The 72089-nt window shown below is 40.8% G+C and overlaps 1 long non-coding RNA gene across 2 annotated transcripts; it reads right to left on the reverse strand.

The window, feature by feature from the left end:
* Window positions 1-30592: 30592 nt before the first annotated feature.
* Window positions 30593-59545, reverse strand: LOC138760078 (uncharacterized). Of its 2 annotated transcripts, none has more exons than XR_011355381.1 (4): window positions 59085-59545; window positions 50418-50528; window positions 37079-37152; window positions 30593-30658 (listed from the first exon to the last, which is right to left on the reverse strand). It is a non-coding gene; the product is annotated as an uncharacterized lncRNA (long non-coding RNA). The 2 variants fall into 2 exon arrangements; XR_011355380.1 differs by lacking the exon at window positions 30593-30658 and adding an exon at window positions 35831-36040.
* Window positions 59546-72089: the final 12544 nt, after the last annotated feature.

Raw genomic sequence — 72089 nt, forward strand, 5'->3', positions numbered from 1 at the left:
AGGTTCTCTACGTTTAGTTATCTACTGTCTACTGAGAATTAAAAACAATTTAGCCAGCATCTGGTGCAAGGAACTGTTTGGATTACTACCTTTCCATTAACAATAACTTTCTGTTTGGATCACGGTGTTAGTCAATAATTGGCATTTGTTTAAAAAAAAGACATCATTCTGAAACATATCTGTTTTCAAGAACATGCTCGAGTTACAGGATTCTTCCTCAGGAGAAATTTTAATTGTGCTTTACCTATTTATTTGTCTGAATTTCAGTCTTCTCTGTTGTAAGTTTTGAATTGTTATTATAAATTTTTATTCACCATCATGGTCTGGAATTAAAAGGCCCCTTGATCACGGTGATCATTTACTTTTATCCACAATTTATGTTTACTTAGGTCAACATGAAGTAAACTCCTTCTTACCCCTGCTCCATAAGCCAAGACCCTCTGGCTGAAATCTAACAAAAGCATAATAAAAGGATGGAAATTATGGCCATAAAAAAATGTTCAGCTTTATGCTAAAGATAAAGAAAAGAGTAAAGAGAGTGAATATATATTTCAACTTTCTTTGACCGAAGAAGCCTCTGGTATTTTTGGGTGCCCATTGACAAAATAAGGAAAATAATGCATGCAGCCCATCACGATCTCAGGGTGTAACAAAAATGCTTTGTAATCAATTAAAAAGATTCAAACCACTTCATTTACAGGATTTATGTTTTGTTATATTTGGTGAAATCGATATAACTGCAGGTTCAAGCGGCACTCAGTGAAAGATACAGTTTTCTCTTTTACAAAACTTGAGTGTTTGGCAAGGAAGAGTGACACTAATCGCATTGTCAGCAAGTGGAGAGATTTGAAATAGTCAAAACGCTTCATGTGTGAGTGAGGGATAGGCACAGTCCAGGCTGCAGGAGCACAAGCTTAGGGACACACTGAAGTTTGACACAGCCAACACAAGGGCTTTGTGGAGAAGGTACACAGTCCAGGATCCTTCCACTACCAGATATTGAGGGGCTGAAACTGGAGGGGAATCCCCTTAACTAACAAAGGGGGGGGGAGTAAACAACAAGGGGCCACATTGCTAGCAACAGTGTTATGTAGCAAATTAGAGGATTAATATTACAATGTACAGTAATGCAATAAATATGAATATGACACAGGATGCAAAAAGGCTTTGCACTGTTTTTCTTTCTACAGTATGCAATTTTATTGTGGATAAAGTTTATTTTTGGAAGCAATGCTTCATGTGTGCATTATTTAAGGAGGAAATTTGAGACTGTATTGAGTTGATGGTGCAATGAGTTGTAGAGAAAGATAAGTACTGATTATATTTATTATATACATTGTATGAATAAAATTTTTTTTTGAAATTAATAGGTTAAATTATAGTTTATATAATACATAGTTCAAAAATAAATCCAATCCTGCATAAAACTGGAGTATATTTAGTTCAATTATTTGGTTCTCCTGTGGTCAGCAACCCCTGTTTACCAGAAGTTTGATGATGTGGCATTTGTTCATGCAGTGATGGATGACTGATATTCAAGTATACCATTTAATCATGATGTACCATTTAATGTCATGATACACAATCACATAACATTGTTTGTAAATGTTAGATGTTAGTACATTTACCTTAGCTGAATATCTAAGAGCCCCATAAAGATATTACAGTAAGCAAGAGTAGCTTAACAAATTCAAAAAGAGTCAACCAAAGGTAAATTAATAAATAATAATACATTGCACTTGGGAAAGTTTATTTTCGGTGCCAAAGAAGTTGTTGGACTTCGCATGCAACCAATTAGAGCATTTGGCCCAAAATTAAATAGTTCATTTAAACACTGGAACAGATCAGCCCTATTATACTTCGGTTGAGTTTAGTATTTACACATTATGATGGCAAAGAAACATCACATTTAACTGGACACACATAACACCCCAGTCTTTAATTTCCACACTTGCTTTGGATTATTTTTACCCCAACATCTAGCTCCATTTTAGAAAATTCTGGAAAAAAAATCTCACTTGAATTGGAAATTAGTAGAAAATATAATTAATTTTATGGTCATTTTACACTAAACCAAAAGGGAAGAATCATGAACAGATGCTTAATTGATTTCAATAATGTTGATAACATTTTTATTTGAATGTGTTCACCACAATGAGATTGACTAGAAAAATATTTTGAGAGCTTCCTGACAGAATTTGTATTTAAAAGAAAATCACAATTATGTCAACCTTATCCTACTTAATGAAAATGCATTTATATTCACAATTCATTCCTAATACTCTCCAAAACCCAGGGAGAAGCATGTGAGCAGGAAACAGCAAAAAAAACCTTTGATTTCAAAGTTACCACAGGTCATAAATAAATGATACTCATAGGTTTCCAACTACAGTCAAATCATTCTTCTCTCTGAACTCAGAACAAGAAAGTGTTGACTCCATTTAAGATAACCCAAATTCCCCAATCTCACTAAATGAATCTACCAGAGAAATTAATGACCATTGTGAATATAAAAAGGTAAATTAATAATTACAGCTTTCCAAAATGAAAATACTAATAGAAAAAGTGCATCTAAAGCAAACAATTTAGATTTTTTTAGTCACTGTTTAAAAGTTTGAAACGAGTTCGGAATTACGTTGATTCAGCAGTTCGTTCACTCAGAATTTCAGCATTGCATCAGATCACTTTCTTCCTGCCCCTTCAATTTACTTTGACAGACATATTAATGTAAGTGTACATGTATTTTCACAACACTTAGAGGAATGTATCATTTGATACTCGTGGCTCCAAAAATATCATTTGAACTTGGCCAATTAAAGCTCAGGGTTCCTGCTTCAGCGCAGATTTGACAAATCAATTTTGCCTCTGCCAAGTCCTGACGATACAATTTTGAAAGCACAACCTCTTTTACAATATTTCTGGCTGGTATCCCAACCTACGTTGGGAATCCTGCCTTTCAGGAGGCAGGGAGCATTATTTCTGGGGGCTCTAAATACATGCAGCAGCGGCGATGGCTGCATTTAATGAGATAGCTGGAAGAAGAATTTTACTTTTTGGATTATTTTATTCACAATTTGCCAAGTTGCCCACATTTTAACCTGCAGCACCACAGTGCACCAAGAGATCACCAAAATCCTGGCCACCTGTGAACAATTCTGATTGCAGAAAATTCATTGCATCGCATTTACATCATATGCCATCCAACAGGACAGTGCATGTGGGCGTTGTGGGATAATAGTTGAGTTTATTTAATTTGAATACCAGGACACTCAACTCTCAAAATTATGTTCATTGGTACACTTTCAATTGTGAGACAATAGAAGAATGGCTGAATCAGAAACAACGGTCTTAAATTAGGTGAAGGCCAATTTTCTCAACATAAGACAGGACCCAGCAAAGGTGAACTGGGAGCATCAACTTGTAGGCAAGTCTACATCTGCTCAGTGAAAGCAAAGACAAGACAGTGACATTTCAGACCATCATGCTCCTAGCAGGTCAAAAACCAGCGTAACAAGAGAATCCTGGATATCGAAAGTCAAATAAAGAGAAATTTGAAGCTTATTGCAGGTGTAGGGAACCAAAGGGAGGGAAGGTCTGTTAAATGTATAGGGAGACTCTTAAAAAGGTGGTTAGAAAGGCAAAGGTGGGGGTGGGGGGTCACAAATATCACAGGATTAAGGGAAACTAAGTAGCATTCTACAAGTATTTTCAGGGAAGAGTATAACCAGGGAAAATGTCAAACCTGTAAGGGATAATAGAGAGAATATTTGCATGGAGCCAGAAGGTATAGATGAAGTCCTAATTGGACCCTTACCTGTTGCATTCACAAAGGAAATAAATGTTTTTGTTGGAGAATTCAGATCAACGAAAATAAAGAAGAGGTTCTCATTGATCTAGCAGGATTAAAGGTGGATACATCCTCAGGACCAGATTTCCCAGGCTATTGTGGAAGATAAGGGAAGAGATCATTGGATCACCAGTTGAGATTCTTAAATCTTTACTGGCCACAAGAGGGACTGGAGGACCCCACCCGTTTCAAGAAAAGCAGCTTAGCAATTGCAAACCTGTGAGCCTAATATCACTTGCCAGGAATACTCTGGAAAAGTTTTGTAGGGAGATGATTAATGATCAGGTTGGAAGGCATAGCTAATTAGAAACAGTGAACATGATTTTGTCAAGGATAGATTGGGCCTGAACAATCAGATTGAATATTTTGAGGACTCAATACATGCATCTTGATAGGGTGGTGTTCCAGATGTGGTTTACATGAATTTAATGAGGCTTATGACATCACACTTGGGAGATTGGTTAGAATCCATGGAATCCAGGGCAAGTGGCAAATTGGATCCAAGATTGATTTAGCAAAAGGAAAAAGAGGGTGATAGAACATCAAACAGTACAGCTCAGTACAGGCCCTTTGGCCCTCAATGTTGTGCCAACCCATATATCCCTTCCTTTAAAAAAAAGTACTAAATCCTCCCTACCCTATAATCCTCTGTTTTTCTTTCAACCGTGTGTTAGTCTAAGAGTCTCTTAAATGCCCCCAATATTTCAGCTTCTGCAACCATCCCCAGCAAGGCAATCCAGGCACCCACAATTCTCTGTGTAAAAAAGAATTTATCCCTGATGTCTCCCCTCCCTTAACTTTGTACACATGTCCTCTGATGTTTGCCGATCCTGCCCTGGAAAACAGGTGCTGGCTGTCCACCCTATCGATGCCTCTCATAATCTTGTAGACCTCTATTAAGTCTCCTCTCATCCTTCTATGCTCCAAAGAGAAAAGCTCTGCTAACTTTGCCTCATAAGATTTGTTTCCTCATAAGATAACATCCTGGTAAATCTCCTCGACACCCTCTCCATAGCTTCCACATTCTTCCTATAATGAGGTGAACAGAACTGAACACAATACTCCAAGTGTGGTCTTACCAAAGATTTGTAAAGTGGTAACATGACCTCTCTACTCCAGAATTCAATACCCCATTAATGAATCCCAGCATCCCATAGGCCTTCTTAACTATCCTATCAACTTGTGCAGTGTCCTTGAGGGATGTATTTATTTGCACCCCAAGGTCCCTCTGTTCATCCACACTCCTAAGTAATCAACCATTACCCCTGTACTCAGCCTTCTGGTTTGTCCTTCCAAAATGCATCACCTCACACTTATCCAGATTGAACTCCATCTGTCACTTTTCTGCCCAACTCTGCATCCTATCTATATCCTCTTGTAACCTTCGACAACCTTCAGCTCCATCCGCAACTCTTCCAACCTTCATGGCATCTGCAAACTTAATGACCCATCCTTCTGCGTCTTCATCCAGATCGTTTATAAAAATCATTAAGAGCATGGGTCCCAAAATATATCCCTGCGGCACACCACTAGTCACCAACCTCCAGGCAGAATACTCTGCTTTCTTCCTACAAGTCAACTTTTTATCCATACAGATAATTTTCCACTAATCCCATGACTCATCACTTTCTGGATGAGTCCCTCATTTGGACCATGTCAAATGCCTTGCTAAAATCCATGCAGACCACACCGACCACCCAACCCTCATCAACTTTTGTTCCTCCTCAAAAAACTCAATGAGACTCATGAGGCATGACTTCCCTTCACAAAGCCATTCTGACCAAACTTGAGTTGATTGTACTTCTCCCAATACTCATAGATCACATCCTTATGAATCCTTTCCATTAGTTTACTCACCACTGACGCAAGACTCACTGGTCTATAATTCCCAAGATTCTCCCTATTACATTTTTTAAACAAAGGGACTACATTTGCCATTCTCCAATCCACCGGCACCTCCCCTGCAGCCAAAGAGGATTCAAAGATCATACCTACTGCTCCAGCTATATCTTCTCTCACTTCCAACAGCAACCTGGGGTATATTACATCCAGCCCCAGGGACTTATCAATCTTGATATTTCTAAGAAGATCCAACACTTCTGCTTCCTTAATCTTCACAATGTCCAGCACACAGAACTGTTCAATTTCAACCTCACCAGGATCAAGGTCCTTTTCTCTTATGAATAATGAGATGCTGAATACTGATTTATGACCTCCCCAACCTCCTGCACCTCCAGACACATGTTGCCTCCCTTATGCTTTAGTGGCCCCACCTTCATTCTCATCATCCTCTGTCCTTCACCTTGAGGTTCTTCTTAATCCTACATGCCAAGGCCTTCTCATGCCCCCTTCGAGCTGTCTCAAGTATTTTCTTAATCTCCTTCCTGGCTACCATATACTTCTCATGAGGCCTTCCTGATTCCTACATCCAATGTATACTTCCTTCTTCTTCTTGACTTGTTGCCTGACCTGATTCGTCAGTCATGGTTCCCTTTTCCTATCATCTTTCCCTTGTTCCAGTGGGCACTGCATCCTACAGAGGATGTTATCAGAGCATTCTGAGCAATTGCATCACTGCTTGGTTTGGAAGATGTACCACCTCAGACCATAAGACCCTGCAGAGAATATCGAAGTCAGCAGAAAAGATCATTAGGGGCTCTCTTCCTACCATGACAGACATCTACAACACACAAAGCACATGGAAACCAAAAGAAATTGTAAAGGATTTCACACACCCCTCATTGTAAACTTTTCTCCCTTCTGCCATCTGGTAGGAGGTTTTGTAGCGCTCAGGCCCTTACGTCCAGATTGGACAACAATTTTTTCCCACCAGGCCATCAGGCTCCTGAATTCCAGAAGCATATGTGGATCGTGTACTGTGGACTTTTATTGTATATGTCTTAATATTTTTACTAATATTTATGTAAATCTGCTGTGGTCCTGGAGAAACGCCATCTCATCTTTACTGTACAATGCATGATATGAATGACAAATAAAGGTGACTTGACTAACCTATCTTGAACTCTGCTCAAGTGGTCCCTTAACTTCCTCCACATTATTTCTGTGCTTTCACCCTTAAACATCTGTTTCCAATTTATTCCTGCCTTATCCCTTCATAATTAGCCCTTTCCCAGTTTGACTGTTTATATCTTTTTCCATAGCTATTTTGAAGCTCAGGGAATTGTGGTCACTCTCACCAAAATGCTCCCCCGCTGAGAGGCCCGCCACTTGACCAGGTTCATTACCAAGAACCAGATTCAGTATGGCCTCTCCTCTAGTCAGCTAGTCCACATACTGTCAGGAATCCTTCCTGTCCACACCTGAAAAATTCAGACCCTCTTGCAGTCAGTAGGTGCCAGTCAATATTAGGGAAGTTGAAGTCACCCATAACTACAACCCTGTATTTCCTGCACCATTCCAAAATATGGCTGCTTATCTGCTCCTTGGTGTCCCAACGGATATTTGGAGGATTATGGACTACTCCCAACACAGTGATAGTTCCATTCCTGTTTCTGACTTCCACCCACACCATCTCAGTGGATGCTCCCTCTGCAGCGTCCTCCCTTTCTATAGCCATGAGACTATCCATGACCAGTAATGCTACTTCCCCCTCCCATCCTGCTTCTTTTTAAAACACCCAAACCCTAGTACCTGCATCAGCTAATCCTGCCCTTCCTCCAGCCAAGTTTCTGTAACAGCCACAACATCGTAATTCCACGTACTGATCCATGCTCCAAGTTCATCCCCTTTATTTCTAATACTCCTAGCATTGAAATAGAAACATTTCAACCCCTCTACCTTTATGTTTTGTCCCCTTCCTGTCCTTCCTCACCAACTCATAGCACCTATCAACATGCTTTTGTCCTTCTACCCTAATCTCTGCACATAAATTCTGATTCCCACCGCCCCCTCCACTACCAAACAAGTTTAAACCTTCCCCAACAGCTTGAGCAATTCTGCCTGCCAAGATATTGGTCACTTAAAAGTTCAGGTACAACCCATCGTTTCCCTCATCTGTCTGGGCATTCCCTCCCCAGAAAAGATACCAGTGTTCCACAAATCTGACCCCTGCCCCTGGCACCAACTCTTCAGCCATGCATTCATCTGCACAACTTCCTGTTCCAACCATCTCTGGTGCATGGCACAGGAGATTACCACCCTTGAGGTCCTGCTTTTTAATTTCTTTCCTAACTCCCTAACTCATTTTGTCCACCTCTATCAGATCACTACTTATTGCCTGAATCTCCAAGGGGAAAAGGAGAAAAGTTCACCCAACCTATCATATGCTGTTCTCTCCAATCCAGACAGAATTCTTGTAAATCTCCTCTGCACCTTCTCTCCAGCAAGCACCCACATCTTTCTTGTAATGAGGTGAGAGAACTGAACACAGTATATTTATCCTGTACATTTTTATTTACATGGAGCACAGACTTTCAAACTGAAATCTATGCAAGCAGTAGTTCTTACTTTAACCCCCTCTTCTTACCACAACTTTCACCTTATGCCTTTGTTCTTCCTGATTCCACAAAAGAGCAAACTAGTCCACCTAGGTTAGGGAAGCCAAATGAGAGCAATGGTCTCATCCTCTCACCCAGTTTGACCTTCACCTGCTAGTTACTGACATTCTGCAGAACTTGGCACAAGGTCTGAAGGCAAGTCAGGAAGCTTTTCAATGAGGGCGAGGCAAATGGTATCTGAAGCTCCTGGAGGACGAGATCACAATGCTTCTGCTACAGGGGACTTGGAGGATCTTTTTCATGGGGTAGTCGGGAGGAAAATCCAGGTGATATCATTGGTGGGACAAAAAGGACTGCGTGCAATGTCAGAGTGTGGAGGAATGTCCATCTTGCCTATGGTTTGAAGCCAGTCATTGTTGCATACAATTAATGGGCAATTCCATTCCTATTAATGTGGACTCAATTATTCTAGCTCCATGAGCTCACTTTGCCTTTCAATAAGATGGCAGCTGATCCAATCTTAGCTAAACCAACATTTTCCTGTTCTCTGCCCATGCCCTTTTACCCATTAAACACCATGAGTCACAGCTTGCCAATTTGAATGGGGTCCATTTAATCCCTCTCCCTTCTTTCTATCTGAGAACTAACTCTGAACCCTCATCGGTATATTACTTCTATATATGCTTGCAAATCTCCTGAACAACACCCTTTTTAAGGTTTTTTTTAAAATCCAAATAGATTTCATCCATTAGCTTCCCCCCAAATGTACTAGTTACATTTTCAATTAACTCAAACAAATTAGACCAACTGGATTTTTCTTTTAAAATTCTGTCTTAAAGCGTACCGTGTCAGTAATCTCAAAGAGCAGAAGTCCACATGAATCTCGGATACCTCCCGAGTCTTCCTTCACTTCATTTGTTTTCTGAACCAGATTCTCTTATTGTGCTCTGAGATTCACAGTGAACACCTTTACTACTACTGTATACAACGCACAGTAACGTTAGAAAGGAGGAGCCAAGCACCCACAGAGCCCAAACACCAGCTGATGACTTCTTGAGGAATAGTATCTTTAGTAAATTGAAAGAAAGGCAAAATTACCACAAAGGCATTCTTCATTTATGACATCCATCCATCTAACCCACAACCCTACGAGGTGCAGGTAATAGCAAGTTATTTTCAATTTACTCAGAATTAAAGTAATTCATCACAGCAGAGGATAGAGTTGTCTATTTATTTGAAGTAGGAATAAATTACTGGAACATTCCTTGTGTGATTACTTGGCATGGAAATAAAATTAATAGAATGGGCAGTGCTGTTTCTCATTAATTATCTAGTTTGGAATCTAAACGAATATTAACTTTCTTATGTAAGAGTTCAGAATTATAATGTTAATGTACACTGTCAGGGATTTGAGCCAGATGTAAACCATTACAGTGGTTCTTTCCTTTAAATGCAGGCACCTATTATGGAAGGATCAGGAATACTTAATCAATTAACTTAAATGATTTCAGCTCTCAAAAAAAAATGCGAATGATAATCCAGTGCAGGCAAACTCAATTTTATTTGGTGTATGCCTTCACTGAAGAAGATAGAGAGACCCTTTCAAAGTTGGCTTATCATGAATGGAGAACTACAAATCTGGAGTTGAAAGAAACCAGCATTTCATAAAATAAAAATTATGGGAGAAACAAAAAGGATTGAAAAGTTGATGAATTCTCAGGGCCTGAGTGAAATGCGAGTCTTTGGCTCAAGAGTCTTTGGCGAGGAGGCTGAGGGGGGTGTGGTGAATGTTTGCCAAGCTGCCTGTCTTCCCTCTGGCGAGCCTTGCTGTACTAACATTGGCTGTGCATTATCTCTACTGTTAAGGACACTCCCCTTGGGTATAACTGTGTATGCCCCTATTGTTTTTCATTATTGTACCATGAGTTTCTGCTAATAAAAGCCATGATTTTTGTTTGACCACATCGTCTTTGTCTACTTCATCAACTGGCACTTCAATTTTATTGTGACTACGCCACAGTTGGGGAGGGTGATAAGAAGTGAAGAAATAACAGGCAAACTGATTCAGTGTGATGCTTGATAAGGGACACTGGGATGGAGCCTCTGGCTGCTACAACTGTGGAAAGTGTATCCAGGTTCAGCTCCTGAAGGATCGTAAAGTAGAAGTAAATGGATAATGTCAGGTTCATCTAAGAAAATGAGTTTTCTGGGCAGAACCTGCAGCTAGATTGTTACACTAAAGATACACAAAGAAAGAAAGGGGGGGATGATGATGAGGAAGGGATGGACACTTTGAGTAAGGGAGACTCCGGGGGATGTATCTCTTGAAAATAGGTTCACCTTCTTGGAAGGTGTTGGGACAGCTTCTCTATGTCATTGACAGAGAGGCAGATAGGTCTGCGAGTCAAAATTCGACGCTGAAGCTAAGCAGAGGATACAGAAGTCAGGCAGAGCCCTGGTAATATGGGACTCCATAGTGAGAGGTACAGAAATGGGTTTCTGCAGTAACAGGCAGGATTTAAGGATGGTGTGTGGCTTATCTGGTACCAGGATCCAGGATGTCACGGACCGATTTCAGGGAATCCTCAAGGGTGAAGGTGAACAGCCAGAAGTGATGGTGCATGTTGGCACAAATTACATAGGGAAGAAGAGGAAAGAAATTATGCAGCATGACTTCAGTGAACTTGGAGGAAGGTTGAAAAGCAGGACCTCCAGGGTGGTCATCTCTGGCTTGCTCATGCTAATGATGGCAGGAACAGGGAGATAGAGGATCTGAATGTGTGGCTGAGGATTTGATGTGGGAGGCAGTGATTTAGATTCTTAGACCACAGGGATCTGTTTTGGGTTAAGGACGAATTGTACAGAGGGATGGGTTGCACCTTACCAGGCAGGGAACCAGCATACTGCAGGCAGGTTTGCTTCACAAGGGTGGGGGGGTGGGGGGTGGGGGGAGAAAGAGGGAAGGAATGAACTGGAAATATAAGGATGGAGTTAAAGGGAAAGAGAGAATAAGACAAGTTAAGAAAGACAACAGAATTAACAGGGTGGAAAGTTCAGTAAGGGATCAGACAGTATGGCCAAGTGCAATAGGAATTGATGTGAAAGTGGAGAAGAGTAATGAATTTAAGAAATAAAGTATAAGAAATAAAGTGGATGAGCTTGAGGCTCAGTTGGAAATTAGCAAGTATAATGTTGTTGGAATAATAGAAACATGGCTGCAAGAGGACTAGGGGTGGGAAATTAATATTCAAGGCTATACGTCCTATTGAAAGGAGAGCAGAGGGGGCAAGGTGGCTTTGTTGGTGTGGAATAAAATTCAGCCCCTTGAGAGGGTGACATAGAATTGGAAGGTGTAGAGTCAGTATGGATAGACCCTAATGGGAATTATCTACAGACCCCCAAACAGTAGCCTGGTTGTAAGGTGCAAGTTGAATCAAGAGTTAAAATTGGTATGTTGCAAAGGTAATGCTACAGTTGTTATAGGAGATTTCAACATGTAGGTAGACTGGAAAAATCAGGTTGGTACTGGACACCAAGAAAGGGAGTTTGTGGAGTGACTCCAAGATGGATACTTAGAGCAGCTTGTACTGGAGCCTAGGGAGAAGGCAATTCTGGATTTAGTGTTGTGCAATGAACCGGATTTGATAAGGGAACTTGAGGAAAAGGAGCCATTGGGAGGGAATGACCATAATATGATAAGTTTTAATCTACAATTTGCGAGGCAAAATGAAAACCGGAAGTGTCAATATTACAGGAACAAAGGAACCATGAGGAAGGAACTGGCCAATGTTGAGTGGGAAGACCCTAGCAAGAATGATAGTGGAACAACAATGGCAGGTATTTCTGGGAATACAAAAGGTGCAGGATCAGGTCATTCGATAGAGGAAGAAAATTCTAAGGGGAGTAAGGAGCAACCATGGTTGACAAGGAAAGTCAAGGACAGTATAAAAATAAAAAAGTATAACAACGCAAAGATAAGCAGAAAGCCAGAGGATTGGGGAACTTAAAGAGCAGCAGAAAGGAACTAAAAGGGCAATACAGGGGGGAAAAGATGAGGTACAAAGGTAAGATAGCCAAGATTATAAAGGAGGATTTACTGTCCTTCTTTAGGTATGTGAAGAGGAAAAAGTTAGTTAAGATCAAAGTTGGTCCATGAAGACTGAAACAGGTGAAATTGTCATGGGGAACAAGGAAATGACAGATGAGTTGAACAGGACCTTGGATCCGTCTTCACTAGGGAAGACACAAACAACCTCCCAGATGTAATAGTGGACAGAGGACCTTGGGTAATTGAGGAACTGAAGGAAATTCACATTAGCCAGAAAATGGTGTTTGGCCCCAGACACTGGACTGAAGGCTGATAAATCCCCAGAGCCTGATGTTCTGCATCCCAGGGTACTTAAGCAGGTGGCTCTAGAAATAGTGGATGCATTAGTAATCATTTTCCAATCTTCTATAGATTCAGGATCAGTTCCTGCAGATTGGAGGGTAGCTCATGTTAACCCATTTTTTAAGAAAGGAGGGGAAGAGAAAAAATGGGGAACTATAGACCAGTTAGCCTGACATTAGTGGTGGGGAAGATGCTGGAGTCAATGATAAAAGATGAAATAGCAGTAATAGGATCAGTCCAAGTCAGCATGGATCATGCTTGACTAATCTTCTGGAATTTTTGAGGATGTAACTATGAAAATGGACAAGGGATAGCCAGTGGATGTAGTGTACCTGGGGAGTCCAGAACAAGAGGCCACAGTTTAAGAATAAGGGGTAGGCCATTTAGAACAGAGTTGAGGAAAAACTTTTTTCACCCAGAGAGTTGTGTATCTGTGGAATGCTCTGCCTCAGAAGGCAAGTGGAGACCAATTTTCTGGAAGCTTTCAAGAAAGAATTCGAAGGATTCTTAAAGATAGCAGAGTCAAGGGATATGGGGAGAAGGCAAAAAAACGGGCTACTGATTGTAGATGATCAGCCATGATTACAGTAAATGGCAGTGCTAGCTCAAAAGGCCAAATGGCCCACTCCTGCATCTATTGCCTATCATAACCCTCTATTTTTCTTTCATTTCAGTGAACCTTCAAGTGTACCACAAAAGAACATCAGAGTATGTGGAATTCAAGTTAATACCCTGATGTTCATTAAGGATTAATTTAGATAGAAAATAGGAACAAATTTGGTTATTTTTGATTAGGAGACCCTGAATATTTGTTTCCATAAAAATTGGTGCTTGCGTCACCATCTATGGTATATCAATGACGTAGAGAAGGGGACTGTGAAATATATCAAAGTTTGAAGACAATACCAAACAAACTTGGATTGTAAGAACACAGAAAAGATTCAAAGGAATATAAACATGCTAATCAGATAGTTTTCAGAGCCACTAATCTGTCCTTTCCCTGAATCTCTTTCAAATATCAAACAGTTATTAAAGATCACTGGCTTTCTGCATACATATGCTTTACTGAAAGATGCAACAATAGTTCCTAGTCTGAACATAATCAACAGTTTTCTTAACACTAAACTGCTTTCCATCTAGGTTTTCCAAATCATCCAATCCTCAAAAGGAATATCTCTCAATTGCTTCAGTCTAAGTTATGAAATTCACTACATATGATCCTGCCTTGAATTGCAGTGACTGCAAAGTTGGTCCTTGTCCACTCTAACCTGAGCATATCCAAGCTTCAGTGCAAAGAGGGGGTGGAAGAGAGTCCTGTGCAGCTTGCAATTTTGTTCAATTCCCCAATTCACACAAGTCATAAAAGAATAATCACAAAAAGAGAGCAACTTATTGTTCACTCTTTGTCAACCTATTTGTAGACAAAATACTCCAACAGGTCTGAGGAATGTTCACGATAACAGTTTATGTGATTAAAAAGCAATACAAATTGATATCAAAACACAATTAATTATTCTTAAAAGACAAAATAATGAGGCCATACACACTTGGCGTAACATATGGGCTGCAACAGTATTATAGTCAAAGCAAAGGCAACTTCAATTAATCCAAATATTATGAAGACTCAAACAACAGGGGAATTTTCCACTTTTTTCTTCACAATTTGCCCACTGTAGCAACTTCACTATAAAATTTAAAACATTCATTTGCATTGATTGCAGCTTTTAATGCTTCAATATCAACTCAACAGCTCTTTGGGGTAATTGTGCTGGAAGCTATACTTGGAAGGCAATGATGTCAACATTATTCATACTGTTAAACACCCAGACCCACAAAGCTGAATTATTGATCAAATCCAATCAAGTTTTATATAAACATTAATTCTCAATAAACAGAGACATTTACTCCAAAGGTTCCCTTAATAAGTATGCACTGTACAGATGGTTTTGCTACACATGGTGTGCTACAAATTATATTACTGAAGAATGATCAGCTGTGATATGGCTCTGCTAAATTAATAAGATGATAATGACGGAACTGATGTTTTTAAGATAGGTTTTTATAAACATTTTTTGCATAAACCCTGATACATTTCAGTGTTCAATTATTTGTTTGTGAGCAATTAAAGTTAAACTGGCTGTTTTTATTTAGGCAACAGTTATCACTCAAATACACAACAGAATATGCTGTTGCATGCAGTTAAGATCCTTGACAACACCGTATTAAATTTTAGAGCGTATAAATTACCTATGGCCAACCATATGTAAATATTCCATATGCTCCAACATAAATTAATTTTATTTTTGTCCATTCTATTATTGCTGAAGAAATGGGGTAGCATTTTTCAACTAACTAGCATAGCCATATCAATACAAGAATTGCCTTCTCACTCTCACAAACACAGAACTACTTTTAACCAAGAATTTCAAAGTTTGCATTAGATTTGTAACTGGGCGTCAACCAATACATGGTTAGCGAAGCGGTTAGTGCAATGCAGTTACAGCGTCAGAAGCAGGGGTTCAAATCCAGTGCTGTCTGTAAGGAGTGTGTTTATTATGTCAGCATGGGTTTCCTCCAAGTGCTCCGGTTTCCTCCCACCATTCAAAAACATATCAGGGAATGTAGGTCAACTGGGTGTAATTCGGCTGCACCGGCTCATGGGCCCAAAGGACTTGCTACCATAGTGCGTGTCTACATTTAAAATGACACTCTCAATAGATGGCTGGAAACTATAGCAAAACATAAACTCCTGAAGGAACTCAACAGGTCAGGCAATATCAAACCAAAATGTTCATCATCCCTTTACCTCGACAGATGCTGGTTCACCTACTAATATCATCCAGCAGCTCAATTTGGTCCAATACACAAAGTAGATGAGGTTAAATATGAAAGTGCAATTTTTACCTAAAGAATGCTTGTGGCCAGAGGAGTCACATGATGGAGTGGTGGCTGGTAGGAGAATACCAGCCCTCTCCAGAAGAGAAAGAAAAAAATGAAGAAAAAGCAAAGCCCCAGGCACACAAATCACAACAAAAAAAAAGTGTGGAGAAAATGGCACCCAAGAAAGAAAAGCCAAAAACAACGGGAAGAAGAAAGACGCCGGAAGAGAAAGGTGAAGGCCTTACCTGCACGAAAAAGCAGGGACCTGCCATGGAAAGAGGAGTCCACTCCCCAAGGTTAGTGGATACCCCGCAGGGTCGGGACCCACTAACCACAGGACTGCAAAAATGGCTCACGGAGCCAAACAGCGATGCGCACGACAAGGACAACACCAATGGGAGGGGGGACCCGCTGGAAGATAAAGAAAATAATGGGAATGGGAGGGGTGTGAAAGAAAAAAGGAAACTAGAGACACAACAGATAACCAACCCAGAAGAAGAGGACCAACATCAAGACACCATGGAAAAAAAGTACCCAACAAACTGAGACAAGCAGCTCAACAAGAAAGTCTGAAGAGACATAGATACAAGGAAGAGAAATAGAAGACACAAACCCAAGAGCAGACACAGAAGAAGAAGGAGAGCACCAAGCCCTGCACAGAGCAATAGGAGGTAAAATGAATGGACAGTACATAGATACATTTTTTTCAAGAACAAATGAAAGCATTAAAAAAAATGGCTGATACTAGAATTTAGTGAAATGAAAAGTACAGAAGAAAAAGTGAGTAGAATAGAGCTGGTCATAGCAGATGTAGGGAAAAGATTAGAAAATGTGGAAGAACGTATAATGGCGGTAGAAATGGAAGTGAATGACTTAAAAAGAAAATTGGAAGAAAGTAGCAAAAAAGTTAAAGAAACACAGGAGTTGTTTGCTCAGAAGATGGATATAATGGAAAACTATAGTAGACGAAACAATATAAAGATAGTGGGCCTTAAGGAAGATGAAGGCGGCAAAGATATGAAAGAATTTATAAAAGAATGGATCCCAAAAGTCCTGGGAATGACAGAAATGCAGGAAGGAATGGAAATACAAAGGGCACACTGAACATTAGCCCCAAAACCACAGTCACTGCAAAAACCAAGATCCGTTTTAGTAAAATTCCTGAGATACACGAAAAGAGAAAATATATTGGAGAAGGCAATGAATAAAATGAGAGAAGACAAAAAACCACTGGGATACAAAGGTCAAACATTTTTTTTCTACCCAGACATAAGTTTTGAGCTCCTAAAGAAAAGGAAGGAGTTTAACGCAGCAAAATCGATCCTATGGAAGAAAGGCTATAAATTTATGTTAAGATATCCAGCAGTGCTTAAAATAGTTATCCCGGGGCAGCAAAACAGACTGTTCTCGGATCCGGAGAAAGCACGAGAATTTACAGAACGCCTGCAAGACAGAAAGAGAGATGAAGAGATGTAACAAGAACAAAGAACGATGACAAACTACATATAAAGTAAAAATAATGTATAAGTAAGAACTAATGGAGGGAAGAAAAGGGAAGGGAGAAGGGGGGAAAAGAGGAGGGGTTAAAAAAATTAATAATAAATAAAACACAAAAAGAATAAGAGAAGAAATGAGGGGGAGCTTTGTGTAATGTGAAGATAAAAGTCTTTTCTGGAGGGGGTTGGGTGGGAGAGAATAACAGTCACTGCAAAATCAGTTGACACTTGCGAGCGGGTTCACAGTCCGAATGGAGAGGGGAGTTGTGGTTGTCCGGCAAGGGACAAGGGGTGACTCAGAGAGGGGGGCGGACACTTGGGGTTAAGGGAATTTTAGATGTGGGAATGGTTGAAATATTTTATGTTTTAGAAGTGTTGTCATATAGTGCGTTCAAAAAAAGAAAACTGAGAAATGGAAATGGGGATAAGGGGAAAGGTGGTGGTGAGGAAGCGGAAATGAGATGGAAACAAAGTATGAAATGGCCATGTTGAACTATATGACTATAAATATTAATGGAATATACAACCAAATCAAAAGGAAGAGGCTATTAAATTTATTGAAAAAAGAAAAAATAGATATAGCATCCATGCAGGAAATGCATCTAACTGAAGTGGAACATAAGAAATTAAGGAGACACTGGGTAGGGCTCGTAACAGCAGCATCATATAACTCAAAAGCCAGAGGCGTAGCTATATTAACCTATAGAAATGTACCAATCAAAATAATTGATCCAGCAGGGAGGTATGTAATGATAAAGTGTCAGATATATTCAGAATTTTGGAATTTGCTCAATATATATGCACCTAATAAAGAGGATCAAAAGTTTATGCAAGATATTTTTTTGAAGATTGTAGATTTGCAGGGGAATAAATTGATAGGAGGAGACTTTAACCTTAATTTGGATTCAAAGATGGATAAAACTGGAAAAAAGACTAGCAGAAAGAATAAGGTGGTTAAATCAATGCAGGAAATGCAACTTTTGGATATATGGAGGAAATGAGAAGGAATACTCGTATTATTTGAGTTGACTTAAAACATACTCAGGGATTGATCTGTTCCTGTTGTCAGCCCATATCCAAGGGAGAGTTAAGAAAATGGAATATAAAGCTAGATTGTTATCGGATCACTCACCCCTGTTATTAGCAATAGAGCTGGAGGACATCCCAGCAAGAACGTATAGATGGAGATTAAACTCCATGCTAATTAAAAGTCAGAATTTTAGAGAATTTATTGAGCACCAAATTAAAATATACTTTGAAATAAATATGGAATCAGTGAAAGATAAATTTATATTATGGGATGCAATGAAAGCCTTCATCAGAGGGCAGATAATAAGTTATGCAACTACAATCGGGATATAGAACAGCTGGAAAGGGAAATAGTAAGTACAGAAAAAAAACTAGCAACAAGGGAAGATACAACAAAAAGAGAATTGGCAGACAAAAAAATAAAATACGAAACACTACAAACTTATAAGGTGGAGAAGAACATAATGAAGAGAAAGGAGAAGTATTATGAGGTAGGAGAAAAAAATGCACTAAGTACTAGCATGGCAGCTTAAAACAGAACAAGCTAAAAGAACGGTATTGGCATCAAGGAAAAAGGACAAACAAATTACATATAACCCAACAGAGATCAATGAAAACTTCAAGGAATTCTACGAGCAATTATACCGAATTGAGAATGAAGGGAAAGAAGACAAAATAGATTAGTTTCTAACTAAAATTGAACTACTGAAATTGCAAGAAGAAGAGCAAAACAAATTGATAAAACCATTTGAAATAGAGGAATTACAGGATATATTAAAAAAGCTACTGAACAATAAAACGCCTGGAGAGGACGGACTCCCAATACAATTCTATAAAACATTTAAAGACTTATCAATTCCTCCTCTCCTGGAAGTAATGAACCAGATTGAAGAAACACAAAACATGCCAGATTCATGCAAAACAGCAATAATTACAGTAATACCAAAGACGGGGAAATATCCACTAACACCAGCATCGTATAGACCAATATCTCTACTTAACTCAGTTTATAAGATAATAGCACTATTAGCAAACAGATTGGCCGACTGTGTACCAAAAATAGTAAAACTAGATCAAACTGGATTTATTAAGAAAAGACGAACAATGGACAATATCTGTAAGTTCATTAACTTAATCCATGCAGTACAAGGAAATAAGACGCCAATAGTGGTGGTTGCTTTAGACACAGAGAAAGCCTTTGACAGGGTAGAATGCAATTATTTATTCAAAGTTCTACAGAGGTTCAACCTACCAAAGAAATATATTAATTGGATTAAAGCATTATATAAGGGACCATTGGCGAAGGTGACAGTAAATGGATATATATCGAATCAATTTAAATTAAGCAGGTCAACTAGGCAGGGATGTCCACCATCTCCCTCACTGTTCGCTTTAGCTATAGAACCCTTGGCAGAACTGATAAGAACAGAAAATAAAATAAAAGGGATAAAAATAAAAGAGAAGGAATATAAAATCAGTCTATTTGCAGATGACATCATAGTATACTTAACAGAACCAGAATCATCAATAAAAGAATTACTTAAGAAATTAAAGGAATATGGAGAAATATCGGAGTACAAAATTAACGCAAATAAAAGTGAAGCGATGCCAATGAATAATGTGGATTTCACAAAGTTTGAGAAAGAATCACCTTTTAAATGGCAAACACAAGCAATCCGATACCTAGGTATTAGTCTAGATAATAATCTAGGCCATCTATACAAATTAAATTATCAGCCATTAATGAAGAAATTACAAGATGACTTAGAACATTGGAAAGGTTTACCACTAACACTAATAGGAAGGGTAAATTGCATTAAAATGAACATCTTCCCAAGGATACAATACCTATTTCAATCGTTACCAATTCCCTTAACAGAGAAATTCTTCAATGAGCTAAAGAAAATAATAAGGAAATTCTTATGGAAAGGGGGGAAACCAACTAAATTGACAGAATGGTACAAACAAGGAGGCTTACAACTATCAAACTTTAAGAATTATTATAGAGCAGCACAATTAAGATACCCATCAGATTTTTAATCAAAAAAGGGAAAAACCAGATTGGACCAGGTTAGAGCTAAATAAAATAGGGGAGAAGGTACCAGAACATATACTTTATAAGTGGGATGAAAAACTGGTGCAACATAGAAATTCACCAGTACTGCACCACCTGCTCAACATTTGGAAGAAGATTCACATAGAAAGGAAAAAAAAACAAATTACCAACTACCAAAATTATTATTGACACAAAATCAACTAATCCCTTTCACAATAGATAACTTTTCCTTTAGAGAATGGGAGAGAAAAGGGATCAAAAGAATAGAAAAATTTTTTTGGGAAATAATTTATCTTTTGAACAAATGAAGTACAAATATGGTATAACTCATGGTATAATGTTTGCATACCACCAACTGAAAACCTACTTAAAGGACAAATTGGGAAGCAGGCTGAGGTTACCAGAAAGAAGCAGCTTTGAATATGTGATTACAGACACAGATAATTAAAAGATTTATAACAAACATGTACATCAAACTGCAAAAGAAAGAGAACGATGAAATAAGCTGTAAACCCAAACAAAAATGGGAACAAGATCTAAACATAAAGATAAAATATGAAAAATGGGAAAAGCTATGCTCCGGAACTATGAGAAATACAATAAACACGAGGTTACGCATGATACAATATAATTGGTTACACAGGCTATATATCACGCCCCAAAAGTTAAATAAATGGGACCTAACAGTATCAGATAGATGCTTTCGCGGCAAGAAGGAAACAGGAACAACAGTACATCCAATTTGGGCATGTGAGAAAGTGGAAAAGTTTTGGGAAGATCTAAATCACAAAAAGCAACATTTCAAAAAATCCAGAGATCTTTCTTCTAAGTAATATAAAAAGTAAAGAATTAGGCCTCAAATTGGATGAAGCACAAAAAAGATTTATTATGATACCCTTAGCTGTAGCAAAAAAATATATAATGTCAACTTGGAAATCAGGAGAGCCTGAGAGTACAGCAATGGTACATAGAAATGAATAAATGTATTCCATTGGAAAAAAATTACATACAATTTTAAAAATTAAGTCACAGTATTCAAACAAATTTGAGAACCATACATGGAACACAACAGAGAGGGCCTACCACGGACCTCCACTTCCTAAAATGACAGAATGAGAAGATGACGAAATGAACTGACCCAGTGTGTAAAAGTAAATGACACAATTTTCTTGTTTATTTTCATTGTGTGATGACATTGTTTAATGGGTTTATTGTATTATATATGTTGAACGTTTAATGGGTTTGAAGGGGGGGTGGGAAGGAGGGAGGGAAGGGAGGGGGGAAAAAAGGGGAGAAAATGACACTGTATACATTCAAAAGGGAAATCTTTTTGTGTATTTTGGTTAATATGGTTCACAGTGTGAAAAAAAAAATTAAAAATGCTTGTGGCCCAGATCATAAAATTCCATATAGTTTGAGTTAATCATTCCCAAATAAAAATAATATATCCATTTCAGATTCATGAAGAATATTGTCAGAAACCATTGAATTTAGCCTGAAGTTATATTGCAGTACTGGCCTCAGACTTTGTATAATACAATGTGGAACTGACAGGAATTCTTCTCTAGGGTGAACCCATGTTTTGTTCATCAGGGAGTGAGTTTCTATGCCTGTATACAAGTTGGATGAGTCGTTGGCTGTGTTGATTTGTCACCATGATAAGTTGAGAAATTTCACAATTGATCCATATACCATTTAAGCACTTTGTAAAACCCGTTCACACAAGATTGATGTTAGACTTGCACCCAGTGAAAAATCAAAGAATGCTTGCAGGAAATTTGAGCTTAAGTAATGATGCAAAAATGGAAATATTGGATAAAATTCCAATATTGACCCTGTGTGAATTCTCCTTTCAAGACAGAAAATCAAGAACAGTAGATATTGAGTGACTAATTCAAAACTGACCATCTACACAACAATAATTTTCCTGGAATTTGGTCTTTTCAATAACCAGATTAATGCACAAATTTTCTGTCAGTTTTATGCACCAAAACTCTTCCATGCCACGAGGCATAACTTGATTCAGCTACGTGGTTATTACATCCAAACAAGTGCACCAATGCCTTTACTTCCTCAGAAGCTGGAGGCCATTCCATAGATCCCTGGTTTTCCCTTACTCATTTTCACAGGTGCACCTTGAAAAGCTATCACGTAAACCTCCCTCTACCTTGGAAAAACAGCCAACATATTAAAGGACACATCCCACCACGGTCACACTCTCTTCTCCCCCTCTGTTTGAGGAGAATATGCACGAGTTTGAAAACACAAACCTCCAGATGCAAGGGTAGTTTCTTTTCTTCTGTTATGAAACACTTGAATAGACCTCTCATTAGCATATGAAGATGTCTTTCTCGGTTTAACTTTCTCTTTTTCTCTTTAACATTATACCCTGTTTTCTAGTTTTATGAGGCAGAATGCCCTGCATTTTTATTTTAAGGTAACACTAGGTATTTTTTTCCCCTCGCACTGCCTGCTGTAAAATATAGATTTTTAACTTGCTTGGATGACATGCAAAACAAAAGTTTTGCCTATATCTAAATATACAATACATAACAATAAACAATTGAACAGTTCAGTAGCCTTAGACACACTACAGTGAAGTAGAATCTAGTGACCAGGGATGCATTAAAATGGAATCGCATTCCCATGATTCTCAACTCTTCAGTCATCCAAAAATCTGTTGCAGCTTTGCTAAATTCAATGACTTATAGCTCCATGGGATATAAAATTTGAAAGCTTCGCTACCTTCTGAGAGAGGTTACTGTAAATTGCTCCATTATGTGCTTCAGTTTCAAGCTTCCAAAAGGGGAGATGGTGGGTACCTGAGAGAGAGTGCAAGCTCCAGGCCTACAGAGTAAAAGAGGAAAGGTTCGGGGGATTGTTCTGCAGAGAACCAACATTGGATCCAATTGCTTCAGAAGCTTCCTTCTTTGTTGTAATCAGTAATTAAGACTTTCCTCTTTATTTCTATCTTAAATGAGTGCCCTTTATTCTTGGTCTATATCCTTAATTCTAGATTCCTTCAAAGGGGAAGGACACTCTAAATTTCCCTACCACTCAGAATATATACAGCATCCTTCACCATTATTCTAAATTCTAGTGAGCATAGGTTCAACCTATTTTTCATGAAGTAACCATGTTTAACCAAGTGAATGTTCCGAGAACTGCCTGTATTATAAAAAATACCCCTCCTCCAGTGCTATTGTTGACCACAGTACTCCAGACATACTCTCACCAATATAAGAGTCAGAAGTTTCAGCACGAGAACAACCCTTAAGGCCAAATGGTCCACACCAAGTTGTCAGCGTGGCCCATTTCCCTCAAAACGTTTGCTATCCATATGCCTGTCTAGATGCCTTATGAACGCTGCAATTGTACCTGCCTCTACCACTTGGACTGGAAGTTCATTCCATATACTGTACCTACTGCCCTACATGTGATAAAGGAACCTCTCAGGTTCCTTGTAAATATTTCCCTTCATCTTAAATCTATGCCCTCTAGTTTTAGACTCCCTTTGTCCTTCCTTGGGAAAAAAGGCTATGACTATCTTATCTACTGTATGTCCCACATGATTGTATGCATCTCTTGTGCTCCCACAAGGAAAGTCACCATCTATCCAATCCTCCTCCTCAATCCCTCCATTCCCAGCAAAGCCTTGTGAATAATTTCTGTGCCTTTCCATCTTAATTCCAGATTTCAGATTTAATCTCTGTATTTTGTCAGACTGCACATGCAACCCTGAGATTATTTTTCCTGCGGGTGAGTCAGAATGTGTTGAGTGGTGTGGATACTTGACAATTGCTGCTGCCCTTTGATGGCAGCATTCCCTGAATTTGTTCTCGATGGTGGGGAGGGTTTTGCCTGTGATGTCCTGCGCTGCATCCATCATCTTTTGGGGGGGCTTTATTCTCAGGGGTATTGGTGTTCCCATACCAGACCATGGTACAGCCGGTCAGCACATTTTCCACCACAAATCTATAGAAATTTGCCAGGGTTTCTGATTTTATATCAAACTCCACAAACTCCTGAGGAAGGAGAGGTGCTGACGTGCTTTCTTCACGATGCCATTGGTGTGTTGGGTCCAGGAAAGATTCTCCAAGATAGTGACTTCCCAAGAACAAATTTGCTCACCCTCTCCACTTCTGATCACCTATGATCACTGGATTGTATACATCTTGTTTTCCCTTCCTGAAGTCAACAACCATCTCCTTGGTTTTGGTGACATTGAGTGCAAGGTTATTGTTGGTGCAATCTCCCTTCTGCATTGACTCATCACTTTTTCTTTTAAATACAACCCACTACCTTGGTATTGTCAGCAAATTAATTACATCCTTGAGCAAATGGAACTGTGCACAATACTACAAATGAGGGCTCAGCAATGTCCTGTACATTTGTAGCATAACAGCCCAACTCCTGTACTCATTTCCCTAAATAATGAAAACAATTGTGCCAAACGCCTTCTTCCCCACCCTGTCGGTCTCCCTGTATTGTAGGAAGACATCTACATTTTAATGTTCCATTCATTTTCTCATAACAATCCACATTTCTTTTGCCATTCTGATTATGTGACCCCTGAAAAATAGCTCAGATCCAAAACGTTGACTGGCTATTGCTTTTCATGGGTGCTGCATGACCTGCTGAGTTTTCTAGCACTTTTGCTTATTGCACTGGACCCCAACATCTGCAGATTTCAGGTTTACCAGATTAATTCCAAGATCTCATCAACATTCTTCACCCAAATAGCCCAAAAACAGATTTTGAGCTATTGGAGAATCCTTTAATGATACCTTAAAGCACAAGATTTGCTACTTAAAATTTCAACCCCCAAGATCAACAAATAGGATTGATAGTCACTTCATTTATTTAAAACTTGGAGATTTAAGTTTAAGTCTAAAATTCATGGCTTTGGTGCAAACATATTTGTCAAGATCTGGTGAACAGTTCTATCTGATGTCATCCAGATGGATGGCAAAATTGGAAGGTAATGAAAGCTATCCGCTGGGATGCAGATGTATGCCTACCCTGTGCACTTTTGACAATTCCACAATACATTCAAAGCCTTTGATGTGACCCCCATTAAAGTGATTTGTGACTAGGTGGTGCTACTGCCTGTTCAGTGCCTTTCATCACACTCTAGGATCAACCTAGCCAGCCCCAGATCAAGCTAGCTAATGCTAGCCCAAGCTCGTCCTCCCATCGAGAAAGGGAGATAGTAGCCTGCAGCTGGTGGTGGAAGTGATCCAGCACATCCTGTCCACTTGGAGTAGGTTATTGCAGAGGCTAGACAAGAGTAAACCTCCTATCTTCAGACAACACACGGAGTATCTTAGCATCAAACTGAAAAAGGAGAAGAGGGTTCATCAAACCCAAGGTCCCATGAAGCCCTTCAGACAGAAGGTCAGGCAGAAAGAGGGCAGAGGTCAATGCCACAAAAGATGCCCAAGGATATGGATGCAGTGTCTGAAAAATGTAATATCTTTGTGGTCTCAAAACCCCCAATATCTGAACAATTTGCATCATCATCATCATCCTCCCAATAAAAGCCCCTACCAATCAGCACTCGAGCCTTGGTGTAAAGGACTCGACGCCATTGTTATCGACTCTGAGGTAGACAAAGGGAAAATACAAAGCTTATAGAATTGCTGCAGATGGAGCTTGATGGGATCATCAGGCCATGCTCCTGACTCTCTAGAATCTGGAGTAGAGACACATATTGCAGAATACCCGGCCTTCAAAGTCCTGTAGTAGTCTCAAGAGCAGTACAGTTAAGAGTGCAAAGTCTTTTTGAGATTGAAGCTGGTCCACGCCAGCATGTTGAATATTAAGTAAGAAGGGGATTAGAACATGTGTTCTTGATATTGAACTGCCTCACACTTGTGGTTCAAATGATACTTTCCACACCAAAATGAGTAGGTTAGTAAAAACCCCAATATCTGGCACCGATGGGAATTGGTAAATGCTGGATAAGTGAATTTTCCAGTTGCTTGAGGTTATGTTTTGCATGCTTAGCGAACTAATGGTAAGGCGGACCAATTTTAAACTTCCGCATTTTTTTTTAACCTTCTTTTCTGTGTTTTTTTTTGTCAGTTGTTTGAGGCTGCCTGTTGGTTAAATTCCAGATGAAGGGTTTTACTGTATATAGAAAAGTGAAGAAGGACTAGTGCGAGGTTAAACCAAGGCAGTGAATGGTAGGGCCTTGGGGAGCATGGTGGAACAGAAAATTTTTTGGAGTGCAGGACATAATTCAACAAAGGCAGTTAAACAGGTAACACATGGTGGTGAAAAAGCCATTTGGTACACTTAAATTCATTGATCAGGGCATTGAGTACAGGAGCAGGGATGTTACAACTGTACAGGACATTGGTGAGACCTCACTTGGAGTTTTGTACCCAGTTTTGATCAGCCAGCCATTGGAAAGATAGTATTAAGTTGGAAAGGGTGCAGAATAAACTTACAAGAACATGACAGGGATTGGTAGGCTTGAATTTTAAGAAACTTGATTAGTAGGAATCTCTCTCCTTGAAGCATAGAGGAAACATTGTAGAGATTTATAAAATCATGAGGGGCCTAGAAAAGGCAAATAATCCCAGCATAATTAAACTAAAGGACATAGATTTGAGGCAAGAAGGGAAAGATTTAAAGGGAGGTGAGATGCATCTTTTTGTTTGTGTGTTCTTTTTGAGGTTTTTTTGAGGGGGGGTTTTGTGTTTTGTTTTTTTTTTTACACACAGAGGATGATGGGTACATGGACTGAACTCTCAGATCAAGTGGTAGAGACAAGAAGAATTGTAATGATTAAAAGACACGTAGGTTTAGAGGGAAAAGAACTTAATACAGGTAAATTGGCAGATTGATTGGCATGGACAAGTTGGGCCAAAGGGCCTGATTCCATGCTGAATATGTTAATGACATATTAGACCCAGCTTGCAGGTGAAGGCAGTTGCTAAATGCCAGATTTTCTCCATGCAAGGTTAACATATGCTTTTTGTAGATTGTTACAGCTTGGTTTTGCACTGCTGGCATCAAATCACCTTTGCATGAGGGCTGACAAATCTGGCAGCAATCAAAAACAAGTCAGCACATACACTGCTATAACCTACAGCATAACCCTTAATTTAACAGCTTTTATTTTGTCACTCATGACAATATGCCAAAAGTACATCCAATTTTTCCAGAAGAGAACACAGGAAAACTCAATCCCTTGAAATGAAAATAGCCCCACAATGCTAGATTCTAGGAACTTGCCTTTAAACAACCCATACGTGTGCTGTGGCAGAGTCAAAGTGAGTTTGAATACATAGAGCTAAGCAGCATGGTGAGAGGTGGAAGAGAGTGGAGAACCAAGTTCACCACAATGCAGTGGAGCATCATTATGGAGAGGGTTGTACCTCAATAACATCATGCATATGGAAGCAATTCCTTTAAAATCACTGGAATAAAATAAGGCAAACTGCATGAATAGCTTAATTAAATAATTCCCTTAACACTGTCTTTTTTAATCTGATTACTACTGTGTTTCTTTCTGATCAACAACAGGTTTATTTAGTAAAAATTGAATATTTATTATTGTGCCAGAAGATCATTGACTTGTACATTTCATATGGACATTTAATCGATTAGCTGATAAATTAAAAATTGTGATGAGTGATTTTTCATGCAGCTTAAAGTAGTAATATTAAAACCATCTTCCCATTTACTACAAAATCCATGAGCTTAGTAACCTAAAATTATTTAAAGACATTATATCCTAACCCAGAATACAAGCACGTACTAATTTATTTCTTAAGCAGATCAATACACAATTAAAGTTAGACAAAGTAAGTTATCACACCTGTAGCAGTTGAACAGAGGATGTGGGTTAGATCATTGCAAGGACAGAGGTCAAGGTGGATGTTTGAGGATTGAGAAGTTTGTTTGTGGCGGCCCACCACTGCGGAGATCGAGCCGGCACATCGCGCAATGTGCATGATAGTAAACACAGCATAACACACTGTAGCACATCCTTTAACACAGTGAACCGGCGCGGTGGAAAGCTGGAGCAGTACAAGACCAGCAGCCTTAAAATGCCACTGGCCAAGCTGCCCAGCTAACAGATCAATAACAGGCTGGGGAAGGCGGCTATTCCTGCCCGCTATTGTTATTTATGCAGCTGATGTCAGCCAATCAAACAAACAGCGGGAACTCCAACTGTATAAAAGGAGCATTTCCAGCCTCAATAAGACTCAGAGCTTAACCTCCCACACTGCGAGTGTGTGTGTATGTTCCTTTGTAGCAGTTGGCTACATGTTCATGTAACAGTCCAAGAGAACATTGATATGCTAGGCAGTCAGAATTTTTTTCAGCGTGGCACAGTTCATGCAGCGGTTAGCACAATGCTGTCACAGCCACAGCAATCGGGACTGGGTTTCAAGTCCTGCACTGTCTGTAAGGAGTTTGTACATTCTCCAAGGGTCTGCGTGGGTTTTCCCTGGGGCTGTCCGGTTTCCTCCCACTGTTCAAAAATGTACCAGGGTGTAGGTCAATCAGGTATAATTGCGCAGCATGGGCTCATGGGCCAAAATGGCCTGTTACAGGGTAAAATTATCAAGTGCTCGAGGACATGCATTTAAGGTAAGGAGAAAAGTTTAAAGGAGTATTTTTTTTCTTTTACAGATAGAGTGGCAGGTGCCTGGAATGGGCTTATGGGGATAGTAGTATTTAAGAGGATTTTCTATAGACTCATGGATATGCAGGGAACAGAGGGTTATGGATCACTCTAGGCAGATGACGTTCAGGTGAATTTATCATGGTGTTTGGCACTAACATTGTAAAGGGCCTCTTCTGTGCTGTTCTATGTCAAAAAACCTGCCCTGGTACCAGCACAGTACCAAAGACTCAAAAGTTCAAGAAGAAAGCTCATTAGCAATGCACTCACTTACTGAAAATTCAAGATATAGGTTTCAAATAATAAACAATTAAATAGCTCAAGAACAAGGACCATATTTCTACATCAAAACAGTTAAGTTTACTAATCCAGATATACATCTTCCATTTCAAAATCTTGCTCATTCTTGCAGTACGAGAATAAATCATCTTCCACTTTTTACCCACTATAATTACTTGGTAATTTGATGTGATATCCATAGTTCTATACTCAACATCCCATCTTTCCTCAGATGTTTAATCATTACTTGGAACAGAGCCAGGTTGAATATTTCAATAATTAGTCTTTTTTTAAACCTGATTGATATGACTAAATGGAAGGCAGAAGCCTCAATTCTTGAAACATGATGATTATGGTCATACACATAGTAAAATGTACATATATGATAAAATTCTTCCTGAAGCTGAAGTTGTAATGAAAATCTGTAATAGTAAATTAACTGAATGAAATTAAAAGTCACAGCAAATACACAAGATAGATATAAATATGTACAGTAATCCTACTGCAAAAAAAAAGTGACTTGCAAAGTAGATAATCAGTGAACCAAGAGGATGTTCAAGAGTCCAATGTCTGTTGGAAAGAAACTGTTCTTGAAGCAAGAGGTGCTGGTTTTCAGGCTTCTGTACTTTCTACACAAAAGGTAGCAGTGAGAAGAGGTTGTGACCAGGGTGATAAGATTACTTATGATGTTGTCACCCTTCTTGAGGCAGCACTTCACAATGATGCATTAAATGGATGGGACGTCAAAAGCCTGTGATGGACCTACACAAACCTTCTGCATTCCTGGGCAGTTGAATTCCCAAACCAGGCTGTGATGCAACCAGCCAGTACACTTACCACTTGGAACAAGGAGCTGTATCCAATCTGAAAAGATCCTTCAGTATTCTGTCTCATAGAGATTAAAAGTACACAAAATCTCTTAGACTGCTGGAATTTGTGGAAATATATGCCAAGCAATTAAGCTATCCATCTATTGGCACTACAGGGTTCCCTGAGGAGTCCAATGAGGAGGCACAAGCTTCCTCAGATAGACCCCCACCCCCCAAAGTCACCAAAGTCAGATTTGTTTTGCCACATCTGAAGTTTCCTCAAGTTAATGCAGGAAAATAAAATGAAAGGGAAATTAATAGCAGATACATACAATCCCACCTGGTCCATTTAATATGGAAATTAAGTGGCTTTAATTGAGTGTGGGCAGGAGGCAATTTTGAATTGCATCATTAAAAACTAATGATGCCCTTGATAAGAAGCAAGGTTTATTCCATATGAATGATGTTCGATTTAAAATGTACTGTTGTAAATTCTAACTGTGTGTATACTCAACACTTATGACAGATCAACCCAGGAAGGAAGATATGTAGCATCGTTAGAGCTCCTTCATTTGCAAGAGGGCTGAGTATGATGTATTCATTGACGAGGAAAATAATTAACCAACTTCCGATATATTGCATGGTGTTCCACAAAGGGCATCATTTATAGGCTCCTACACCAACAATTTTTATTAGGCAATTACTGAGGAACTCAAGAGTTGTGAAATGAAGAACATTACCTGACCAAAGAAAGTCCAAAATTTGTATTCCCTTTAAGAAATAAAAATAAAAGACAAGGTACAATGAGAAAAGCAATTTAGCACATCTTGGGGCTTAATTGCACTGTATTCATAAATGCACCATTCTAATTAGCTAACTATTCATAGAACGAGCAGTGTATACATTACATTCATGTCATCATATAAAATGGGTTCTTCTGCTAAGGTTGAGGTTTTACTGGGTCTCAGCAGACAATGTACTTTGATTGAAAAATGTTAATTATCAGCATTCATTTACCAAAGTTGAAGTAAGCTCAAACTCAATACTGCAGATGCTGATCATCTGAATTTTTAAAAAAAAAAACAGAAAGTGCTGATACTACTCAGCAGTTTGGGAGAGGTAAGTCATAAACATTTTGCATTGGGGGAAAAAAAATCACCTATTGTGTTTCAGCGCTCAACGGTGGTGCAAAATGTGAGAACCGTACATTGATGAGAGCACACTTGGAGCACTGTGCATCGTTCCGATCACCCAGCCATAGCAAAAGTGTCTTGGCACAGAAAATATTTAAAACGATCCTGAGCAGCACGTTTTTCCACCCAAAGGGTAGCATGGAATCTGGAACAAGCTGTGAGAAGAAATGGTATAATTTAAAAGACATCCAAACAGTACATGGATAGGAAAGGTTTAGAGAAGTAAGGGCCGAACACAATCAAATGGGACTAGCTTGGGTAGACAACTTGGTCGGTATGAACAAGTCGGACTGAAGGGTGGATGCTGTAAAACTCTACAACTCTAAAACAGACTGAACAGCTAATATTTATTACAATTTGCTTTCTGAATCTATAAGCCAATTTCATTCCTCTCTTTAAAACAGCCTCATGTGAGAAAATTTTGAGGATTTAGAAATCCCAAAATCAAGTGAAAAAATGTAAAATTGATGACATCTCCTAAAACACATTTCACATAACTGTATTGACAAGTGGAAATAGAAAATTTATAAACCCAGGTTAATAATACAAAATTATACATTTGGATAGAAACCTGTACATTCTGTGCCATGAAGTAGAGAATCAAATTAATCTCCAATAGATTAATTTGATATTTGTTAAAAAAAAAACAAATTCAATGATTATGCATTAAGGAGTTCCACTATTTCAGAGTGAACCAGCCAAAACCACAAGGCTACTGACTTGCATCAGGCTATGTGATCTCAGCCAAGGGAAGTTTTAGAGTTAGACACTTTTCTGAGAATACATGCTGAATGTTACTTATTGAAGACAGATCTCAGAAAAGAAGGATTTGCTGAATTATACTCCAAGTTAAGGTCTCAATAAATAGAAACATCACATCTAACCATCAACTGACCTTGTGGGGGGATTTTAATTTCCCTTGTGTGAGGGGAATGCCTGAATCCTACTTGTTTAGAAGCCCATTTGTCAAAGCTGCTTGAATCCAGCTACCATGCAGGTACCTTCATTTCTCTCTGCTGTGCTCTTCTACACAGTCCAATTTGTCCAGCCACCGCTGACATTCAACATCAACTTTTAGCAGATGACGTGCCTCTCTCTTATAGTTACGCATACAAACTTTTTCCATATATTTAACACCTTCATGATTTTATTCAAATGCATCCTTTTTTAAAGTTTGTCTTGAAGACAGTAGATAATATCAAATGATGAGAGAACCAGAGGTGACTCGCCAACTATTTCATCTCTTAATAGCATTTTTGCAATAAAAATGCCAGGAAATCACCATCCCCATCTATTCACCAAGGCTACTCCAACAAATCCTACCAAACCCATAATATCCAGGGCTCCAGGTAAATAGGAACATCACAACTTGCAGGTTCCTTATTACACCGCATCCTGGAAACATATGGGTATTCTTTCTTGGTGGGTCCACCTGGAATAGCCTGCCCAACAGTAATATGGGAGTACCTTCACCAGAGGCTCAAGAAGATGGCCAACCAGTACCTTCTCAGTTTAAATCAGGAATGGGCAATAAATGCTGACCTTGCAGCCAAGTCTGGATCAGTTATATTCTTGTAAAATCAACTGTGTTTGCTATAATGCCATTGGTTGATCAGGAAGGATATTGACTATTTTGTTCTTTCATGATTAATTTTAAAATATCCTGAATGGAAAACATCCTTTGGTGGTGTTGTGAATTATCTACAGGAAGTGCAAATTACTTCAGTAATTGGGAATTTAGAAATGCAATTGAGAATACCAAAATAAGCCAAAAAGTCAGCGCTGGTATAACAGTGGTTAACGGTGCAATTATTCTCCGAGTTCATCTAACCTTACATGAGGTTACAGGACAGATTTTAAGTAATAGATTACGTTTCTCCAGGTATTTTGCAAATTTCACAAATACTAACTAAACAAGATATATCACATTCAAACTATGTCTAATATGAGTTCACATTGTGTGAGATGAGTAAAACTAATATGAAAATATGAGAGATTAATAAAGCCAGTATGAAAGGATAGATAATAGATAACAGAATGTAGGAATAAAGTTAGTCTGAATAAGATAAGGAAGGGTCTTCTAGCCTTTTAGAAAATCAGCAAGTTCCGCATATGTAATTAGTAATTAGTAAGTCCAGAGAAGAAACAAGCCTTCCGTCGCGCATGCTGCCATCTTCAGCGCAAACTCCGGGAGATCCAAAATGAGTGGTGGACTAGCCTCGCCAAACGAACCCAGCTCAGCGCGGACATTGGCGACTTCAGGGGTTTCTATGAGGCTCTAAAGGCTGTGTACGGCCCCTCACCCCAAGTCCAAAGCCCGCTGCGCAGCTCAGACGGCAAAGTCCTCCTCAGCGACAAGATCTCCATCCTCAACCGATGGTCAGAACACTTCCAATCTCTTTTCAGTGCCAACCGCTCAGTCCAAGATTCCGCCCTGCTCCAGCTCCCTCAACAGCCCCTAAGGCTAGAGCTGGATGAGGTTCCCACCCTGGATGAGACATATAAGGCAATCGAACAACTGAAAAGTGGCAAAGCAGCAGGTATGGATGGAATCCCCCCAGAAGTCTGGAAGGCTGGCGGCAAAACTCTGCATGCCAAACTGCATGAGTTTTTCAAGCTTTGTTGGGACCAAGGTAAACTGCCTCAGGATCTTCGTGATGCCACCATCATCACCCTGTACAAAAACAAAGGTGAGAAATCAGACTGCTCAAACTACAGGGGAATCACGTTGCTCTCCATTGCAGGCAAAATCTTCGCTAGGATTCTACTAAATAGAATAATACCTAGTGTCGCCGAGAATATTCTCCCAGAATCACAGTGCGGCTTTCGCGCAAACAGAGGAACCACTGATATGGTCTTTGCCCTCAGATAGCTCCAAGAAAAGTGCAGAGAACAAAACAAAGGACTCTACATCACCTTTGTTGACCTCACCAAAGCCTTCGACTCCGTGAGCAGGAAAGGGCTTTGGCAAATACTAGAGCGCATCGGATGTCCCCCAAAGTTCCTCAACATGATTATCCAACTGCACGAAAACCAACAAGGTCGGGTCAGATACAGCAATGAGCTCTCGGAACCCTTCTCCATTAACAATGGCGTGAAGCAAGGCTGTGTTCTCGCACCAACCCTCTTTTCAATCTTCTTCAGCATGATGCTGAACCAAGCCATGAAAGACCCCAACAATGAAGACGCTGTTTACATCCGGTACCGCACGGATGGCAGTCTCTTCAATCTGAGGCGCCTGCAAGCTCACACCAAGACACAAGAGAAACTTGTCCGTGAACTACTCTTTGCAGATGATGCCGCTTTAGTTGCCCATTCAGAGCCAGCTCTTCAGCGCTTGACGTCCTGCTTTGCGGAAACTGCCAAAATGTTTGGCCTGGAAGTCAGCCTGAAGAAAACTGAGGTCCTCCATCAGCCAGCTCCCCACCATGACTACCAGCCCCCCCACATCTCCATCGGGCACACAAAACTCAAAACGGTCAACCAGTTTACCTATCTCGGCTGCACCATTTCATCAGATGCAAGGATCGACAATGAGATAGACAACAGACTCGCCAAGGCAAATAGCGCCTTTGGAAGACTACACAAAAGAGTCTGGAAAAACAACCAACTGAAAAACCTCACAAAGATAAGCGTATACAGAGCCGTTGTCATACCCACACTCCTGTTCGGCTCCGAATCATGGGTCCTCTACCGGCACCACCTACGGCTCCTAGAACGCTTCCACCAGCGTTGTCTCCGCTCCATCCTCAACATCCATTGGAGCGCTTACACCCCTAACGTCGAAGTACTCGAGATGGCAGAGGTCGACAGCATCGAGTCCACGCTGCTGAAGATACAGCTGCGCTGGATGGGTCACGTCTCTAGAATGGAGGACCATCGCCTTCCCAAGATCGTGTTATATGGCAAGCTCTCCACTGGCCACCGTGACAGAGGTGCACCAAAGAAAAGGTACAAGGACTGCCTAAAGAAATCTCTTGGTGCCTGCCACATTGACCACCGCCAGTGGGCTGATAACGCCTCAAACCGTGCATCTTGGCGCCTCACAGTTTGGCGGGCAGCAACCTCCTTTGAAGAAGACCGCAGAGCCCACCTCACTGACAAAAGGCAAAGGAGGAAAAACCCAACACCCAACCCCAACCAACCAATTTTCCCTTGCAACCGCTGCAATCGTGTCTGCCTGTCCCGCATCGGACTTGTCAGCCACAAACGAGCCTGCAGCTGACGTGGACTTTTTACCCCCTCCATAAATCTTCGTCCGCGAAGCCAAGCCAAAGAAAGACAGAATTAGCAAGTTCTGCATATAAGAAGTTAGTAAGCCCTGAGGGTCGGGAAGGTGTGAATAAGGACAATGACATGATGGGACACTAACAGGATACCGCCTGGTCCTCCAAGTTCACAGAAACAGCACGTAGGCAGACAGGATTGCCTAATGCCAAACTTATCCAGGAGGCAGAAGAATGTTAGGGGAGGTGGGGGGGGGGGGGGGGGGGGGACACCTCTACACTGAAATGAACTGTATAAAAGTTGGGTGAGCCCCAGTATGTGTGAGTATTCCCAGGGTAAGGGGAAGCACCCAACTTTGCATTGTTGTATAATAAATGTTCTTTGTTCTCAATTTTTGTCTCGAGCAAATTCTATGAAGGTACTTCTGTTTCTCACAACATGAAATAATACTAAAGAATCTTAAAGTACAATGCAGGGAAAAACAACTGTTTTTTATATCAATTTCAAAACCTATCAAGTGCCAAAGTGTCCAACTTCATACATTTTTAAAGTTAGATCAAACAAACTGGTCGCTTTTCCCTGTACTGTACTTAGAGATAGTTGATAGTTCCATGTTGAAACCGTTGCTTTCTGTTCGATCACTTCAACTTGTTCTTCGATAATTATTAGACACAGACTTCATTTGTTTCTTACGAGTTACAGAGTTCTGTGCAGTCATCTTTGGATTGTGAATCTGATTCAAAATCAAAAATACAAGGATGAACTTCCAATTCTCTGAAGTAATGTTTTAAGTGAAGAATGAAATAAAGAATTAAACTGTAAGTGAAGGGCAAGAACTCGTCTCCAAGCATTATAAGCATGTGCATTTGTCTGAAACGCTGGAGAGAGGGGCAAGTGCGACAGCACGGCGGACGGAGGAGATATGGCACCCACTAACCCCCCCCCCCACCATTGAGTGAGGTCTCGAACAGTTTGTGCATCTCCCCCCACCCCCTAATGACCCCCCATCCCCTGATTAAATCTCTTCTGGTGCTGACTCTAAGAGAAGAGATTCAAGAAGAAGCTGAGAGGCAGCTTTTTTCACTCATGAAGGGTAATCTGCATCTCAAAGAAGTTGTAGAACTGGGAACGATTTTTGATGTTCAAAGAATATTTGGACTGATGTGTTGATAGGAAAGATTTAGAAGGAGAGAATCAGAATCAGAATTTATTGTCATGAACCTGTCACAAAATTTGTTTTGCAGCAGTATTACAGGTGCAATAAAGGAAGCCAAATGCAGGCAAATGGGACGACCCCAGATTAGCAGCATGGAGTTGAACAGTGGGGCTTGTTCTGGATTGCTTCTAGGAATCTATGTTTTCTTCCATAGGATTACATGCACAGAATTCCATCTTGCAGAACATAAACAGTTAAAAGACAGTTTTAACCATTGTAAAATATGTATGCCCTCTTCTTACATTGCAAATGGAACTTAAATGGACTAATTTTCTATGACGGTTCATACAATAAAGTCTTTTCTGTGATGATCCCAAACTACTGTAGTACTGCTTCCTGCTAGATAATTGTTTCCAATACTATTGTTTTTTTTCCCCCCATGCTATTTCTTTTATTGCACATTCAGGGAGATATATCTTGGTTTTTAGCCAGATAGTTCTTCATTTACTTAAGCATTTACAGATAAAGATTGCTGTAATTACCAGAATACCTGCTTATTTTCTAAGTATTATCTTGGCAACCAGCTGGCATTTACAACCAATTAACAAGCCTTACCATTAGTTGCATTGGAGTATCTTGGAGTCTGCCCATTGTTTGCTAATTTTCCCTCACAGATAATCAGCACGTCTCTAAAAAGGAGGGGGGGAAGCAAAAAGAAACGTCTATAAAAAAACAACTGCAGATATGGAAATTACCATGTGGTTTTGGCAGACAAAAGCCACCTTGTGAATCACTGATTGCCATAAATGTGGTTCTTAAGTATTCCCTTTGTCTCATCTTTTAAAAAAAATGCAAGTACCCGTGTTTCTACCATAAGCTACAACTAGCATTTGCTTGCCTGTAATTTAGTGAAATTGAGCAATTGTGGGGCAGAACAATTTGGGCCAAAACAGCTTGAGGGGAAAAAAAGATGAAAATGTGCCTGCTCCAATTAATGAAGATAAACCACTAAACGATTCTCTAATTATTTCCCAATTGCACTTAGTGGAGGTGATCTATCTATAAATTAGCTTGAGAAAATGAAGGGCTAACTTTTATTACATTGTTTCTAATCAGCAGGGATCTACCAGTGAATTAAATTGTCTGCTTGATACACGATTCTTATGTTGTACAAAATCTGTCAAAATGAACTTTCTGGAAAGCCATGATCTGAAAATAGGATTAATACTTCATGTTTTTACATATTGGGAAAGCTATTTCTAAAATATTATCAGTGAGTGTGTGACATTCTAAAAGGTGTACAATTCATAACTTATCCATCTTGTCACTTAGTAAATTATTTTTACTTAAATCCACACACAATGACAGAAGTCACAGTTATTTTAAATATGTAATAAAAACTGAAAATGCTACAAATAACCAGTAGGTTAGGCAGCATCGGTAGAGAAATCTGGCTTGCCTTACCAGATCCTGCTCATAGAAACCCCAGCATAACCAGGAAAGATTTTTGATCTATATCAGGACCTCATAGAACTGGAGGAGGTCCTTGGTAGATATGGCACCCATTAAATTCCGCCCCCCCCCCCACCCTAGCTGAGTGAGTTGATCCAACTTATTTATATTAGAGATACATTTTAAAGGACACTTTATAATCCAGGACCATTCTGGGATGAGAGCCCAAGAGAATGCATCCCAATCTTCACCTTTAATGCTTTCCAAACACTAGCTCTGTCAGAACCCCAATAATTTACTCCCTTTCCAAGCCTCTCTCCTCCCTCATTCAAAGACACATGTTCACCATTTCCTCAAAAACTGTTGCTGGATTGAAAATGTGCTTCAGGACTGAGCAGAGTTTTAAACTGAAATGCTGGCTGTTCACTTCCCTCCATGGATGCTGCCTGATCTGCTAAGTTTCTCCTGCAGTTTGGATTGTTTTGTTCTGGTTTGATGAAAACTTTGTTTCTTCCAGCTCTCCATATAAATCTTGTGAAGTAGGCCAAGGGCCATCAAGGGCCACTTGGTTCACTGTTAACCTGCAATCATCATAATAAACTATGTTCTCACTCTAAACATTCCTATAATTGGTGTTGTGTTGTCCACTCACCCTCACATTTAAAATGAATACCATTCCACTGTATTCTATCCAACTCTTCACTCACCTGTTTCTTCAACTCAAACAGGACAGGTTGAAGTTTAGAATCATTTCGGTTTTGCACCTGGCTTGACATGGAAACAAACACTATAAACCAGTGGTCTCAACCTTTTTCTTCTCACTCACATATGCCATCAGTGCTCTGTAATTACTAAGGGATTGTTTAAGGTGGTATGTGAGTGGGAAGGGAATGTTGAGAATCACTGCTCTAAACCCAATTGTTACGGAAATATTTTGCTTGCAAAAAAAACCGTCATTGGCCCATTTCCTATGGAGTTATGAAACCATGCACATAACGAGTCAATTAGGTACGATCAAAACAGTGATTTTCAAACTCTCTTTCCACATACCACCTTAAGCACCTGTAGCATAGGGAATAGTGATAGATGAATGGAAAGAAGGTTGAGAACCATTGCTATAAACAATTACAACCTTGCGCGTATGCTTTCCCATTAATATGTCTTAATATTAATTTGAAGTGTCCATGCTAAACACCTGCACACAATACAAAAAAGTGCTTGAAGAACTCAGGAGGTCATGGAAAGCAATAAGCATTTTCTGGGCCTGAGCTCTTCATCAGGAAGACATCTCTCCATTTGGCTTCAGATTCAAAGCCAAGTTTTGCCCATCAATGATATTGATCAATATAATCAGCTATTCTGATGATCAAGTATTGTGCACTTATTTCACTTGGCCTAGACTTAAAAAGCTTCATCTGAATGGACTCTGAGGTTCACTGTACTGTACTCTCTGTTCGTGATATTAAGCTAACAGATTTAGACATGTATCCTTCCCCATGAATGAGCAATGCACTGCCATGTCACTGCTGCTCTTGATATGTTAACGATTAACCATTTACTTTCTTGAAGTTCTTTCTACTCTCTCCCACTGTGGCTTCACAGCTACCAGATCAAAATTCTATTAAACAAGAAATCTGCAGATGCTGGGTCGAGTGCAATACACGTATGTTCCAGTGTTACTTTGAGATCTGCTTAGTTTCTCCAGCAATTTTATGCATTGAGAAAAATTTCCATTGTTTATGCTGGTTTCAACGGGATTTCTTGCAGAGAAAATCTCCTGTGAAGAAATCACTTCTTTCATTATATGTTTTGTCTTTAAACTTTAATATGTGCTGCAAATGATCTCCATTACTTTTGTTGCTCCAATTTACACCACTCTCAGCCCCCTGCTCTGGCTTCCGCATCCAAACTTCAATCTCAGCCACTGCTCCGTTTGTGACTGTCTTCTTCTGCATTCTGGATGACTCTTTTTTTTGGGTTCTGAGGTGGCTGATGGTAGTCACAGATAAGTTAGGAAGTGATTGACAGGTCAGGCAGTGAACCCCTTACCACTGCTTGTGAAGGGCTTCTACGTACTCTCAACACAGTTCTCAGCACCATCCCAAAAGATGTTTGTGTGGTCATAGGCCAGACATTCCCAGGAAAAGGTGGGAAATGAGGCTTTACATCTTAAATCTTTTCCTCTGTCCAGCTGGTAAACTCTTCCTGTATCCAAGTTCAGAATTAAGTCTCTCTTTTCAAGTTAACATGGCCTGCCCAATGGAAACGACCAAGTGTAATATGGGCATCAGTTCTAGCAGCATTGAATTGGGAGGCGACACGGATGTTGGTACATTACTCCTTCGTGTTATATGGCGAGCTCTCCACTGGCCACCGTGACAGAGGTGCACCAAAGAAAAGGTACAAGGACTGCCTAAAGAAATCTCTTGGTGCCTGCCACATTGACCACCACCAGTGGGCTGATATCGCCTCAAACCGTGCATTTTGGCGCCTCAAACCGTGCATTTTGGCGCCTCACAGTTTGGCGGGCAGCAACCTTCTTTGAAGAAGACCGCAGAGCCCACCTCACTGGCAAAAGGCAAAGGAGGAAAAACCCAACACCCAACCCCAACCAACCAATTTTCCCCTGCAACCGCTGCAACCGTGTCTGCCTGTCCTGCATCGGACTTGTCAGCCACAAACGGGCCTGCAGCTGACGTGGACATTTACCCCCTCCATAAATCTTCGTCCGCGAAGCCAAGCCAAAGAAAAGAAAGAAGAAATCTGGAAGATCCTGCAGAGACAGGATTGGTGCATTCATTTCAATGCCTTAAGGTGCCTGCTGCATATGACACAATGCCATTGTGTTCTGAACTTGATCCGAACAAAATTATTTTGGGTTTTTCCACTGAGATTAGAGATAAAAAACTAGAGGACATGGGTTAAGGGTGAAAGGGGAACAACTTTGAAAGAACATTAGGGGAAACTTGATCGCAAAGAGAGTGGTGGAAGTGAGGAATGAGCTGCCAGCTGATTTAGTAAATGCAGGCTCAAATTTGACATTTAAAAAAAAATTTGGACAGGTACCTGGATGGAGGGATATGGTCCAGGTACAGGTCAATTGAACTAGGCAGAATAGTTTAGTACAGACTAGAAGGGCTGAAGGGCCTGTTTCTGTATTGTATTTTTCTACAATTCTATGGTTCATTCACTCCATCAACGTTTTGCACACAAAGTCACATTTGAGATCCAGAGTATTTAATAATGAGCTGATTGTCTTTGAACCAGTTTGTTCCCCATGTTCACTTTCTGCACAAGCCCTAAAGGTCTAATCAAATGGAGGTCTTGCTATTGCACCTCTCTCCCAAGCAGAGACCTGGTATTGGACAGTGGAACTAGATGACTGTCCTCAAGTTCAAGTTCTTTATTTATATAGCACATTTTTTCAACTTGCATTGACCAAAATGCTCCAAAACCAAAGCAATCAATCAAAACAAGTACAACTATTTGCAAAACAACTGGTTAAGGTGTTATAAATATACCAAAATTGCAGTGAATAGTCCAGCACTGTCGCAGGTTAGGAACGTCCAAAGGGTTTCAGATGTTAAACGCTAACGACAGAAGGTACATTTTTAACCTGGATTTAAAGCAGTTGAGGAAGGGGGCTAGTTTAATGGTCAGGAGAATGCTGTTCCACAGTTTGGGGGCCACAACCGTGAAGGTCTGCAGAACAGCTAGGCGTCCTGCTGTAGCTGGCCTGAACTGCTTGGGAACAGAGTAGGGTATAAGCAGATCTGAAATATTTTGGGGGCAAGGCCATTGAGGGCCTTGTATGTAAATATCAGCAGCTTGGTCAATTCTGAGCAGCAGCCGCCGCCACTTAAGGGAGGCTAAAATTGGGATGATATGGTTCCTCCTCTTGGCACCTGTCATTACTCTAGCTGCGGCATTCTAATCCAACTGGAAGCGGGTTAGGGAGGACTGGCTAATCCCAGTGTATAGGGAGTTAGCATCGTTCAGACATAAGAATACAAAGCCGTGAATAACATTTTCGAAGTCCTTGAGTGCCTACAGTTTTATTTCAACAATGGTGTGGAGCTGGAAAAAAGCAAGCCTTCATCACGGCATTGACCGATTTGTCAAATTTGAAGGCAGAGTTGAATAGCACCCCAAGTGACTTAACATAGGGTTTAATAAGAGTGGATAGATTACCTAGGGAGTCGTGCAACATTTTGGTGAACTTGGGGGGGGGGAATTAAATAGGATGATCTCAGATTTTGTCTCATTAAGTTGGAGGAAGTTCCAGGCCATCCAGCATTTTATCTCTTCCAGACAGTTGGTGAGGTTGGTGATTTTTGACTGGTCATCGGTTTTAGGAGAAGGTAAAGCTGGGTGTTACCGGTGTAACAGTGGAAGGAGATGTTTCTGCATGATGTGCCTGAGGGAGAGTATGTCCAGATAGAAAAAAATGGACCAAAGATGGATCCTTGCAGAAACTTGCCCATGTTGACTGTGACACCCTGTCAGTGAGGTAAGATTTGAACCAGCTCAGGGCCACACCATTGATGCTGACCTCCTGCTGGAGATGTTCTATCAGAAGAGCGTGATCAATGGTGTTGAATGCTGCGCTGAGGTATAGGAGCATTAGAACAGCGGCACTGCCTGAGTCCGTGGTGCGTAGTAAGTCATTCTATACCCTCAATAAGGCTAACTCCATGCTGTGGTGAGCCTTGTATCCTGACTGAAACTTTGTTATTTTATTTTGGTGAAGATAAGGAGATAGTTGGTTAAATATTACTTGTTCAAGGGTGTTGGAGAGGAAAGTTTTGAAACAGGTCTGTAATTTTGGGGGATAGTGGGGTCAAGGTTATGGCGTTTTTTTGGGAGGGACTGAACCACTGCACATTTGAACCATTTTGGGACAGAGCCAGTGACTAGGGAGCTGTTGATGGAGAGGATGCTCGGACTTGCAATGTCGAAGACATTCTTCAAGAGGGATAGTGTAAAGGGGGCAGGTTGTAGGCTTCATAGATAACACGATCTTTCTGAGAGTGGTTTGTGTGATGGGACTGAAACTGTTCAGGTTATGAGGACGGAGCTGCAGTCCAGTTAGGTTATGCATGGTTTTGGTGGTGGGTGGGGGGGGGGGGTGGGGGGAAGAAGAAGAGGGATGTTTTCCTAATGTTCTCAACTTTGTTGATAAAGAATTTTTTAAATTCTTCATATTTGACAGGGGATGTGTCCAGGTTTGTAAAGGGTGGAGGGCATACAACCAAGTTTATGGTGGTAAAGTGGACTTTGTGGTTATGGGAGTGATTGGCAATTAGGTTGGTAGTGTATTTCATTCTCTTGGCCTTCACAACACCCTGAAATGTGTTTAGGATCTTGAGGCAGACATGGAGTTTGTCTCGCTTCCACCTCTGTTAAGCCTTCCTGCATTTTCTCCCTCGGGCCCTGGTCACATTGTTTAGCCAAGGCATCATCTTGGGCTTGGATTTTTTCAATTTGAGTGGAGCCACAGCATCGAAGATTGAAGAGCAGGTCACATTGTACAGGGAAATTAGCTCCTCAGCGTTGAGGGTGTGCCTCGATGGTGGGAGTACCTGGAGCTGCAATGAGGGCTCTTGTGAACTCCTCTGCAGTCCGAGAGTTAATACATCGGGAGTAGTGACAGTGGGGGGAAGATCAAAGGTGACGGCAGAATAGTCGGGGACACCTGTGTCAATTAATGTTAGATTGCTGATGATGAGGTCAGCTGACAGGACTAGATCGAGCGTGTGGCCTAGGTTGTGGATAGGTCCAGCAATAGATCGAAGTTGAAGGAATCCAATAGGTTCCAAACTCATCTACTAGGGGCTTCGATGGGGAAAAACATGAATATTGAAGTCTCCAAGTCTCCAACTTGGTCAAAGTTTTGCATGGTGTTAGGAATTTGGCGAATTGGGTAATGAAGTCTGTGCATTTTTGGTGGGCGGTATAGGAGAACAATTAAGAAGGGATTGACCAGGCCCACTTTGATTAGTTGGAACTCAAAGACATTATTCCCCAGGGTTGACTATGCAAGAGTTGAATTGGTCTTTAAATACAATGGCTAGACCCCCGCCCCATCCAAAGGGCCTTGGAGTTCTGAGAAGTTTACAGTTCTGCAGACAGAGCTCGTGTAGAGGGGCAGTCTGGTCTGCATTCAGCCAGGTTTCGGTCAGTACCTTGGGGAGTGAAGAAATCATTAAGGATGAGCATCTTGTTTGCCAAGGACCTAATGTTGAACAGAGCCATATTCGTTGGGACTGTGTTTTGATCCGATGATGGTGCGAATTTTCAGTGTGTGGAGGTTATGGGAGTCCACTCCACCATGCTTCATGGATGGCCCGGCGAGGAGGACCTGATAGTATATTAATGATAATGTTTATTGTCATATACATTGTGTAGTGTACATATGCACTGAAATTCTTATGTGCTGCAACCAAACAGGTACTTCAGGGAAAAAAACTAAAATAGAACTGTAGCGGCACACCACCACAGCAATCCGGCCAGCGCTCTAGGCAGCAAGTGCAACCAGGAGCCAGCAGACCGTGCAGCGGCTCTGGCCCCAGCAAGTGAACTAGCAGTCATACGGCCAAGGCAGCATAGGGGCCAGCATTCCCAACATGGTGCTGGCCACTGCTGCACAGCCAACAGCTTGGGAATAGCATGCAGGGAAGAAGGCATTGTAATAAGGGGGTCCTGCACATGGGAAACCCGCTATAGTTATGCTGGCAGTAATGTCAGTTGATGGGGCAAACAGTGGGAATGCCAACAGTATAAAAGCTGGGCTTCAGCCCCAATAAAACACAGAACTATACCTCGCTACACCCGTGTGTGTCTTTCTTAGAATAGCATGCGGCTACAATTGGTGACCCCAATGGTTTAGATGGCATCTAAACCCATCAGTCCACGCAGTCATCATGAAGCTGCTGACCTTCTGAATGAATGAGCTCCACTTCTGGTTCAGGCTGAGGCACAGTTTCAGATCTAGCAGCTCACAGCAAAATCCACCCTGTACTATCACATGCTGAGTGCCCTGGACCAGGACACAGCGAACCCAGTGGCCAATTTCATCCAGGCGCCCCCGTCGGAAGCCACATACACCACCTTCAAATAGCTGCTTAGAGACCTTTGGGCTTTCATGACAAGAGAGAGGGACATATTTGCTCCACTTAGATGGGCTAGGGGACAGCCCCCCCCCCCCCACATCAGCCCTGATGAACAATATACTGGCCCTCATCAGGGAGCATGAATCCTGCATAATGTTTGACCAGGCATTCTTAGAGCAATTGCCTGAAGACGTCCAACTACTCCTGGCAGACGCCGACTTCATTGACCCCCAAGAAAGTCGCAGCATAAGCGGACATCTCGTGGAAGCAAAAGAGAGAGTGTTCGGTGTCCGTGGGGCTCATTGCCATACCCCACCGCCAGACCTGGGCCAAACCGCAGAGGGAGCAGCAACCCCACAAGGGAGGTGATCCCAATAACCAGTGGTGCTTCTACCACCAACGATGGGGCTCCGGAGCCTGCCGATTCCAACCACCATGAACATACCAAGGAAGCACCGGGACGAGCCATCATCGATGACCATGATAATTGGCCATAAAGACAGCCTCCAGTATGTGAGGGACTGTCAATCAGGGCGGCAGTTCCTCATGGACACAGGAGTGGAGATCAGCATCCTGCCCAGGTGGGGCAGGAAACCAGAAACTGGCAAGTGGGCCCCATGTTGAGATCTGCCAACAACAGCACCTTCAGGACCTATGAGACATATAGGGTCCAACTGCAGTTGGGAGGCACCCTCTTCTCATAGATGTTCTCCAGCAGTGAATTAACTGCACCTCAGGGCAGATTTCCTACATGTCCACAGCCTGCTGGTGAACGTAAAAGGCTGGAGACTCATCCATGCAAAGACGTTCCAGACCTTCCCTCTCAAGGATGCCAGACTCCCCCATCCGCCAAAAACCTGGACTCAATGCAGAGTTCCACAGATGAGTATGCCAAGATCCTCGCAGAGTTCCCGACAGTACTTACCCTCCAGTTCACCTCAGAGATACACAAACACAGATTGTGACCTTACATCCTGACCCAGGGCCCACCGCTCCATGTAAGAGCCAGACGACGACCCCCAGAGAAGATCCAACTAGCTAAGGAGTTCAAAAAGCTGGAAGAACTGGGCATAGTACAGTGGTCAGAGAGCCCATGGATTTCACCCCTGCACACGGTGCCCAAAGCCACTGGGAGTTGGTGACTACCACCAGCTTAACGAAACCACTACACTAGATTGCTACCCCATGTCACACATACAGGACTTTGCAGCTAACCTGCATGGAGCAACAACTTTCTCTCATGGACCTTGTGCAGGGATACCATCAAATCCCCTACACCCTGAAGGCATCCCAAGACTGCCATCATTACCCTGTTCGGCTTGTCTGAATTCCTACACATGCTGTTTGGGCTGAAGAATGCCGCACAAATCTTCCAGTGGTTGATGGGCGTGGTGGGCCGAGACCTGGAAGGCACTTTCATCTACCTCAATGACAGCCTGGTGGTGAGTAAAGACCGACAAGAACACTTGGTGCATCTCCGCAACCTCTACACCCAGCTTAGTGAGTTTGGACTGTAGATCAGCCCAGCCAAATCCCAGTTCTGGTTGGAGGCCATTGACTTCCTGGGCCATAGGATAACCAAGGAAGGGGCCACACCAGTGGAGGGCAACTGAAAGTTTCCTAGGCCCAGCTCAACAAAGGGACTGCAGGAGTTTGTGGTGATGATCAACTTTTAATCACAGATTCATCCCCTCAACGGCCAGAAACAAGCAGCTCTTATTCGCCGGCAATGCGGACAAAGCCAAGGACATAACCTAGGACACAGAGTCAGAGGAGGCCTTCGTAAAGTCCAAGGAAGCACTGGCGGGCTCTGCTCTTTTAGCACAGCCCAGGATGGATGCTCCAACAGCCCTGACAGTGGACGCCACAGGAATGGTGATCAGCAGAGTTCTGGAGCAGCGGATCGGAATGAGCTTGCTGCTGCTGGCTTTTTTCAGTCGGCATCTGTATCCTCTAGAACTGAAGTACAGCACTTTCAACCGGGAGCTACTGGCTCTGTACCTAGCCATCCACTACCACTGATACTTCCAACCCTTGACCTTTGCCCTGGCAAAAATCTCGGACTCCTTCTAAGCTCACCAACAGTGTCATCTATCATACATCTCCAAGTACACATCTCAGGCAAAGACAACATGGTGGCAAACACACTGTCCAGGCAGACCATCCACGCACTATGAAAATGAGTGGATTTCGTGGCACTGGCAGAGGTGCAACAAGATGATAAGGATATGTCCCAGTATAGGACAGCCATTTCAGGACTGCAACTCCAGGATATCCCGGTCAGCGATGTGGCCACCAGACAAGACAGACCTATTGTCGCCATGGCTTAGAGACGACAAGTTTTCGATTCCATCCACAGACTGGCTCATCCATCCATCAGGACCTTGGTAATGCTGGTGGCCAGCAAGTATGTGTGGCATGGTCTCCAAAAGCAAGTCAGAGGGTGGGCTAAGGCGTGCACGCAGTGCCAGACAGCCAAGGCACAGCAGAACACCAAGACCCCACCGCAGCACTTCAAGACAGCGGAGTGAAGGTTTGACCATGTCAATGTGGACATTATGGGACCCCTACCAGTATCCCAGGGTTTCCGCTACTTGTTCACAATGGTCGACTGCTTCACAGCTAGCCAGAAGCAGTCCCGTTAGCAAGCACCTTCATAATTTCCTGAGCCAGAGCCCTCACCTCCTCCTGGGTAGCACAGTTCAGCATACCATCCCACATCACTTCAGACAGAGGGGCCCAATTCACCTCCAGCCTCTGGTCCAACCTCGCGAGTCTGTGGGGCGCTCAGCTACACCACACTACAGCCTATCACCCTCAATTGAACGGGCTGGTGGAGCGCTTCCACAAACACCTCAAGTCCACACTCATGGCCAGACTACATGGACCTATCTGGGTGGATGGCCAACCATGGGCACTATTGGGGATCTGCACTGGACCCAAGGAGGACCTCAATACCTCTTCTACAGAACTAGTAATAAGAAGCTCCACTGGTGGTCCTGAGGGAATTCACACCATCCCAGGATAAGCAACTGGATGACAATTTAGAATATTAGTTATAGAATATCTAGTTAGGAGAATTATGATGAAGAAGCCATCACACAGACTTTTGCCAGTAAGATGGGAGAGAGAGAAAGTAACCAAGGACATTTCAGACAGGTATCAATTCTCATCTCGTCTACTGAGCCATATCGTAATGCCTGCCTGATCTCTTTAACACAATAGTGCTAAATGACTACTACCTGTTAGACGTTATCTAAAGGCTGCAGTAAGCGTCCAGCACCACTCAGTCCCTGAATGGCATTGTTTCAGTGCTGAAATTTTGGTTGTCATTGTCAACTTCAAGAATCTAAGATTACTATGAAACTAGCCATTTCCATGTATAAATTGGACCAGAAATCAGGGAGCCAGAGAATAGGTAGTGTGGGGAGTTAAAAAGATTTGTGGGCAATGGAAGGGAGAGAGGGGGTGGGAGGAGAGAGGCGGGGAGGGGGGGAGGAGGGGGGGAAGGAGGGGGGGAGAGGGGGGGAGGAGGGGGGGAGGAGGGGGGGAGGAGGGGGGGAGGAGGGGGGGAGGAGGGGGGGAGGAGGGGGGGAGGAGGGGGGGAGGAGGGGGGGAGGAGGGGGGGAGGAGGGGGGGAGGAGGGGGGGAGGAGGGGGGGAGGAGGGGGGGAGGAGGGGGGGAGGAGGGGGGGAGGAGGGGGGGAGGAGGGGGGGAGGAGGGGGGGAGGAGGGGGGGAGGAGGGAGGAGGAGGGAGGAGGAGGGAGGAGGAGGGAGGAGGAGGGAGGGGGGAGGGGAGAGGGGGAGGAGAGGAGAGGAGGAGGAGAGGAGAGGAGAGGGGGAGGAGGGGGGAAGGGGGAGGGGGGAAGAGGGAGGAGAGAGAAGAGAGAGAGGGGGGGGTTCTTAAAATACCTGGAGAAAATTTAGGCATTAAAAGAAGCCATTTATCAGTGTACATTTTTCACACATTACTTCATGGTAGCAGGGAAACACCATTGCTGATCACCATTTTTTGCCATTATTTGAGTCATTTATTTCTTTCAGAAGAGTAGCCACTTTTGAACTTTTTCAAATAAACCCCTTCTTGAACAGGTGCAAACAATCCTGGCCAATTACTTAACAGTCTGCAAACTTAAGCCACTTTCAGGGGCATTCCCACCAAGAATGCGCCTGCAGAAGCAGATTCAGACCTGTTGAATGGTCATTCAGGTGGCAGCGCTAAAAGCGCAGCACTGACCATCTGAAAGGGACAGCTGCACAGGAGGTGCCTCAGAGCACACTCCTCCTCCTGTCCCTTCAGGACATCAGGGTTGGGGCGGCCAACGTGGTCATCAACACCGGGGGGACAGTCAGGCGTTCGCCAGATGATTGTCATCCCCTTAGCAGCCGCTTTCAGGCAACTGCATTCAGGTGCCTAGGGGGACTTCAGTGCTCCAGTGATTATCCCTCTCAGAGGAGGGTTGGAAAATGTGCCTCAGAGGCACCTCCTGCTCTTTCAGGTGGTCTCCCGACAGCCGCATAGGGGTAGAATATGTGGCTTTACATCAGGGTATTTTGGCCACCTGAAAATGCCTTCATTGCTAAAGTTTGGTCAGTCTAAATGGGGCTTCTATCTCAGGAGATTAAATAAGGAGTTTCTTGTCCATGGTCAATAAGTAAAGTTAGAATGGTGTATGGAAAACAAGTAAAACTGAAGAAAAAGTAGACATGAGAAACAAATGATCATGAATAAATTAAGAAATTCAATAAAACCATTTTCTTGATAGAGTTAAAATATGAAGAAGTTGAGATGAATTGCCAGTAAAGGAGGTGGAAACAGATACAATAACAACATTTAAGAGCCTTCCAGATATCCAAAGGCAGATGAAGAGATCGAGGGATCATTAAACGACAACTTTAGTTTGATTTGCACCTTGGGACTGGCACAGACGTGGAATTGTGTTCCTGGGGGGTATTATTCCATGAATTATTTTAAGGGGAAGTGAGCCAAGCAGCAAAACTGTAGAAGGGTGTGTAATGTGAAAACAAGCCTGATTGGAGGATGCTCTAATGGACTATAAATACCAGCATGGAGTAAATTACAACTTAAATTCTCTCATTTTAAGTGATATTCAGAAACTGAAAAAGGCCACAAGCAAATCAGAACAACACTTCATCTTCCTACTGACCACCATTGAGGACAAATTAAAGTTGGTTCTTTTTCCATTTCAGATCTAACTGCATGTTGTAGCATTTAATGGTTCAAAAACCATTCAAGAAATATCTTGGAGGCAAATTATACCCCAAATAAGGATGTCAGGAAGTGGTTCAGATTGAGCCATACATGACATAACATTTGTTGAGAAAACGGTGCTTCAAATGCTTACTGCAGTGTACATTTTTACTGGTACCTTTAACTCAGAATATCCACTTTCAAACCACCCTTGTTTTTGGTTAAAAACACTCCAATTTTCTTTAAGATGAGGACTCTTCAATCTTGATTATAAATTAACCTAATGTTCCTGCAAATGGAAAGGAATTTCAATCAATAATTGGTTAAATTGAAATTTAACAGAGAATGCCTAAAAACTTCTATTCCATTGAAACGTAACAACTCACTAACAGAGACAGGATACCCAAGTGAGCAGGCAGCCAGCAAGTTTCTGGACAACTGGGACAGTGAGAAAATTAAAAGCTTTTTTTTTTAAACAGCAGAGGGAGTCTCTGCCACTGAGACCCAACCATGGGAATAGAGGGGCCGCGTCCCCACAACCTGCTACTCAGTTATAAATTATGCCGGCTGGCCAAACGTGTACAGTACCTGATCTTTGTTACTTGCTTATATGAACAATTACACCCACATTAGCAAGGAAGGAATGATAAATATTACTGTAAATGCCTCACTACAGACATGGTGGCATCCAAAATGTTAGTGAAGCAAATGAAAAATATTAAAATGCTTCATGCCAATAAATAACATCGATAAAGGAACACCATGCCAGAAGAGATGTTCCTCTTGCCATGAGGCCATTTTTTTTCATGTTTATAACAGTTTACTGAATTATTATGAGCACATTGCTGTAAATATTGCTGCTTTAATTGTTAAAATGCTACTGCTTTCACAATTATTTTAAAATTTATCAAGGGAAATACTTCCTTGCTCTCGACTACCTAAGGTACTGAACTCAGATAATGATCTTCACTTTGTAACTGAGATAAATAAAGAATTGAATAAAGGAATTGGGGATCCTGCAATATTTCCACTACTCCCATCAAACCCAGACAGCAGGAATAGTGGAATGTGCAAATAGATCATTAAAAAATTAAACTGGCAAAATTGACTAAGGAAACAGGGCTAAAATTGGCCAAAACTGCTACCCCTAACATTATTTAGAATGTGAGTGACACCACAGGTTAAGTCGGGGCTATCTGCTGCAGAGATGGTCCACGGACAGCCAATTCGGACACTTTGGGGAGCAAAGCCCACACTGCCTGTGGGGATGAAATTATCATCATCAGGCCATAACATGAGAAAATATTCTAGTAATCTAACCAAGACTTCTTCATGTGGTGTATTCACAGGTACATCAAGTCCACCTAGAGGAGGGTAATCCAACAGAACGTGGTGAATATCCTAACGTCGAATCTGAAAATTACATCCTGGTGAGGAAATGGGATCAGAGGAAATTGAGAACTTAGTGAGGAACGACCATTCTAGGTGCTGTTAAACAACACTGACTGCAGTAAAGATTGAAGGACACCTTCACTGGATACACCAAACAGACTGAAGGAAAAAGGCCCAACTAAAAACCTAAAGACTCTAACATGAACTTTATTGTTATGACTTTTTGGCGCCTTGATACGCGAACTGAATCTCAGAGTCATGACTGAAAAGACAAATTTTGGGTGACAAGTTAATACTTTACAAGGAGTGATAATGGATTTTTAAGATGAAACAGATCACAGACAAGTGAAAGTCAGGACAAACACGTGGAGGACAGCAAGGTAACAGGACATCTTTTGGGACTCACAGATACGTAGCCATACCAAAGCTGGGAGAAAGTTGATTTAAAACTTTACTATATACACAATGTTTTTTGACATAGGACATATCCACGGCTGACTACCAATTTGACGTGGTCCTGTTAACTGGGATATGTGGTTTCCCCCTACAGCTCATATACAGAAGCTACACTAATACCCTGATTGGCCAGAGGTAACGGGGTTCAGAATAAAGAGGATGGAGCAGGTCTTTTATAATTCTGTTTTTAAGAGCTGATTCGCTGACTCAGCATTGGGGGGCTATTGGAAAATTAAACAGCTAAGGGACTCCCAATTAGCTGGGAAAGTGGTTTCCTCAGCTATCAGTGGAGATGGTTGCCATCCATGCTGTGACAATGGACCCTGGTTTTATTGCGGCTGGTTGTGGGGAGACCTGTAACATTATAGATCAAGGCTGTTGTACGTAGAGTTCTGACAACATCACTAAATGAGTGAACCACATGCAAACTGAGAGATACAGGATTTGCATAACGGTGGTGCGAAATGTCTGACTGCCTGCACATATCCCTTTCCACAAAGCTTTGGCACTGGATTTTTAAAAAAACTTATTATGCTCCCAGCTATCTAGTTACCCTTATAGATTTACTGTTTTAATGATGTCCAAGTTTTCTTCACAGACCTTTTTTGTTATAATAGTCATGATAAAAAGGAGGAATGTAGAATATTAGTTATAGAATATCTAGTTATGGGAATTATGATGAAGAAACCATCACACAGACTTTTGCCAGTAAGATGGGAGAGAGAGAAAGTAACCAAGGACATTCCAGACAGGAATCAATTCTCATCTCATCTACTGAGCCATATCCTAATGCCTCCCTGATCTCTTTAACATAATAGTGTTAACTCTCTACTACCCTGTTGTAATGATAGTGATCATGTTTGCATGGCCACTAACAAGGCCTTGATTATAGTTACTGTTTGATTAGACTTGGCTGCCAGCAGGGGGCTGACACAGTATATTATCTGTAATGGAAGGTTGCAGCCTTATGGCCTGCCTCATGTGCTGTTTATATCAACTTTAAAGTAAAGAATCTTTTCCTTCATCTATGTGTTGTCCAAGAACTCATACATATGAATACAAGATGAAATATGGTGTCAGAATTGGGATGAAATAAATTAGAATGAAATACTTTTAAAGGTAAAATCTAAAGTTAGTAACTGATCAGTGAAGAGAAGCTAACACAGTGAGCAATGGAAGGATTACATCCACCAGCAAAATTTCAACTGACAGATAACGTGGCTGAAAATTGGAAGAGATTTAAACAATGTTTTGAATTGTATTTAGTGGCAGTCGGAGCTGACAAGAAAAGTGATGAAGGGAAAGCATCAGTTTTCTTGCATGTCATGCATGATTAAGCCCTGGGGGTGTATAAAAACTTTTGCTGCTGAAGCAGACAAAATAAAACTGGAAAAAATAATGGAATAGTTTGAGGCATACTACATACCTAAACTGTGGAGAAAACGTGGACAGCATTAAAAAAGATTTTTCACGTGTACAGGAAATGGAAAAAAGTATTGATCAATATGTGACTGAATTGAGAAACAGAGCAAAATGTGTGAATTTGGTGGACTGACCAACTCACTGATAAAAGACAGACTTGTGTGTGGTATTCCAGGTAATAGTCCAAGGGAAAGACTGCTAAGAGAGCAAACTCTAGACCAGGAAAAAGCCACAGCACTCTGTAGGGCTACAGGAACTGTAAAATTGCAGGTAAAAGCTATTCAGTGAAACTAGCTGCAAGAACAGACATAAAATGTTTAACAAAAAGAGCCAAAGTGGACAGCGAACAAAAATTCAAGGGACAATCGAAAGCCTTGTTGTCGATACAGTGCACAAGGTGTACCAAAAAAAGCATCCAGCATATGGTAAAACATGCTGTATGTGCAACAAAAGCAACCATTATGCCTGTTGCTGTTGGAACCAAGTGCAACAAAGCAAGGTTCATGCAGTAGATGTGACTGAAAGCAAGAAAGAAAACAGAGACTGGATGTTGAGATTAAAAATGAATGACATATACATTCCAGTTAAATTGGATACTGGAGCACAAATTAATGTAATATCAAAGAGTTATTTAAAGAAAATTAGACCAAGACCGTGGGGAGCTGGCTGATGGAGGACCTCAGTTTTCTTCAGGCTGACTTCCAGGCCAAACATTTTGGCAGTTTCCGCAAAGCAGGACGTCAAGCGCTGATGACTACTAGCCCCCCCACATCTCCATCGGGCACACAAAACTCAAAACGGTCAACCAGTTTACCTATCTCGGCTGCACCATTTCATCAGATGCAAGGATCGACAATGAGATAGACAACAGACTCGCCAAGGCAAATAGCGCCTTTGGAAGACTACACAAAAGAGTCTGGAAAAACAACCAACTGAAAAACCTCACAAAGATAAGCGTATACAGAGCCGTTGTCATACCCACACTCCTGTTCGGCTCCGAATCATGGGTCCTCTACCGGCACCACCTACGGCTCCTAGAACGCTTCCACCAGCGTTGTCTCCGCTCCATCCTCAACATCCATTGGAGCGCTCACACCCCTAACGTCGAGGTACTCGAGATGGCAGAGGTCGACAGCATCGAGTCCACGCTGCTGAAGATCCAGCTGCGCTGGATGGGTCACGTCTTCAGAATGGAGGACCATCGCCTTCCCAAGATCGTATTATATGGCGAGCTCTCCACTGGCCACCGTGACAGAGGTGCACCAAAGAAAAGGTACAAGGACTGCCTAAAGAAATCTCTTGGTGCCTGCCACATTGACCACCGCCAGTGGGCTGATAACGCCTCAAACCGTGCATCTTGGCGCCTCACAGTTTGGCGGGCAGCAGCCTCCTTTGAAGAAGACCGCAGAGCCCACCTCACTGACAAAAGGCAAAGGAGGAAAAACCCAACACCCAACCCCAACCAACCAATTTTCCCTTGCAACCGCTGCAATCGTGTCTGCCTGACCCGCATCGGACTTGTCAGCCACAAACGAGCCTGCAGCTGACGTGGACTTTTTACCCCCTCCATAAATCTTCGTCCGCGAAGCCAAGCCAAAGAAAAAAAAGACCAAGACCAAAGATGTATGTAACAAAAGTGAAGGTGTCAGGATATTCAAGTACCAATATACCAGTGCAATGAGAATGCATGGTCAAAGTGAAGCACAAGGACAAAGAACACATGTTAGCATTCATCGTGGTACCAAAGGATGTACAGGCCATACTAGGTTTAACAGCCTGTGAGAAACTGAACCTGGTAAAAAGAGTCCTCATTGTGGAAAGCAAAGGAGAGACAGTCTATGATGAACCCATGAAAGAGTACAATGACCTATTTCAGGGTCTAGGCTCCTTCCAGGAGAACACACAATCAGAGTGGATAAACGTGTGCCACCAATACATCTATGGAGAAAAGTTCCATTTGCGCTTCAAAGCAACTCAAAGCAGAGTTGGACTAGATGGAAAGCCTGAATGTGATTCAGAGCATAGATGAGCCAATGGAGTGGGTGAGTTCACTCGTTGTTGTGGACAAAAAGAATGGAAAGCTTAGAATTTGCCTGCATCCAAGAGATCTAAACAGAGATATAAAGAGAGAACACTTTTAAGCTTCTGACACATGAAGAAATCATGTCACAGTTTGCAAATGCAAAGTTTTTCAGCAAGTTAGGTGATCATCAGGATTTTGGCAGTTAAAATTGGATGAAGCAAGTTCAAGACTGTGCACATTCAATAGTCCATTTGGCAGGTACAGATTCCTAAGGTTACCTTTTGGAATTGCCTCAGCTCCTGAAGTGTATCACAAAACTATCCATATGGTCTATGAGCACCTGGATGGAATTGATACCTCAATGGATGACATCATGGTATGGGGAACCATGAGAATGGAGCATGATGAGAGACTAAGGAAAGTGTTGGAAGCAACAAGGAAAACAAACCTGAAGCTGAATAGAGAGAAATGTCAGCTCGGGGTGACAGAACTAACATTTGTAGGAGATATTATTGGCAGTGAGGGCATCAGACCAGATCCCAGAAAGGTATCTGCCTTTGGGAACATGCCAAGGCCACAAGGCAAAAAGGACATACGGAGGTTTAATGGAATGGTCAACTATATGGGTAAATTCACATCCCAACCTCTCAGAAAAGATGGCTCCATTGAGAAGACGAACAGAAAAGAACATTGAATGGGAGTGGATTCATGACCATGAAAAGTCATGGAGAGAACTAAAGAAACTGCTCACAGAGGAACCGGTTCTGAGGTTTTACGACCCAATGACACCCATCAAGATATCATCAGATATCATCGGTGCAGTTTTTCTGCAAAAATATGATGACTGCCAACCCATTGCATATGCATCACGCTCAATGACAGACGTGGAGAAGCAATACGCTCAAACTGAAAAGGAGCTGCTCAGCGTCACATATGCCTGTGAAAGATTTCATCAGTTTGTGTCAGGACAAGCAATCAGTGTAGAGACTGACCATAAGCTCTTGATTACACTGTTCCAAAAGCCATTAAATGAATGTCCACTGAGAATACAAAAAATGATTAGGTTGCAACACTATATACGGAAATGTAGCCTACACACTAGGTAAGCGAATATACTCAGCAGACACACTTTCTAGAGCTGTTGACATAAGAGAGCCCGCAAACACCAAAATAGATGAAGACGTGAACACCTTCATGGACATGATCACAAGTGCACTGCCCATATCAGATGCAAAAATGGAATCAAATTCAGAGACAAACAAAGATGAAACACTGAGACAACTGAGAAAGAACATCTTGGATAGATGGCCCAACATGAAGTAGGACTGCTCACCTGATGTTTCAGAGTACTGGAACTGCAAGGCAGAACCATCAGTGGTTGAAGACATAATCTACAAAGGAAGCAAAATCTTTATCCTAAAGAGTCTGAGAAAAGAAATGCTAAAAAGGATCCATGGAAAACATCTCAGAATCGAAAAGTGTAAGAGCACAAGAGGTGATGTATTCGCTAAGAATCAACACTGATATAACAAATGAAGTGTCAAACTGTACAATATGCTGGAAATATCAAGCAAGCAATCCTACAGAACCATTAAAGCCACACCCAGCACCTCACAGACCTTACCAGAAGGTAGGCGCTGATCTATTCGAATGTCAAGGGAAAGGCTATCTGGTACTCACAGACTATTACTCCCTGTATCCAGAGGTGTCTAAACTGAACACCACCACTGCAAATGCTGTAATAACAGGTATGAAAGCCATATTCTCCAGACATGGTGTGGCAAGCAAGGTCTTCACAGACAATGGACCCCAGTTTTGCAATTTTAAGTTTCGACAGTTCACCAAAGAGTGGGACATTGTACATACCACATCAAGTCCTCATTTTCCATAGTCCAATTGTCTAGTGGAAAAATTAGTACAGACAGTGAAAAGACTGATGAACAAGGCAAAAGACAGTGGAACAGACTTCTACCTGAGCATGCTAGTATATTGTACAACTCTGCTCAAGTGTAGTATGTCACCAGCAAAACTCCTTATGGGACGTAAGCTAAGATCAATCCAACCCTTCAGGAGAACCTCCTAAAAGCAGAGAGGGAGAAAGTGAGAAAGTTCAAAGAACAAAAGAAAGGTGAGCAAAAGTATTGCTTTGACAAAGGAACAAAAAGCTATTGGAACTCTACACTGGTGACCAAGGAAGGCTAAAATAACAAACAAACTAATGGACTCAGAAGGGATCTGTCCTTAGTGAAGTCCCACTGAGATCATACACCATTCAGACAGAAGAAGGTGCTGTTCTGCGAAGAAATGGTCGAGACCTTCAAATGGTACCAGCCACAGTAGATGGAAAGACAGATAATGTCTAAATGCACATCTGAGAAGACACCATCTGAGGCAACAACTCAGATTCAGGGACAATCAATTAGGAGATAGTCAAGATACTTGAACCCTCCCAAGAGGCTCATTGGGCAAATTTATAGACTGCTGTTATAGAATGAAGTAGTGCTATCTTATTCGCTCTTCAAGTTTTAGTGTATGTAAATGTGAACACACAAAACAACCTTTAAAAATTTTAACAATGTCAATAACAATGAAAATGTAAGTTTTTGGTGTTAAAGTTAAAATTGCAGAATTATACAAAGAAAACATTAGTTAAAAGTAAGCTATTTTTGTTTTAGGAAATGGAGATGTAATCATGTTTGTATGGCCACTAGCAAGGCCTTGATTATAGTTACTGTTTGATTAGAATTGGCTACCAGCAGGGGGGCTGACAGAGCAAGAGGAAGTAGGTTAGATCTGTAATGGAGGCTTGCAGCCTCATGGCATGCCTTGTATGCTGTTTATATCAACTTTAAAATAAAGAACCATCCATAGAAAGTACTCACACATACAAATACAAGATGAAACACCTATTAGATGCAATCTAAAGGCTGCAATAAGCATCCAGCACCACTCAGTCCCTGAATGGCATTGTTTCAGTGCTGAAGTTTTGGTCACCATTGTCAACTTCAAGAATCAAAGATTACTATGAAACTAGCTATTTACATGTGTAAATTGGAAACCAGAAATCAGGCAGCCAGAGAATAGATATGGATGTGTACTGTGAGCAACCCTTCCAGACTTCTGTTAATTTTTTTTGTACACCAGAAGGATGTTCTTAATTATTATTGGTACATGGGATTAAATGACCACAACAAATAATTTTGCTGTCTTTAGGAAGAGGATTTGCAAAATGTAAAACATAAGCTGTAGCAATACCTTCAAAGAAATGTTATCAAATTTGTATGCAGTAAAATGCCTTAAATATTGTACCCTGTTACTGTGTTCTTTGAATGAGGTTCAAACAGTACTAGTGAGGCAACTGTCTACCCACCACTGGTACCCCTCATTTCCGCTGGTGTGACTCAATAAACACTATATTGGACTTTGTGGTTTTGTACCCTGACAGAAGCGCTACTTTAACAACAGCAGCACTCCTCCACAGGCCTTGGGAACAAGTCTGCAACCTGGCTCTGACTCCATCAATCAGGCACAGACAAATGATGACCAACATACCCAAAAGACCTGCAGAACTGTGAGTACATTTTCATCCGCAGGGGTCCACAACGTCCACTGCTAGAGGCAGTGACCATTCCAGGTCATACAAAACAACAGCGCCACATTCAAATTGGAGATCGGAGGCAAGATGGATTTCTTCACTATGGACAGGTTGAAGTTGGCATACCTGGACCCGGCACACCCCGTCGAGACGCCAGTACCATGCAAGAGAGGCAGACGCTGCCTTCAGGCATCAAAGACAAAACCACCAGTTTGGGGAGGTCATGTAGTGACACACCACCACAGCAATCAGGTCGGTGTCTGGGCATTGAGCGCAACCGGGAGCCAGTAGACCACACAGCGGCACTGGCCCCAGCAAGCGAACTGGCAGTCGTACGGCTAAGACAGCATAAGGGCCAGCATCTCCAGCATGGCACTGGTCCCAACTGCACAGACAACAGCTTGGAGACAGCGCGTGGGCAAGGCGGCATTGTAATGTAATAAGGGGCCCGCATGCAAGAAACCCACTATTGTTACACAGGCAGTGACATCAGTTAAGTGGGGAAATGATTGGAACACCAACAATATAAATGCTGGGCTTCAGTTCCAATAAAACAGAGCTATACCTCACTACATCCGTATGTGTCTTTCTTTCTTCAAGTAGCGCACGGCTACAGCACATTAAATTAGAAATAGAGAATAAATATGAAAGATAGATAGTTAATAATTAGTCACAGTTACTGTTTTTGCCATAGTTATCGACAACTTTTCCAGTCAAAGATCTTTTCAACTGTATCCAAATGTCTATTTTTCAACTCCATTTAAAAAACAATTTTAGATTAAAATTATTTGAAAAATCAAGTAATTTTCTGATTTTAGATTTAAAACTAATATCAACAATTTTACTTTGCATTAAATGTATTAACATGAAAAACCTTCATATTTTTTCTACAAAACCTGCCAAGTTCCTCCAGCATTCGTGTGCCTTTACTACAATCACAAAGGCTGCACATTTCTGTGTTTCACTCCATCGGTTGCTCCACTGTTCATTGAGAGCCTCTCTCGTTGCTCCCCCTCTGCAATCCCGGCTGCTTGAGCTCCATGACCTTGCACTCACCCAGATTTGCCTTTGCCTTTGCCTTTATTCCTCCCTCCCCATTTTCCCTCCTACCCCAGCCTTTTTAACTTCAGTGCCTGGCTGCTCTTTGCTCATACCTTGACAAAGGGCTCAGGTACAAAATCTTGGTCACATCTTTTTACCCCCTATGGACACCGCAAGTCCTGCTGAATTCCTCAGGCATTTTTTTTAATTTTATACATGTTTTCCATCCTGGGTGGTAATCATGTTGCTGGAATAAAACCTAGGGCCCAGATGAGAACTGTACTCAGCATGACCAAACTCTAAATAGAAACAGGTGTTCTTTCATATGGCCCACTGAATTGAACAGTAGGTAAATCCAACAGAGGTGCTCTGAACAGTGAAGAGGGAATTGGTGGTGGATCATTAAGGAGAGTTAACATTACTGCACAGTCATGCCCCATATTATCTTGTATTGAATTCACAACCCATTAAATCTCAAACCTTTTATTCAGTGTTCAGTTTAAGGCAGCAAAATTACAATGTAGAGGAATATCCTTGAACAAGACAATGCACTTGCTAACCGTCTTAGATTCTTAGTTAAAGATCTGTAGCTCATCACAATTTCTGATGGTTTGGAATTATCCTAAACAAAATGCCTTTTGCTTTCTGTGCAATTACTAGATTTGCTAATACAACATGTTTCAGAATCTATTTAGTTGGAAGAATCAGGACTGAGAGGGAAACAATAGATTATAAATGCAGAAATCTGGAGCCAAATACAGATTGCTGGAAGAACTCATGGGTCAAGCAGCATCTGTGAAGGCAGATGTGTTTCTGGTCAAGACCCTACATCAGAACTCAATGGATGAGGTTGCATCAGGGAATCTCTCAGCCCTCCTGCAGGTCTCAATTCAAAATGTCAACTTCCCTCTTTTGCCTGCACACATACTGATTGACAGCTGAGTTCCTTCAACAGTCTGCGTTTTCTACCAGATCCCTGAATCTGCTGTCCCCTGTGTGTTCAGTAAGATGAAAGATTTTTTTTGTGCTGTTGGAATGCATCATGTCATGTAGGGAAATTCTCACCATCACCATCTCTTTCTGCAATGTTGTTTGGTCTAAACATCATTTCTAATTGTTCTATGTATGAGCTCAAAGCTTTCACACTGAATTATTTGCACCAAGTCTTCAAATGGAGCCCTCTTGTCTGGCCAGTTCCTGTTTTAACTGGAGACAGTTTCTGTTCAAAGATAAAGTGAGCATAACATCTCTATTTCTCCCAGTTTTTATTCGATTAGCATTGTCTTTTGCAACATGATGGACTTAAATTAATCCTTGCAGTTAAAACAAGTGGCCATGGACTTTGAGACTCACCCAGCACACAATGACAGATTCAAAGTCATGGTTATTTTGTTCAGTTGTAACAATCCAGCACAGTAGAAGCCCTTTGCAGCCTAATAAACTTACCAACCCATACGTACGTTTTGAAAGGTGGGAGGAAACCTGACCACCTGAAGTAAACCCACGCAAGTCGCAGGGAAAATGTACAAACTCTTTACAGACAGTGCCGGATTTGAACCCAGGTTGCTGGCGCTGTAATAGCGTCGCACTAACCACTAGGCTAACCATGCGGTCCTATTTATTTAAGTAGTTATTATTTTTGTTGTTCTTCTGCTCTCACCCAACAATTTCTAGTTGTTGAACGAGTCACATATCCTTTGCTTAAACCTGAGCACTGCAGAGGTGAGCAGCGTGAAGAGACATGGAATTGTGCCAGAACAAGTGCACTGAATTTACTCAACTCTCCAATGAAGCTGTACAGGAACATGCATCATTCCAGTTCCATTTTGGAGACTTTTCTCGCCTGTGCTAAGACACTTAATAATTCCAAGTTTAGTGTGTTTTGAGGCTAAATTAATGTCCACCCAGACAATAATTTAAATAGACACTCAGGAAACTGTAGATTTTCCTCTGGCAGAGAACATTAATTTAAGCCTATGTTCTTTCATATGGCCCACTGAATTGAACAGTAGGTAAATCCAACACCCTGTTGGCATACTAAAAGAAGAATGAGTGAGAAACCCAAGCCCGACAGATGCTGGAAACTTGAGGAAACACTGGAGGGACTCAATGGGTCAGTCAACATTTTGGGTCAGGGCTTTTTATTAAGATTTACAACTGTCAAATTAATTGATCGCCCAAAAACTAATTTGCAACATTAAAAATCATAATTATCTGCTCTAAACAGTGAAATATAATTTGACATTTGCCCATCAGATTAGAATTGTGGAACACAGCACAGAAGGTAAAAAATTTGTGTCCACTCTGCCTCTCAGAAAGAGTTAGTTACTTCCTTCTCGTCTCTTTTCACCTGGGACTTTTACATATGCATCCAATTCTCTGTTGAAAAGTACTCCTGAATGTTCGTTGACCATCCTTGCTGGTAAGGTATTGAAGATTGCAAGGTTTCATTGTATATAAACACCCCTCATTTACCGCTGAGATATTTTTGCCACTTATCTTAATTTATCTTAACTACTCTACTAATATACTTTAGGATTTAGAACATTGGTTATATTTTTCTGAAACATTCACTGGTGTAGGTTGAACAATGTGATCTGTGCCAACTTTTCCACATTAACAGGGACCCTAATCCCAACATAACCCCAATAAAATCTCATCCTTAACACTTTTCCTGTTTTGTAGTTCCCAGAATTGAACACAACTCTCCATTTAATGCCCAATTAGTGACTTATGAAGGTTTACTATAGCCTCTACATGGTCAATTTATAAAACTAATTGCACTTTTGGACAAACAGATGCTCACTGTTACTTTCAGCCTCAAACATTCCATAACTGAAGCTTTAATTACATTGACTAAAAATGTTGTATAGCAGGTAAACTATAATAAACACTGAGTATGATGGAAATGCTCAATAACTAAGTGAAATAGTTGTTTCAGATCAATCTTGCTGAGTCGATTAATTATTTCCCCCGTTCTATGTTTTTACTCCCAATTTTCACTATTCACAGTATTTTGTTCTTTGTAGCATTGAGGAAATCTGTCCCTGTGACTGCCCTATTCCTCCATTTGAACCGATGGCTCTGCACCTAACACATGGCATCACAACTCCTCTGCCACAGCGCACAGGTTGCTAAAGATAAAGTTGTGAAGCAAGACAAAGAATGTCAAATTTCACAAGTAGGTCATTGCACCTTGGGCCCTATGAAGGAATTATTTGGTAAAACAAATCAGATTTTCATAATCAAATATTCTGTTAAAATCATGTGAAACTCAAAAAAGACTTTAACTTGTTTGGAATACTCATCTTCTGTTCCTGGGATGAGCTCTTCCAGTCCAGATCTTCCAAAACGTTGCCTCCCCTACACCACCATCAACTCAGCCCTCACCCGCATCTCCTCCTCGCATGCTCTGGCCCCCTCTTCACCCAGATGCATCAAACATAGAATCCCCCTTATCCTCACCTACCATCACACCAGCCTCCACATCCAACATATTATCTTCTGGAATTTCCGGCATTTACAACAGGATCCCATCACCAGGTACATTTTCCCCTCTCTGCCTTCTTTAGGGACTGCTCCCCTGGGTCTCCCTCATGCATTCATCCTTCCCCACTAATTACCCCCACCACACCTTCCCCTGTGGTCACAGGAGGTGCAATGCTTGTGACCACACCTCCTCACTCACAATGGAACAGGGCCCAAAACAGGTCTTTCAAGTGAAGCAACACTTCACGTGTATCCACAGGGCTTATTTACTGTATCCGGTGCTCTCTGTGGCCAAATCAACATCAGAGAGACTGGGCACAGATTGGGAGATCGCTTCACTGGGCACCTTCACTCTGTCTGCACCAGTGACAAGAGACCTCCCAGTAACCAACCATTTCAATTCTGTTTCACACTCCCACATATGTGTCTGTCCATATCCCACCAAAGCTACCCGCAAAATGGAGGAACAACACCTGATTTTTTCTTGAATACTCTCCAGCTAGATGGCATTAACATCGACTTTTGCGATTTCTGCTAACCCATTTCTTCTTCCTGCTCCCTTCCTTGGTCTTCTCCCTCCCTTCACCAAGCCATCCCTCCTCCCCTTGATCACTGGTATTCCCTCCCTCCCTTCTCCACATATCACCTCCTGCCTTTGTAACCACCCCCCTCACCCCCCCCCCCACTCTTTCATTTGGACACTTGCCAACATTTTTACATACCTTGATGAAGGGCTCAAATACAAAACATCAGTTATTTATTTTTATCTTTGCTATATAAAGGACACTATTTGACCTGCTGAGTTTCTCCAGCTTTTTTTTTTAAACTTCACCCACAGTGTGGGCAGATTTTTGTGTTTTACTTTTAGAATATTCATCATTTTGGCTATACAAAAAAAGGATCATCAAGGTTCAACAGGAATTGGTCCAATAAAATTACAGTTACAATCATTTCCAGTCTTACACACATCTTGCTCCCACTGCAAGTTCATAACTGTCAAAATTCCTATTGGATCTTAAAGATCTGTTTCTCATCGTGAAACGGTGAACTGTATAACTTATAAATGCAGATGCAATCTTCTAACCATCACTGACTTGGAAAAAAATAATCAGAAGGTAGATACATTTTGCTGGAATAAATCAAAAAACTGGAAGTGACAAGACCCAAAATAAAATGACACAGAAACATCCTTATTATCAACAGAACTTGAAAGGATTCAGTGTAAAAAAAAAAGTCATCTTGCAAAGAAATGTATTCAACTTTCAAAGCTTTTAGATGGATTTGAAATTCTTGAGTCCATTTGAGAAGTGTGGAGATTACAAAGTCTGATCCTACACCTGGGGACTAACTAGACTTGTTGCTCCAAGGTATTAATATTTGGCACATGCTTTGAGTGGATTCTTCTTATTCTCTCACAGAATTATAAAACATGACAGCACTGATCCAAGTGATTTGATCCATCCAGCTGACACCACCCTATTCCATTTAACCCTCTTGGCAAACTTTCTCAAATATGCAATGTTTATGAAAAAATTGACGGATACATGGATGAGTTTAGATGGACATGACCCAAATAAATACATTGTGTGTGTGCCATTTTGATCACTGTGGGCAAGAGGGCCAAAGGATCTTTTTACACACTGTGTGATTCTATGACTAAGTTTCCCCATAAAGGCACTCATGCCATTCACCTTAAGTACTTTGTGATACTAAGTTCCATCTTCCAACCAGTGTGAATAAAGTCACTTCTGCTAGTTTTAAATTTACATTTATGGATCAACATCTACATAAAAATGAGATCATTTGAGTTTGGATACATGTATTCTGTATACCACCTTAAATTGTAATACACAATGCCTTGCACAAAACAAGGAATCATTAATCAACTCAGGAGTACCAATCTTAAAAGTCACTGTATATGTGTGAAAAAGAAAAAGTGTATATCATGGCTAACGTGATTTATGGTGTGAAAAATAAAAAATTTAAAAAAAAAAAAAGTACCAATCTTCATCTGAAAATGTGATATTGGGAACAAGATTTGAATCATTCTTAATCCCAGCCATTGAGGCTACTCTGAAATCCAATGTCATTATAAATAAATGATACTAATCCACTGTGAGTGAACAGCAAGTTGAAAAATAAATCAATAATATTATAATATGAGATTCAAGGAAAATCAGACAGTTTGGACTGAACAAAATGTCTAACTTGTAAAAATATAAAAAATGTCTATTAGAAAGATTAAATTTAGTTAACAATTATTCAAAAGAAGAGATAACCAAATCTAAGAGTTAAAGAAGCGTTTAGGAATTAAAATTGCTAAGGCTTGAAAAAACTACTGAAATTGAGGTAAGATGTTCATTTTAATTGTCCAATCATTATAATAGATAAAGGTAACCATCCTGATAATAATACTTCAATCTGATTAAGTCATACCCCTGTTTTTCTTTCAATAAATTCTTTCAATAAATTTTTATAATTTTTTTGTAATTGTAATTCCTAAATATTGGAATTGATCTTTTCACTATTTTAAACAGAAAATTAGGATTCCTTTTAAAAAATCTTTTTAGGGTAATAGTTCACTCTAATGCAAATTTAATTTATAACCAAACAACTGGCTAAATTGGGCACGTAAAATTAATACATTTGGTATAGAAAGATCGGGATTTGAAATAAAGAGCTATAGACCATCTGTGTAAAGAAATACTTTATGTTCAACTCCAGTTCCAGTTACCATATAACCGTTTACAGCACAGAAACAGGCCATGTTGGCCCTTCAAGTTCATACCGGTTCACTTAAACAACTCCACTAGCTCCTCCGCAAACTCCTGAGCAAGCAAAATTCTCTACACTGTTAGAGATCTACAGCTAGAGTTTCCAGTACTATATCAAAAAGCAAAAGACTTAAGCTATAGGACATGAATATAATCATTTAATAAAATCTGGACTAAAATTAAATTTTCCTAGAACAGCAAATAAATATTCCCATTCCACCAGATCAAACACTTTCTCGGCATCTGATGAAAGAACATATTCCATTGTTGGGGTGGAGGGTAAATGTAGGATATTCAATAATCAATGTTATAATAAAAGTAATGATATTTAATAAAACAAGTTTGGTCAGAATCAATAATTATTGGTAGAATACTTTCTAATCTATGCACTAGAACTTTAGATAAAATAGGTCTATAAGATGCACATTCTGTTGATTCTTTCCTTTTTTCCACCCTCAAAAGATATATATTAGCCTCATTAAAAGATAAAGGAAGTTTCCCATCTTTAAATTATTTTGGTAGAATATTTTCCAAACTTTATCAACAATTTTTAAGATCACAATAGAACCATGCCTTTTAATTGTCTTGTTTGGTTTTTCTCATGAACCGGATATACCTAGGTCTGCATCCCAGGAGAAAATTTTAGCTTTTATCATGTTCATATTACACCTATTCATACACAGTGGTTAAATGACACAATATCCTATTTAAGCTTAGAGAAAATTTGATAAAAATAAAATTTTAAGTTAAGATGTGGTGCCCATTTATAGAATTGGAAGATTTCAGGAGTCTAAATTTTCCACTGATTCTCTGACTAGTTCCTGAAGGTCACTATTTGATCCATATCTTTACATCCTTTTTCTACAAGATAACCTTGATTAGAGGGAAGGGATAAATTAGATTTAGTTTTAGGCTTTTTAAAAAAAAATTTTTGATTAACTTGTTAAATATGGGTTTAATTATGATCGTCATAGATTGTATCATTAGACAGAATCAAAGGATTGTCTAATGTTGTTCACCTGGTTTCTATCCAGAATTAATTTTAAGAAATATTGTTAAATAAACAAATATGGATAGGTTTTTCAATTTACATTTATACTAATTTGTGATAAGTATATATGACCTGTTATTTGTTTTACTAGAGGACTTTGTATGTAGGATGTATATGTTAAACTAATATTCTAAAAAGAAATTTTTCATTTATTAGTCACATCATCTCTTGGATTGGAGTTCTCCACAATGAGAAGAATTAGGATGAGAGTTGATTGTCATAATGTACAGGTGCACTAAAATTCGCACTTACTGTAACAATACTAGGACACAAAAAATACTAAAACAGGAAATGGAAATTTAATTACTACTTGAAAACATAAATATAAAGGGACATAAAAATATTCAAAGTTGCAGATGCTGCAAAATGGAATGTGATGTTACAATATAGTGCAGAAAGATCCTTGGTGATCTCAAAAGTAGTGTTCTCCAGGTGGTAGACAAGGAAGTTCAAAAGCCTGATAGATGTTGGAAATAAACTGTTCTTGAACCTAGAGGTCCCAGACTTCAGGCTTCTGTACCTTCTGCCTGAGGTAGCAGTGAGAAGAAAGCATTATCAAGTGATGATGATCTTTATGGTGTTGCCTGCCTTCATCAATGGATCTGAAGTCAGTGCTTGCTATGGTTTGCCTGAAGTAAAAACACAAAAATGCTAACAGTACTCAATAGGTCACACATAAATTCTTGCTCCACATGGATTTAGTTGAGTTTGCCACTTCTGCGGCCTTCTGCATTTCTGGGCACTGGAGTTTCCAAACCCCCACCGTGAAGCAACCACTCAATATACTTCCCATAGTACACCTGTAGAAGTTCATTAGGATGTTCGAGGACGTCAGATCTCCTCAGACTCCTTGGAAAGTACAGATGTGCCTATTTTATAATTGTTTTACATGTACTAGCCCAGGAGAGGTTTTCCAATATGCGAATGTCTCGGAAATTAGGACATTTTACCCTTGCCACTTTACTGTACCAAATTCTTCCACAATTTCAACAACCTCAATGATGTCCTCCTTCAACAACATTTCTAAAAGGATCACAGTTTGCTCAATTTTACTGATGCTTCTAAACATTATGACTGAATAAAATTGTTTACCCTGTGTACACCATCACTGAAGGTGAACCATCGTGCCAACCCATCTCTGGAAGCTTTCTCTGGTTCTAAATTAAAAGTGGTGATATCTTGTTCTGTTAAGGAGTCAAAATAAAAATTAAAAAAAAACAAGGAACCCAACATGAAGATCACTCCCTTCCAACATAATGCACAAATCCAAGTTAAGTAGTGACACAATGCATACTGCACAGACTACATTATTCCACATATTGAACTTCCACAGGTTGGAAGCAACTTCAGAGAAAGGGAAGATTTTGGTTTCCCACAATCTCAAGTGAACCATGATTGTTATTTTCAGATATTCTGCTGAATAATGAAACACTTATTCCCAAAAGGAAAGCCTGTGGCCATGCCCATGAATAGAAAGGCCATACACAATTTGCCACCAGAATTAATTCATTGGCTGAGTGATGGGGGGGAAAAGAGAGAGAATGTCTTCACCCAGCAACAACTTAGTTAATTAACCAGGACAGCAGGAATATAAAACCTTATAATGTAAGGCCTTTATTTTAGACAAAGGGAGATAGTAATCTGTCCTCAATCACAGACACAATATAATATTTAAGTTGGTGAGCACATTTTATTATTTCTGTTTGTTTGGTTGGAATTTTCATTTATGAAACCCTTGCGTCTCATGGAAACCATTTGAATTTGCCTCTGTAATAAAGGGAAAAGCTACAAATTGAACAAAATTTGATTTGAAAGCAAACTCTGGAATTTCCAAGTGTCAATAGTGATACTATCTTCTTACCATTTGTGGTGCAGTTTTATGTGTTTATGTTATGATAAAAGTCGATGAAATGTACTCACTCATCGTCCATATCCGATCTATTTAATGAAGAAAGAGCTGCAAGATTTGCTTAACTTTCTATATTATTGTATGATTTGGATGAGTAAATATCAATTCCAACACTGATGATTGAGTGGTACTAAAGACAGTAAAAGTACTGATACTAGATTAACCGTCTGTTACACTCAAATTAAAACTCTCCAGTTAGATACCACTAACGATATTAATTTCCACTCAACATGGGACCGTTTTATTGACATTCGCTTATTAAATTATAAAAATACAAATATACTTTTCAGCTGTATTGTTGGAATGGGATTTATATGCAATACACGCATCTCTAAAGAGATACTGGAAGGAAACAACATGTAAAAGGTTATTGAAGTTGGGGTTTTTTAATTATGCAGCGAGTAAAATGTTTTGCTCCTCAAAAATTAACCCATTTTAAACCTTCTGTCCACCACAGTGTTGAGAGATACATTGGCATCTCTCATTTGGTAAGATCCAAGATGGAGACAGACCCTTTTAAAATTAACATTCAAGAACTAAGATTTTGATTTATGTTCTGAAGCACGTTTAGCCAATAAGTCCTTACTGAGTAAAACCAAAGCTCTCCATAGGCTGATCTGTGCTGCTGAGCATTCAACACTTAATGTTGACAGAACAAAAGCAGGCAGAAAGAAGGAAGTGCGACTGGAAAGGCCAATAATGAACTGGAGCTAAACATTTATTGGAGTCAAGCCTCAACTCAAGCTGAGGGAGACAATGTGCCCTTATTTTGTTGAAACAAGGACAAGGTTACATACTTTAGTTCTCACTCAAGTACTTCTGCCTTCACTAGCACTGCATGCTCCTTATATCTGGCTTTTGAATCTGTAGCCTCAATGTAGCCCTGGTCTTGCCTCTGATTTCAACAAAGCAGACATAATATTTCCCTGGATTGATGTCTTGGATGAGGATTGGGAACAGAGATGGAAATGGACAAGAGGGAGAGATGGTAGAAGGATTACAATGAATTGCATTTGTGGAGAAGGAGGATTTCATCATCTTCCCTTGCACTTCTAAAAGCCCTTGCCCTAAACTGTTGACAGCAATACAGCCAAATTGAGAATTACATCAAGATTAGACATAAACTGCAAAGAATTAACCAGGATTCAAGAGGGTGCGGAGGGAAAGAAGGGCTCCCGAAGGGCCTCGGGCACTGAAGACTTCCTCATCGCACTGGAGGTGTGAATCTGGGGCTTGGGCTGCCAGTGGATTGAATAGGGCTTTTGTGCAGGTCCAGAGAATGCGGGAGAGTTGGAGAGAAATCCATGGACACAGTTTCTCTGAAGGGACTCACTTTTACTTCTCTTTCTCTTACTTCAAGGGGCACAATACTAATGGTGACTCTGTCGGCCTTCTGGCAGGAAAAAGAAAAATGTGTAATACTTTATTTTCTGAATTATTGAATGACAATAAAGGAATCTTGAAGAGGAGGATGAAAGGAGATATTGAGCTGTAATCTCAAGTAAATCTATTATATATGTAGTATAATTATCAGTTAATGAGTGACTGGAACACTTCATTTGTGTTCAAGGCCCATAACTGAGGCTCTTGAAGTGCATGACTATGCAAAGGTTAAGTGCACAGGGAGATAAATACTCATGAACACTCACCATCCTTATTCTCAAAGTAGGATGGAGCGAAGACAACTACCATGGCCGAGTAATCATACTTCAGCAGAAAGTATCACCCTCAAGAAGGGCAAGAAGAGGAGTTTGTAGATGAAGAAAAGGAAGAAAATTTAGGTGATATTCCAGTTACATTGCAATAAAATTGAGCTTAAAAATTAGCAGCCTGATCCCAGAACTTTTTGTTGAGGAAATATTAGAAGGAAATTCAGCCTAAGTCATTCAAAGTCCAACATGTTTCAGTCCTTTCTTTGGCGTTCTCCATCCAAGTTGGCTGTGGAGGCTTGAGAGGCGAATAGGTTAGGTTTTCAGACCTATTTTAGATGGGATTAATGCAGGAGGTAGACGAACAGCAATGATCAGATTGAAAGGCAGGGCAGACAGAAGAGATAGTGCCGTGCTCCCACTTTATCATGTCCCAAAAGAAAACTAGGGAAGATGAAAAAAGTTTCATCATGATTTTAATACAGGGTTGTAGAGCTCGTCGAAAGAACCAAAGACTTGTTGATCCAAACCAAGGCTTTTATTAGCAAAAGACAGGAGCTCTTCACAGGTGGCCGACCAGTCCGGAATGATCCGACCTGGCTAGGGACACAACCCTTTAAGGCCTAGATAGTAGACGTGGCTAAGCTCTCAGCCAATCGCTGTAAGCACAGTCATTACACTCTAGATACTGTAACTATATACATTGGCGATAGGTCTGTACTATCACAAGGGTTAAATCACAGATCAAGATGTTATCCTGCCAATCTTCTGTGTATTCAGCCATTGTAATGAACCTGAATATCTTTATCACCAGTGAAGGAGTTAAAAGTTGTAAAGAATACCAGCTCTCCAATTACTGCAAGTTTTATTTTTGACACTTACTTTGCAAAGACCTTGTATTGTATTCCAGCTCATCATTTTTAAATTTTACTGATTTTCCATTCCAATTTATTTTCATATAATTGTTCTATGCAATTTGCCATTGTCTGCATTGTAAAGCAGCCATTTCAAGACTGTTCAAACACCGAGTTCTGTCAATTACACAGAAA

The sequence above is a fragment of the Narcine bancroftii genome, chromosome 4 (assembly GCF_036971445.1).
Source record: "Narcine bancroftii isolate sNarBan1 chromosome 4, sNarBan1.hap1, whole genome shotgun sequence".
Taxonomy (NCBI): domain Eukaryota; kingdom Metazoa; phylum Chordata; class Chondrichthyes; order Torpediniformes; family Narcinidae; genus Narcine; species Narcine bancroftii.